General features: G+C 38.8%; 2 protein-coding genes and 1 long non-coding RNA gene across 3 annotated transcripts; 1 reads left to right on the forward strand and 2 right to left on the reverse strand.

The window, feature by feature from the left end:
* Nucleotides 1–24565: 24565 nt before the first annotated feature.
* On the forward strand, nucleotides 24566–58123 carry LOC108441830. The gene is made up of 16 exons (XM_017721556.2): nucleotides 24566–25413; nucleotides 25546–25596; nucleotides 30022–30122; nucleotides 32187–32316; nucleotides 32515–32564; nucleotides 34451–34556; nucleotides 35679–35837; nucleotides 36669–36786; nucleotides 36897–36937; nucleotides 37543–37668; nucleotides 38497–38585; nucleotides 39063–39221; nucleotides 39710–39906; nucleotides 42158–42287; nucleotides 52633–52817; nucleotides 56586–58123. Exons 1-16 carry the CDS (start codon nucleotides 24594–24596, stop codon nucleotides 56767–56769), a joined length of 2646 nt encoding a protein of 881 aa, XP_017577045.2. The 5' UTR covers nucleotides 24566–24593; the 3' UTR covers nucleotides 56770–58123.
* Nucleotides 58124–59908: 1785 nt separating this feature from the next.
* On the reverse strand, nucleotides 59909–60661 carry LOC119262006. Its single transcript, XR_005129345.1, has 3 exons — nucleotides 60481–60661; nucleotides 60127–60313; nucleotides 59909–59939 (listed from the first exon to the last, which is right to left on the reverse strand). It is a non-coding gene; the product is annotated as an uncharacterized LOC119262006 (long non-coding RNA).
* Nucleotides 60662–60925: 264 nt separating this feature from the next.
* Nucleotides 60926–65160, reverse strand: LOC108441827. The gene is made up of 2 exons (XM_037532576.1): nucleotides 65153–65160; nucleotides 60926–61832 (listed from the first exon to the last, which is right to left on the reverse strand). The coding sequence occupies exons 1-2, from the start codon at nucleotides 65158–65160 to the stop codon at nucleotides 60926–60928; spliced, it is 915 nt and encodes a 304-aa protein (XP_037388473.1).
* Between the last annotated feature and the right edge of the window lie 6929 nt (nucleotides 65161–72089).

Genomic DNA, 72089 nt, shown 5'->3' on the forward strand with positions numbered 1-72089 from the left:
AGCTATTAGTTGGATTATTACTGGACTATCGGACTGCGTGTAAACGCAATTATTAGTTTCCATAATGCGGACGGCCAAGGTCAGAATGAACATTATGATTTTGACCAGTGTTCACATATCTGTTCTGCTCCGCAAAGTAGCCTATCAGGGAAATGACCAGCTGATTACTGAATGCATCATCACCCAACATCATCATTGATACTTTCCAATAATTGCTCTGTTGGCAGATTTTCACATTCACATAGTGTGGGTAGAGAATATTTCTCTACTGACTGTTTTATAAGATGATAGCTGTCTCATTTTGCATCTCTGGGGTGGCCTGAATGGTGGCCATACATCACGCTAGAGTGATGCATCTCTGAGTGAAATGGATGTTTGAGAGTATGAAACCCCATGAGAGATACGTTATTGGCATTAGATTGCAACAAGGTCAAGAAGCATGTAACATCTGACAGATCATGAATATTTGGCAATGTTTGAATTACACCAAAGCATTCGGTAAACATTCAAGTATAAACGGAACAACAAAAACACAGTAAAAACAAATACGTCTTTAACAGAGATTTGAATGAAGACAGAGAGGTTGCGTCCTGAATAGACTGTGGAAGAGTATTCCATAACTTGGAAGCTACTACATTAAATGATCGACCACCCATAGCTCTGCCAAGTACTGAGGAGCCAGACTATGCAGAACTTTATATGTTATAAGGAGAACTTTGTACTGAATATGAAATATAATGGGCAACCAGTGAAGACTCTGAAGGACAGGGGTGATGTAGTCATTCTTTTTTGAAAAGGTGATGATCATAGCAGTGGCATTTTGAACATACTGTAACTTAGTGAGGGTTTTGACAGGAAGGCCATAAAAGAGAACATTGCTGTAGTCCAGTTGTGATGTCAATAATGCGTTCACAAGCATTTCTACATTGACTGGACTGAGAAATGATCGTTGATGAGAAAAATTGCAAAGATGTAAAAATGCTGTCTTAACAACAGAATTGATGTGGATGTCAAAAGAGGGTGTAGGGTCAAAGACAACTCTGAGGTTGTGGACATGGGGAGAAGGTGCTACTAGAATTCCATCAATATTGATGCCAAGGACAGATGAGATAGACATCACTGACTTAGAGCCAATTGAAAGCAACTCAGTTTTGCTAGCATTCAGTTTTAAAAAGTTCAAAGTCATCCATGACTTCGTGTCATGGATACAGTCAGATAGAGCAGGTGGTGGTGTAGTCTGAACAGGGCAAATGCTAACATAGATCTGAGTGTCATCTGCATAACAATGAAAACTTAAACCATGAAGGCGTATTATTTGCCCAAGTGGCAAAATGTAAATAGTGAAGAGCAATGAACCTAGAACTGAGCCCTGTGGAATATCCTTGGTCACAGATACAATAGAAGATTAATTATTCTGAATAGCTACATACTCACCTCTGTCACTGAGATATGAGGAAAACCAGGAAAGGGCGGCTCCAGTAATACCAATCTATTACGAGAGAGTAATAGATCATGAGATATGGTATCGAAGGTGGAGCTAAGATCAAAAAGTATCAACATACTAAGAGCTCCTAAATCAGCTACACATAGAAGATCACTGGTAACTCTAAGAAGTGCGGTCTCTGTACTATGCAAGGGACGGAAACCGGATTGAAAAGGCTCATATAAATTATTTGCTTCCAGGTGGGATTGCAACTGTGTAGCAACTACTCTTTCCAACAGTTTAGCAGTGAATGGGAGATTAGAAATTAGTCGCTAATTATTTAAGTCATGATAGTCTAGTCCTGGCTTTTTCAGGACAGGGGTAACAACAGCAGTTTTGAGATCAGTAGTCACACAACAGGTTACAAGACATCTATTAATAAGGTGTGTGATAGGGATGGCCTATCTCCATCACACATTCCTTAATACAGGAGGTTGGAGCAGGATCTAACTTACAATAAGTTGGATCGGATTTTATAATCAGATCTACTATAGAAACAGATGTGACAGGAGTGAAACATGAGAGTGGCTGGGCAATATCAGGGGAGAAGAAATCCAGGGTGGACTGATGGACAGAAGTAAGGGGATGGCATATTGAGTCAATTTTATTCTGAAAAAAGTGAGCAAATTCATTCCATAAATTAGCTGAACCACAAGAAGCTACTACAGGGGGCTGCAGTAGTTTGTCAATAATGTTGAAAAGGGTCCTGGGCCAGCATGAGCTATGGTGGAACACCAAAGATAGATAAGAGGAATGTGCCCTATTTAAAGCATCTCTGTATCTAGACTTTCATAGCTCTAAGCTCAATTGCAAACCATGGTGAAGAGCGGGAAGACGGCACAAGCCTTTGTTTAAGAGGTGCTAGAGTATGCAAGATGGAATCATGCATACTCATACATGCAGAGCCTCCCAGTATAAAACTATGTTTTGTACACTGAATTGGCCAACTGTGCACAAGAGGAGTCCATTCAGAAAAGATTATCTGATCAAACCCAGCAATCAAAACAGAGAGTCTGATCAAACCTGATCAATCATGTGTAGGCTTACAAATTCCTTTAGAAATTACATAATATGACAGGCTACAAAAAGAAATTGTCCCATAAACAAAGTACATAAAATCAAAAACAAAGAAGCTCTCACAGGACAACTTTAAATCACACACAACATGGAAAAGTGACAGTTTTGCCATTGAAAAGACAAAACAGGAAGTCAGATGAGATTAACTTTTTGGACTAAATTTAGATTTTTCCACATAAACCATTTCAAAGGTAAAAAGATATTGTTATAAATGATGTAAGGTTCATTGGCTGTAAGCTCATGAAAGTAAAATTTAGCTCACTATATTTAATTTAACATTATTGAAATTAACTTTTTGGAACATTCAAGTAGCCAGCACTAGCATTTTTAGCATTCACTATTTAGTAATGCAACCTTAAACTTACCTCAGCTTGGGTTTTCTTCTGTGGCAGTGATTTATCTGACTTCAGGGTCCACAGGGATGCTCCATCTGTGGGTGAAATCCAAACCGGATTTAGTGGACATTAAATAAGTTCAAACTTGAAATTCTGAAGTGTTCTGACTTGAAGAGTTACATACACAAAAGTTCCTAATCTAATGGGCTGTTCTTGTTTTGGCTTGTTGACAGCAGCTAGTCACTAGTCACCAGTGGTATCCAGTTGGTACTTTTTTCCACAGTAATTTAAGTAATTTAAATTCACTTTGGCCTTTTGTGTTAAGCATATAAATGTATATTACTCTCATCTATTATATTAAAACTGTGCTCGTTTACTGCAGATCCTAAACTCTACTTGGACCCAAAATGGTACAACAGGCTCTGCAAGCTCCTGCCAGGAATCTTTGCGGGATTGTACTCACCTAGATAAGATTCGGATTAACAGCACTGATGATGTAATGTAATAGTCTGAGATTTTCTTTTCTCCTGTATTTCTGGGGAAAAGCTTTCCTGAGCTTGTTAAATGTCTATATTGGTGTGTTTTATAGCATTCTTCTTGTAGCCATAATTGCTTGCAGTAAAATATGAAGCAGAGCTGACAAACTGCAAATGAACACATTTGTGGCAATCAACCACCTATTTTTCGTATGCACAATAGCTTATAAAACACAGTACACTGGTTACACACATTAAACATATTAAAGCCACAAATGACATCATGAGATTGAATAAGCTACAGACTTCTCAAAGAGCATATGTCACAGTCTTAAATGTTTAATTCAAACCTTTTTTTTAAATGTTCATATTAATTGCTAAATAGCCTTTCACTTAATAACTTTCCTGACATGTTATTACATGCAAGACAAAATGTAAAAGTTGCTAGGCAACCCAAAAATATACAGTCCAGTCTAACCTCACATCTCTTTGTTGAGATAGCTGAACTCTATCCAAAGATTTTCATCTGGAAAATACTTTCTGAGAAAACAGCGACCAAGTGAAGTGCTCTCCTTTCACAAATTCATGCAAATAGAATGCCAGAGCTGAACATGTCTTCAGTGAATATTGAATCCATGATTCCTTAGGGCCCATGTACTGGGTGATTCACCTAAAAATTCCTTAAGGGAAACACCATTAGTCCAAAAGAACACATGACACACTGAAGAAAAAGCATAAGAGATGAGAGTTTGGTTTAGTAGTATCCATATGGAGAGCCACAGTACCATAAATTTAGCCCGCACCCTTTCAGATACATTCAGCTTCCTGTGCCTCTGTTTAGGAACCGCAGGCACACGTTCAGCTTGAATACGGAAACAAATGGTGGATTGAGCATCTACTACATTACTGTTAGATGTAACGGGGAGCAAGGTGGCGGACGCATATGCGGAGATAAGCGACTTTTATTATTGGCAAACCCAGGGTCATAGTCTAAACGGTCCAGGGTCATAGAGCTAACACAGATTAATCGGGGGGCAGACATGACAGAAACCAGAATCAAACAGAACCTATACATTAAACACCAAACATGTCAAACAACAAAAAAAGATTCAAACGACAATACATAGACCAGTACAAAGACCAGTGACCGGACAGAGGAAAAACACAGGCTTTAAATACATGAGGAACAGACAGGAACACAGGAGGAAACAATCAGGGGTGCAGTCATGAAACGAGGGGGCTGGACTACAAAACCAAAACAAAGAACACTTGGACTAAACCAAAACAACACGAACACATGGACAGGACCGGGAGGGGCCAATCGTGACATTAGATGAAAGAAACCATTTTAACAGAGAAACTATTTCTATAAATAGCCACACTTTTGGGTTCTTTCCGTACAAAAGTATATGTTTGTGCTGTGGGCTACTGTTCAGCATGTACAGTTGTAGATCATTACTGATTAGCTAATCACTTGTCTAATCTCTCTAGCTCAACTACACCACAAACCTCCTTTAAGTTCATGATTACTTAGGCTAAATCGCAAACAGCTATCTACTCTCTATGTAGTGTACTACGAAGGTCTTAAAATATTGACTTCACAACTCACACAGTGCATAACATGACTATGTTAACAAAGAGACTTTTGAGAATCAGTCACATGTGCACAAATCCCTACACGATAATGAACAACTAGGAGTAAGAAGCCATTTGGGACTCAAGAGAAATTCAACACACACAATCCACAACACAAAAGTGGTCTTAAATGCTGGGATTAATGTAGCCTATAACTGCCAGTTCACCTAGCTAGTAGCTAACGAAAAGGCAAAGAAAGAGAGTTAAGTTGGAGATAAACAAACTTATGTGCATTTATAATCAATCCGTTTTTTGTGATACGTTTAATCTGCAATGAGAAACTGTCAAAACACAATAAAAATAACGTAGTTAAAGTCAGCATCTTGTCTGACTTTTCTTATTTTTAGCCTGCACTAGGACACACTGAGACAAATTTATGGCCAAGATGGTAAAATGGACTCAAAATGTTGTGGCTCCCAAAGTTGTTTGATTTTTTGTTGAAAGGACAAAATGACTCTTGTTAAGATTTGGGTTGCTGACCCCTTCACTAGATTTTAATGTAGTGCACACACCACAGACTGTCTGGGCACTGCACTTCAGCACTAAGTTCCATCTTTTGCTTTCCATCAACAGTACATTATGAATTAAAATGTATAAAATTGATTTTTGACATTTATGAATCGATTCACCATTGTCCACATCCACATCATGATGCGTCTACGAATCAATTTTTTTCCCCACCTGTAATTACTAGAGCCCTATTACAAAATTCATACTAGCATACTAAATAGTGTGTAAAATAGCACATATACCTCTAGAAGTAGGTGCAGGAAGTAGTACAGAAGTGTATGGTTTGGGATGTGAGAGGTTTGGTAGACCTGATAGCCATTTCATTTAATTTGGTAAAGGCATCTGAATGGTTATTGGAATTTTATGAACTTTTTATGAACTCTGGAGAAATGCAGGCTATATGGATCCAATCCACCAGTATAGCTAATTGTCACGATTGGCCCCTAACAGTCTTCCATGTGCTTGCGTTTACCTCCTAGGCTTGTACATGCGCTATTTGTTTTGATCCCTTCCTGATTCTGCCCCCTTGTTTCCAGACCCTGCCCTTGATTGTTACCACCTGTTTTCCACCTGTGTCTTGTGAACCGTTGTTATCCCTGTTGCATCCGTTGTTTTCCCCTGTGTGTTTGCTGGTCTTTGTTTGATATATTGTTTGAAGTGTTTGACATATGGTATTGTTTGGTGTTTGGATTTCTGTGTTTATATTTCGTTATGTCTGTCCTACTGTCCGTGTTGGCTCTCTGACCCTGGACCGTCTTGACCATGACTCTGGATTTGCACCTAATAAATCTCGCTCTTCTCAGCATACGTGTCTGCCTCCTCATCGCTCCCTGACATTGTACTAATCTTCTCCTTCTAGCATTTTCTGGAGACTGCATCTAAAGTGTCCACAAATCTTCCATGTTTTTTGTGGTCATTCTGATCTATTTATATTGTGCAGTTGGTGGTCAGCCACCTGCAGGGTTGAGATCATTTTTATCAGTAACATTGATGAGACAAGCTCTATCAGAGGACAATCAGAGTTACAACTTGTCTACCAAAATGGCAACATGGTCTTCTTCATGAGGGAACTGAATTCCTTTAATTATGACTACCCATTCATAGTATTTGATATTGATGTCATCAGAATACAATTAATAGGCAACTCTATGGTGTCACAACTTGCTTGAACTTGCTTGAGAACGATAACTGGCCATCCAGAGTCACACCAAGACTTCTTGCCTCTACAGACGGAACAATCAGAGAGTTCTGGAATGAGATGGCAAGATCATGATGAGGACCTGTAGTTTCAGGGATGAATATCAGCACAGTCTTCCTGGGATTGAGCTTCAGGTGGTGAGCTGCCATCCATGAAGAGATGTCAGACAGACATGCCGAGATGCAACTGGAAACCTGTGTGTCAGAGGGTGAGAAAGAAAACATTAGCTGAGTGTCATCAGCATAACAGTGTTTGTTAACAGTTTACATAACATAACAGTTTACGGTTCAGAGTGGTGCACGATGTAACTGGGGAGCAGTGTTGGCAAGTGTTGCAATGAATCAAACTCTCACTACTCTCAGTCACTCTCTCCTGCACATGCCCCCGTCACAAGGTCCTTTGAGCCGATTACCACACAAAGTCAAAGAGTCGACTCCAAGCATTTCGACTGCCAGAGTCATTGGCCAAGACGTGTAGGAGTCGAGGGATCTATTCTTTTGGAATCGACTCGACTTTTCTAGAGAGGACTGCGTGAACTGTCGTAGGAGTGCACTGCTGCAGTGAAATATTCTTGGGCATTTTACTAATGTGGTGTTTTACAGACAGTCTTAGCCAAGCTAATAGTACAGACTAACAATTAAAGATTTAGCTTGTAGCACTAAAGGTAGCAGCACTAATTGACAGGGTAATTTGTTCAACTGGTTTAGTTTAAAATTAGACTAATGTTAGCTATCTAAGCTAAAGTTGACGTTTGTTTATTCTTCGATACGCACTCATTGACGCAAATTATTAATTATTTCACCACTAAACACCCTATAACATGAGCTTATCATTTGTTGGCCGTAAATTAATGCTAAGTTAATAAATTAGCCAGTCCATATACTTGTAGTCCATATAGGTAGTTTTGTTAGCTAGGTTAACCTACTTTGTAAGTGCTGAAGTTGGCATTTATGGTGCAGCAGAAAATTAGAAAAAGCTTGTTAGCTACCCTTTTTCCGATTTTGGTATTTGTAATCCAGACTAGCTAAGAATTATTCTTGTACTCTAGAAAATTTATTTGTAGTTTCAGGTTTAAACAATAAAACAAACATTCTCAGTGCATGTAAACTCTTGAAAGTTCTATCTTTCGAGATCAGATGGTGGATGTCACGAGATGGCAGCGAAACTGTTGTAGCAGCGCTTAAACCAAACATGAAAGGATTTGAATATTCTTCATCTTCTAGATGATGTATGTTCATATTTTCAGGTAAAGTGGCAAGATATTAAAAAAAAAAAGCTGGAGCCTATCCTATCTGCCGTCAGGTGGAAGGCAAGATACACCCTGGACAGGTCGCCATCATAGGGCAGACATTGACATTCACACCTAGGGGCAATTTAGCATGTCTTTAGACTGTGGGAGGAAACCCATGCAGACACAGGGAGAACATGCAAACTCCACACAGAAAGGACCCTGGTCACCTAGCCGGGGAGTCGAATCCAGGCCTTCTTCCTGTGAGGCAACAACGCTACCCACCGTGCCACGGTGCCACCAGTAAACCCATAGTTTCCTATTATCTGATTCCTCAAATGAATGTAAACATATCGATCGGATTACTGACAAAATAAGATTTTCTGCGGTTATCAGATTATTGAGTTCATGTAAACGCACTCAGTTTTTCAAGGCACTAAGTGCCAGAAAGAAAGCAAGAAAATTAGAAAAAAAACAGAAGCACAGAAAGGAAAATATATTAAGGAACTACCTGTTAGCACAGTATGGGACCAATATGGATGTATTTTTCATACTATAGATTTTAGAACCCAAACCAAAATAAAATAATATATATGGTTATTTGAGTCCTGATTAGATACCAGGTACTAGTTCATACAGATATTTAATTGTGGTCAGATGGCAAATATGCATGCTGTTCATTTTGGCTAATACTATTTCCGTTTTTAAACAATTGAATAAAGTGTTGCAGCAACAGAGGTGGTCAATGATCCATTAGCTCAGTAAAATGGTCCATTAGCTCCGCATCTAATGTTGATATAATCTAGTCACACCCCTGGTGGAGAGCCACAAACCAGTTCCAAAAATGTTGGGACAGTAGTTAAATGCTAATAAAAACAGACAGCAGTGATACTGTAAATTCATATTGATCTTCATGTAAACGAAAACAATATAAAGACAAGATATTTAATAATCTACCTTTTCAATGTCATTGATGTGTTTTTTTTTTTTTTAATAAAATATGCACTTCTAAAACTGATGCCTACTACATGTTCCAAAACACTGGGACGGGGCAGTTTAAGACTATGAATGTTGTGAAATGCTCCAAAAAACATCTTAAGAACTACACCCCCTACTATCAGCTAACTCGACTCCTAGTTCTCTTTGAAAAATGCTCAAAAATGGGAGGGCACTTTGGCACTGCAGTGACGTATTCTACCTAATTAACTGATTATCAAGCACTTTGTGAGCTAGATCAGGTTTGTTGATGTAGCAAATAGTTACAACTGTACTAAAATAGACCCCAGAAGCAGGATCAACAAAGAGTGCAGCTTCCAGGCTGCATAAGAACAGGGGAGTCTCTGCCTTGCAAACAGGTGTAGGCTGTTTCTGTACAGTTTTAGACAACATTAACCAGAACATATTGGAAGAGGGGTGAAGGATGCAGTGTATTCATGAAAACAATACTTTCAAAAAAAGCAACAAAACCTTACCAGACTCATTTTATTTCATACCTTGGTTTATACTTTATTTGTTGCTCCCTGATGGAGGCAGACTTGAGGGCAGGAGTAGACTCTTGCTGGTGCAGGCTTAATGACAGGTGGAGGCTTTTGCTGGTGCAGATAGGCTTGCAGACAGGTGGAGGTTCTTGGTAGTGAAGACAGGTGGAGGCTCTTGCTGGTGCAGACAGGCCTGAAGAGAGGTGGAGGCTCTTGCTGGTGCAGTTAGGCTTGAAGACAGTGGAGGCTTTTGCTGGTGCAGGCTGACCTAAGGACAGGTAGAGGCTTTCGTTGATGAAAGAATTGGGTGATAAGTATTAGAACAGAAGCTTCTTGTCTCAATGAACAGCCTACTGCTACACAGTGGCAAGAAAGGACAATTAGATTTTAAATATGTATCTGATTTATAGCTTACCTTTATTGTGCTTCAATTGTTGTGTTGCTGCTGCCTCACGTTCAACATTCAAGTCAAACATAATGAGTACAGAGGTCTTTAGGAACACGCACCTAGCTTAAGGGCTCCTGCTAGGAATGAGGTCCTTTTGATCCAAGGTCAAACCCATGAGATTGTAATTATTTATTTGATGTTTTTAACACAAGTGTACCAGTTTCCAGCTAAATCTAAATGGAGAAAGATTTATAGGGTTATCACCGATAATAAATTCATTAAGTTCTTTATCTCAGAGGTTTAACAATTGTAAGAGCAGAGGAAGGGACACCATCAGGCTTCAGGGGAAGATGTCATTTCAGGCAGAAAACACAGTTTTACCACCATACGAAGGCAAAGATCTCCTCATCAAAGTGTGCAATTATGCATGCTGGTGGTCCTGGTACTGACATGCAGACTGATCATGCGTAACAACTGTATGAGCAGCATCTAATAAATAGATTATACCTGTATACAAAATCATCAGGTTCAAGGTCAAGCCCAGGTCTCCTCAGGGAGGTGTAGGTACTAAGTTTTCATTAACGGCTTCAAGAGAACTGACCTCACATGCCACATTATTGTTATGTAACTCTTGTCTGAGTAGCTACACCTTTCACAATAGAAATAATAATAATGTAGATTTTAGGATCTATGCAATGCACAATCAGACACAAGTGAGCTCTAATCTTTGTACCCACCTTCAGGCTTTTTCGATGGTCTCACATATGCCTAGACAAAGACAACATGCAGGCCAGTTGAATCAGTCTGACATGTCTCCATAGTTTTTCACCAAAAAAGAAAATGTTATCACACTATTGCCATCTTATTGTTTTTTCTTTTAACAATTAAATAAACTAGAGAGAGGCATGAGTAAAAATGTCACCTAAGCAACAAACTAACTCACAAAATACCATTTGAAATTAGCTAATCTCGCAAAATTGCAACAAAAAATCTTCATCCTAAAAGAGTCCATAACGATTGAAGCATTGATGAGCCAAGTTTTCTTATCATCAGTTTTGCCGCAAAACGCGATAAAGAACTGACATGTAGATGATGCTGTGCAATCTGACAAAAAATGAGTTGACTCACTTTCTGTGAACTGTCTATCTTTAAGTTAGTTTCTAATTTAGCTTTGTCATCAACTATGAAATGGCATCATCCACATATGGCATTATATTATCATTAGACCACTTCCATCTGCGTTATGCAAAGACTTTTGACAACATGCTGAACTTACGTAAAATGCTCTATAGTAAAACATGACATTAACTTGTCTCAGCCAGAAAAGTTAGGTGCTTTGCAGATGAGGGGACACCATCAGGCTTTAGGCGAAGATGTTGCTTCAGGCAGAAAACACAGTTTCACCACCATAAGCTGGCGAAGCTCCCCTCATCGCAGTGTGCGTTGCATTTATGCATGCTGGCCATTTTGCTACTGGCATACAGACTGATTATGCATAACCACTGACTGACCAGTGCTGAACTAGTGAGAAATGCATGCAATTCAATACTGCTTTTACATCTGTAGTAATACATGTTGGGCACATTGCTTTCAACCTAAAAAAATAAATTAAAAAATGCTGAACGATTTGAAAAACAAAATTTGAAAGACAAAGCAGTAAGCATAGCTAGTTAATTGACTAGTTAACATAATCTAGCTAAGGCTAAAAGGCTGAAAAGTACAATATCTACAAACAGAATAACTCAGATCTAACGATACTAACTCAAACACTGAATAAAAAGCTAAGTGATGAAACGACATGTATAGAAAAAGATTCAAAACAGCACAGACTTCACCCCTTTAGTCTTGAATGACTCTCATATTTAAGGAATGGGGGGCATCATCAGGGGGCGGTAACATTGGTTGACAGTTTTGCATACTACGCCTATAGCAGATTTGAACCAGAGGGGCACTGCAGAGGCGGAACTTACCATGATAAAAATGTTATTTTTAATGTTTGGAAAGATGTGTTCCAATTTTAAGTAAAGCTGGTATATTTTATTCTTACAGAGCAGTGCATTTCAGCTGTTGAGTCTTCTGACGAGCCCTTTCAAACATAATGGATGTGATGTTCTCTGAGCCAGGGAGAAGGACCCTTCAGATTAATATCAACACAAAGTTCAAAAGCCAGCATCTGTCATGGTACAGGGGTGGCCTGTGTTAGTGCACATAACTTGCACATCTACGAAGGCATCATTGATGCTTGGAATTGGGGTTGTACATGGAGGGCATTGTGAGGCAAATAGGTCTTAAAGCAGCATTATTTAAGAATTGATATTTTAACTCTTGGGCTCTTCCTATAATTCCTTTACATCACTGTCATCCATGCAGCTTGCACTCACCCTCATGGACAGCTGAGTCACCCTCATGGACAGCTTTACATATGCATATACACTATACATATTTGTTGATGAGCTGAAATATACAGAATCCAACTCCATGCACACATGCATCGTGCAGGCATATGGACGCTACAGACTACACTTGTGATTTCGTTTTTTTTTTGTGTAAATAACTGAAATCACAGGTGTAATCTGTATCATCTATATGCCTGCATGACAAACACAAGTGAAGAGATGTGGCTATAAGTATAGTGTAGTTGGAGATACTGCCAGTGAGACAGAAAAAAAGGAAGAACTATGCTGACTTACAAAGTTGAGTAACAAAACATGATTTCATTACCAGAGGTTGCAAACTTTCAAAGAATATTGACATTGATAAAGACTGACCATACATTTTGCCATGAGGTGAATTTATTTTTTTGCATGCTAGCCAGAAATGGGATTGAGTTTAGATGACATTTAGCATGGTCAAAAAATATAGGTAGGTGTAGTATGTACAGCTGTCTTGGATGACTGTTGCTACATGCTTAGAACGCAAACCAGTAAAAGCCAATACATAATTATTGATGTAAGCAAATAAATGTCTTCTTGAAAGTCTTACATTTGTAATGTAGCCTATAAAGGAACTAAAAATAACATAAGGTTCATATCCTGTTTTTGATTTAAATATGGTGTAGTTATAAGTTATACGTCATAAGACATAATCATGTCTGTAATATGTAAAAATAAGGAAGGATTATGCACTTCAGATGGGTGGTGACAGTATACTTTTGTGGGGCAGTACATATACATGGTAGTGACGCCCACCCAGACCGAAACTATTCATGAAGCCATACCTAAACAAGACTTTGTGACATCATTACTGATGTCAATATACAATATATTGCCAAAAGCATTCACTTGTCTGCCTTCACACACAATGAACTTGTGTGACATCACATTCTTAATCCATAGGGTTTAATACGATGTCAGCCCACCCTTTTCAGCTATAACAGCTTCAGCTCTTCTGGGAAAGCTTTCCACAAGTGTTAGGAGTGTGTTTATGGGAATTTCTGATCATTCTTCCAGAAGCACATGTCTTTATGGACCTTGCTTTGTGTACTGGTGTGCAGTCATGTTTAAACAGGAAGGGACCTGTTCCCACAAAATTGGGAGCATGATATTGTCCAAAATCTCTTGGTGCTGAAGCATTAAGAGTTATTTCACTGGAACTAAGTGGCCGAGCCCAACTCCTGAAAAATAGCCCCACACCATAATATCCCCTCTCCACCAAACTTTACACTTGGCACAATGCAGTCAGACAAGTACAGTTCTCCTGGCAACCGCCAAACCCAGAGTCATCCATTGGATTGCCAGACTGAGAAGCATGATTGGTCACTCCAGAGAACATGTCTCCACTGCTCTAGAGTCCAGTGGTGGTGCTTTACACCACTGCATTCGATGGTTTGCATTGCGCTTGGTGATGTAAGGCTTGGATGCACCAGCTTGGCCATGGAAACCCATTCCATGAAGCTCTCTACGCTGTTGTTGAGCTCATCTGAAGGCCTGATGCAGGAGGTCTGTAGCGATTGACTTTGCAGAAAGTTGGCAACTTCTGCACACTATGTGCCTAAGCATCTGCTGACCCCACTCTGTCATTTCACGTGGCCAACCACTTTGTGGCTGAGTTGCTGTCGTTCCCAATCGCTTCCACTTTGTTATAATACCACTGACAGTTGACTGTAGAGCTCCTGACGTTCTTTCATAAATGTTTGTAGAAGCAGTCTGCAGGCCTAGGTGCTTGGTTTTATACACCTGTGGCCATGGAAGTGATTGGAACACCTGAATTCACGGATTTGGATGGGTGAGTGAATACTTTTGGCAATGTAGTGTATCTTTCTTCCTATGCATCATTATGGGGAATAATCTCAGAACAAACTGAATGCAATCTTTAGAAGTTCTAGACAGTGCCCCACATCATGGTCTCATCTACCTTGTGGGTGACCTGGCTGATTTGATTATTTATATTGTTCCAGGCTGAATCATAAATAGATTCCTCTTTTCTACATTGTATGATAGGTAAGTTCTAAAATTCTGGGTTCTTCACCCAAATCATTCATTCCATACATGGTTGAATCCCAAATGGCTATTTATTTTACATATTCCACGCTGTTTGGGTGCAGGAGCCAGTGTTTTATTTCCTATGTACTGCACTATGTAGGGAGCAGGGAGTTGTTTGAGATGTAGCCCCAGCATGGAAAAAGCTGCTAATAAAAGCACCAATAAACTGGCTGACTGAAGATTCTCATCCTTTTTCAGCAGTACATGCTGAACTGCATTACTTGGTAATATAATGGTATGTTGATTAGTATTAATATTCACTTACATTTACATATTGAAAATGTGTGTATTGTACCAAATTTTGTACTGTCTGCCATTTTACAAAAGCATTTATCTACTTTAGATTGTGCATTACAGTGATCTTAACATAGATAAGGGAGAGTTTTATGCTACTAGGGATGGGGCACCATAACACTAAAGCCCAAGGGAATCAGACGATCCCTTGTAATCTGTAATCCCCTGAGAATCTATAATCTGGGCCTTGCGCACACACCCACCGCACCACACAAATTCAAACACTGTCATTTTGAGGTCAAATAACATTGCATTGCTTAAAATGTCATTTTCATTTGAAACTTTTTTTTTAACTCATAAGATTTTTTATTTGAGGACTGCAACCTACACTGGTTGATGACCCCCCAACGTGCCCTCTAGGCCCAGCTGTTAATCCGTCCTGCTTCAGTGATCAACTGCTCAACAAAGATTTGGAGTGTGCTAGTTAGAAAACACTTCACACTGGAGGGCATGTCATTTCCCCAGTTAAGTAAGAATTGCTCATGCATAGGGAACAGCTGTAATTAAACATTAGAAAAAACATAATTTATATGTTTCTTTAAAACAAAGCATAAGTCTTCTTCTGAATTCTACTTTTATCGTATTGGGTTGACCTACTTACCATAGTGACCCAGACATGAATACAGCCTGCTGTTTCTGTTTGTGTATTTGTAGTCGTGTTAGTAGTTGTGAGGGGACAGAGTAGATCAGTCTGTCCTGTGTTAATCAGCTATAGACTGCTTTGCTTGCCCGCTCTTTGTTGTCAGTACAGCAATAGCTCTTTGTCTTTGATCACTCTTTGATCATTACATCTTTATGTACTGTCTGACATCTGGATGTATAGACTTCAAGCACACACAAGTCACAAGGCATCAGATTTAGAATGTGACCTCATTCTAAATCTATGTCAGTTTGTCACTGCATTTGTGTTGACTGGACAGCAGCCCATCTGTATGCACACACATCTGTATGGTCCTAATTCTATAATCCGCTTTATCATGTTATTCCCTATCCCATTCAACACAGTTCACAATGGCTTTGCTCACTTAAACAGTGGAACAGATGGGACTAGATTGCTGCTTGCTGCTTTTCGACATTATATTCAAAATATAATGGAATATATGTAGAAATGGGCATACAACATATGAGGTAGGTGCTCATTTGTCTATGTATATTGTGCAATGAATAATTGATTCATAGTACAATATACCACAGTATATTTTAATATCCTAATACAATATACCACCACCCACAGATCACAGTGTTTACTGCAAAATGTGAAAAGCTTTTAAAGAACCATATATTGAAAGATTCTTTAAAATGATTTTTACCAAAAGTGGTTCTTCTGTGGCATTGCTCCAAATAACCCTTTTTGACACCTTTTTTTTAAGGTTAAATGTCGTTGCTCATGTTTCCAAATAGGAACTTCAAAGGAAGATGAAAAAGAAAATGTTTAACTTGAGTGGAGGTTAATGGAACAATGTTTTTTTCAAAGTAAGTTTTGAGCCTTTCTGTTTGACCCATTCATCATGAAATATTGTAACATTTTATTATAACATATTATAAAACGAGGCTGGCATGTTCAAAATCACGTTTAAAAAAAAAATCAAAATAGTCAAAAATGGGCATACAAAGTTTTGTTCTGACAGCAATGATATACTTCTCATTTTGTAGTAGTTAACGAGAGGAACAGAGTCGATTGTTTAAGTGCAAGCTAGATATTTTTATGCATATTGTAATGCTGAGAGGTTGTCCTATTTAGAAGCTTTCACACCCCAACCCCTTGATTTAGCCTCTGTTAGTCCCTGAAAAAGCAAAGAAAAACAAAGGAACCAACAAATCTTAATGGCACACCCCAATGAAAGAGAAATGATAATTATTTTAACACCATTGCAGACGTTGAGAAATGTCTTTGCTTTTCATTATTTTAGTCCAACAAAGGCAGGTTTATACATTTGTTTGCACTGATCAACTGCTGGGGTTAACATGTATGTTTAACATGTACGTCTAACTTTTCATTCATGTTGATTAAAAAGTACTCTACATGAGCTGCTTGGCTTCGATGACAACATATTTTGAGTTTAAAATTCCACAATAAAAACGAATAGTTTGGACACCCCAGTTGAATTCTATGTTTTGCTTTCATGAGCCTGGAGCTCTTGGTTTATGGTTAACAGCCTCGTAACTGCCATCTTTTGGGTTAATTTTTTGTCCCCTCACCTGCTAGTCAGCGCTCAGTAATTGTAAACAAATAAAACTCTTTCTGTTTACACTTGTGTAAAATGTGGTCAAGATCTGTCTCTGATCACCCCCAAATGTGGTTTGATCGAAATCCGATCACCAAAAACACATTGATGCAAGTTGTAAACAAGCCCTCAAGTGCTGCATGTAGAGATCAAGCTGAAACCACTTATACTCATTTACTTGAAGGCACTTTTACCAAATGCAGTGGCAGTGAACTGTGATAACAACCCGTTAGATTCTGAGTGACAGGGCAAAATTAAATAGGTTTTGATTATACTTCTTCCTCTTAACTGATGTACATGATGTGACAGATTAGCGCCGCACCCTCACCTACTCTCAATCTCTGGAATGTGTGAAAGCAGCTGAAAGAGGAAAGGCCCATCCCTCTTTCATAGAATGATAAAATGAAAAAACAGAAAAGAGTGAGGCTTCTTGCTGGAGGGGAGAGAAGGTGAAAAGCATCATTTCTTATCATCTAGAGAATCTCAAGTTGACATTTTTCTTTGATATTTATCAAGACAGCAACATTTCAGTTATACAATTTTTGCTTCTCTTCAGCCAGAACTCTTAATGCTTCAGCAGCCCAAGACATTTTGGACAATTTCATGCTTCCAACTTTGTGGGAACAGTTTGGGGATGGCCTGTTCCAACATGACTGCCCCCCACTGGCAAAGCAAGGTCCATAAAGACATGGATGAGAGAGTTTGGTCCTGACCTCAACCTGACAGAACACCTTTCTCGTTCAACATCACTGTCTGACCTCACAAGTGCGCTTCTGGAAGAACGGTCAAAAATTCCCATAAAAACACTCCTAAACCTTGTGGAAAACCTTCCCAGAAGACCTGAAGCTGTTATAGCTGCAAAGGGTGGGCCAACATCATATTAAACCCTGTGGATTAAGAATGAGATGTCATTAAAGTTCATATGCGTGTGAAGGCAGAAGAGAGAGGTCAAGAACTATTTACAGTACTGTGCAAAAGTCAGTGAGCACTATTTATTTAATTTCCAGTCTAAATGGCTGTTAAATGCAAGTTTTTTGGTGTCAGAATATTTTTTATAGCATCTATTCTTTCTCAAAGAAATCTGCAGGGATACGTTTCTACACCTCCAAAGTTTTGTCTTACTAGTTGTTTGTTGACATCTGCAGCAAGAGAAATGTCTTGTGCATCTGGTATTGTATAATATATATGAGACACAACTCTTTATTTCTTTACCAGGTTTTGTGAGTGTAATCTGTGCAGGTTAAAACTTATGGCACATTCCAATTGCCAGCCTATGTTTTGGTATCATAGCCCAAGGAGACAACTTATTTTCAGACTCACATTACTGTTATCAACAGAAAACATCACAGGTTCTGTGATGTGATATGAATGAGAAACTTTGCTGCAGCTTAGTAGCTTAAGGGATAGCTGCTGTGTGAAAGAAGATCACAGTAAAGAACACACACGCAGGGTGAGAACATTCCGCAGGCAGATCGAAACCAAACAGGCAAAAGGAACTGTGGACTCAAAATATTGCACTGCTCAACATTAGAAAGAGTCTAGTGGAAGTCTCTTAGTGCTTACAATTTTAGTGTTTAGTGTACAAAAAAGTGTTCTTTGGAGCAATGTCATCATCTGGAATTTGGTGGAAGCCAGGTATCAACTGCAAAATTTTGGCTGTGGAAGAATAATTTTCTTGTGATGTTTTCATGATTTGGGTTTGTCCCCTAGGTTTGAAGAGAAATCTTAATGCTAACCTGTTTAAAAGACAAATCAATAAGTAAAACGTTTAACTTTAAAAAAAACCTACTGAAAACGAGCAAGGTACTACCATAGCTATAGGATAACTTTCATCTCATGAGTTGTTATTCTGAGTGTACTATACGTCATACGTATATGTCACATTAACCATTCCTTGCCTACTGTAGGTGGACTTAGTATAGTGGACTTTTTTGGGTAAAGAAGTTGGTACTGCTCATAAAGACCATTCCCATGGGAAAGCTTTTTAAAATGTCACATTTCATTCTCTCTTTTTTTTCCCTTCTCAACCACTTACCCATGCTATTCATTATGCCATTAATTGTGTGTGTGGTGAGAGTTGGAGTAGCAAAGATGTTTGGTCCTTGCTGGGAGCCCACATCTTGTAAATCAGGTCTCCATGTTCCACCACTCTACGAAAGTAACTGCATCTTTGTTGGCCTCCAGTGTAATCTCTGTTTCCTTCTATCTTTTCTTTTTGTCTGAAACTATAAAATTGGAGCAGGTGAAAAATACACACTATGCATACACGTTGACTTAAAAATTCAAAAACGTTTGTATAAAAATACAAACGTTTAGCAGAACTACTGTGTCACTCCATGACATCATCAGTGGTCTAAAATTGCAAGCAGCTAGTCAGTCAGTTGTAAAACACAAGTTTGCAAACTCATCCATGCTATGCACAAACTACACAGTTTCTCATAAAAAGGCCTGCGAACTATTTCTTGACTTTAAAAGAGTCAAGATGTATTTGCATACCTCTCTGCTAAGCTTCCTCCTTATCTGCCCCAGCTTCATGCAATGCTGGTGTGACAAATGCTTCTTTATTTCCACTTTGATTTAGCTCACTTTCATAAAGCATAGAAAAAATGTCTGTTGTTCAATCAATCAAATCAAATGATCACAGCAATGTTCCAACATCAGGTGCAAATCCTTTTCAGAAGAATAGAGGCTGTTACTACAGAAAAAGGGAGAGAAACATCCCTATTGCAGATGTCACTAATAGGTGGACCATGTTCCTAGTGCGGACCCAGACGCTGTACTATGCAGACCTGGACCTATGACTGATAAACTATGGAGAATTCTTAAATTTCGATGGGGTGGTCCTATTTTAATCACTGTAACTTTTTTAGCCTTTACAGTTTAGTCACCCGGGAAACTCCAGACCAATCGCATGCATTGTACATATCACATGTAACACTACTCAGCCAATCAGATGTGTGCATTATGATGAGCACTGAGACTCGAGTGAGTGGCGCACACACAGGGGAGGGATGAGGCGAGACATAGCAGTTGGAGAAGAAAGTGAGCCAGAAGGAAGTTATTTCATATGGTGTGCTCTAAAAAGGGAAAACTGACAATAAATGTTGTTGAAATATAGCTGACCTGGACTTTATTTGATTTGACATTCAGTTGTTGACTGTATAAGATGTCGATATACCTGCTAGGCTACTTCAGTAAACAGTATATGGCACTGAATCATAATGCAAGTTAGAAATTGTGATGTTCCAGGCCTTTGCTTGAAGACTTTTTCCCTAACTGGACCTTTTTGATTTTAAACTTAAATTGAACCCCTGCCCTATTGTATCATGTATCATAATGTATAGTGGAATCAGCACTAATCCGTGTCTTGATGAATATGTTACATTCCAGTGGTGAGTGGAGAGTTGCTTTCTTTGTTTGCTCTGTGACCATGTTAAGCAAAAAGCAATCATGGTATGCAGGCTGTGGCTGTGAGGGCTGGAGGGCTGGAGTCTGGCTGAAGCTCTGGTGGTAGAACAAGGAGAAAATGTGGAGCTAATCATAACTGATTAAGTAGGTTTTAGCACTGGGCACAGTCATGTCAGCCACTCCTCTGCGAGGCAGAAAATAGGACACTGGAAACACGAGAGTCACAGGAAATGTTCAATAAGTTTCAAAGCATTAAAACCATGCTGTAACTTCCTTTAGCAAGGAGCTCCTTCTACAGAGCTGGAGTGCAATGTTGTTTTTGGCAAGGTGTCTAAGCCTGCTCCAGGATCTAGCGCTCTCTCTGGTGGTGAGAGCCGTCAAAACAATAAGAATGAGACAATGAGCCATGCTTTTAAAAGAGATTTGTAGAGAATCAAAAGGTGGGCAGGCACAGTAGTCCACAGGTACGCTATGAAGAATATAACAGTAGCACAACAAAGTGTTGTCATTTTGTAGTTCAGCATCAGCACCTGTACAAGCCCTGCTCTGAGCCGTATCTACAAATTGCAAAATGTTGTTATGGTTAGCACAACCTACTAAGCAAATGGAAACTAGCAGTGAAAAAACTAATAAAATGACTTTTTTTTTTTTTTAGAAGACTAATGTGCAGTGCAACTTGAACATGGGTTATAGAGAAAACTCAGCTTGTAAATGTAGTGAAAAACGTTTTTGTTAAACATAAAGGTTCTTTGCAAATATCATTTGTAACAATGGCTCTTTAAAGAATCCATCCATTGAAAGGTTCTTGGGGAACTAAGAACTTCAAAGAACCCCTTTTGGCAATTTTATTTTTAAGAACATACTTGTTTTACATAGGAAGATGCAGTAATTACATTAAGCACTTATTGCAAAAAGACACAGAAGTCCAAATTAATAATATCAAATCTGTGTCTTGCTAAACTGAATGCTAAAAATTATGGTTTAAAAAAAAAAAACAAATATCTGATCAAATGTCCTGCCATGCCTGGGTTGCTGGACAGTAAAACTTTTTTTGGTTCTTAAACAACCACACTCCAAGTGAAAGAGTGTGAAAGGCAGTGAAAGAGATTCAACCCTTCTGATGGTGGGTTGTGTATATATATATACCAATATAGAATATACAACCCCATTTCCAAAAACTTTGGGACGCTGTGCAAAATGTAAATAAAAACAAAATGCAATAATGTGCAGACCATTTAAGATCTATATTCCATTGAAAATAGTACAAAGACAAAAATCTTATTGTTCATTGAAAAATATTTGCCCATTTTGAATTTGATGCCAATAGCATGTTCCAAAAAGTAGAGAAGGAGGAAACAAATGTATGATAAAGTTGTGCTAGGCTAAAAAAACACCTGGTGGTTGATTGGCAACTGATCAGTAACATAACTAGATAGAAAAAGAGTATTCCAGAGACTCTGAGTCTTTCAGAAGTAAAGATGGGGAGGGATTCATCACTCTGTGAAAGACTGCACAGGCAAATAACAATTCAAGAATAATAATTCTCAACATAAAATAGCAAAGAACTTTTTCCTTTTCATCATCTACAGTACATATTAACATTAAACGATTCAGTGAACCTGGTCTTTGGGCCCTTAGGAGGCCCTGCATAAAAAACAGACATGATTCTCTAGTGCAAATCACTGCATGGGCTCAGAAACACTTCTGAGAACCACTGTCTGTAAAAAGTGTTTGTTGCTGCATCCACAAATGCAAGTTAAAACTCTAAAACACAAAGAAGAAACCACATATTAATGCTGAATGATATATATATATATATATATATATATATATATATATATATATATATATATATATATATATATATATATATACTGTACATATTTTAGCAACACATCCACATGACATCTTTTTCAGTGAAGGCCTTGATTATTTCAGCAAGACAATGCCAAATCAGATTCTGCATGTACAACTAAAATTCCAATTGAATGTTGATTGAACATTGGGTAAAACATAAATAAAAACAGAACATGATGATTTGCAAATCCAATTCAACCTATATTCAATCGAATACACTACAAATACAAGATATTTAATGTTCGAATGGATAAACATTATTGCTTTTGCAAATATATTTACTCATTTTGAATTTGATGCCTGTAACACGTTCCAAAGAAGTTGGGACAGGGGCACGTTTACCACTGGGTTACATCTCGTTTCCTTTTAACAACACTCAATAAGCATTTGGGAACTGAGGACACTAATTGTTGGAGCTTTGAAGGTGGAATTCTTTCCCATTCTTGCTTGATGTACAACTTCAGTTGCTCAACAGTCCGGGGTCTCTGTTGTCGTACTTTGCGCTTCATAATGTACCACACATTTTCAATGACTGAAGGCAGGCCAGTCTAGTACCTGCACTCTTTTAGTACAAAACCACGCTGTTGTAACACATGCATTGACTTGGCATTGTCTTGCTGAAATAAGCAGGGGCGTCCCTGAAAAAGATGTTGCTTGGATGGGAGCATATGTTGCTCCAAAACCTGTATGTACCTTTCAGCATTAATGGTGCCTTCACAGATGTGCAAGTTACCCATGCCATGGGCACTAACACACCCCTATACCATCAGAGATGCTGGCTTTTGAACTTTGCACTGATAACAATCTGGACAGTCCTTTTCGTCTTTGGCCTGGTGGACACAATGTCCATGATTTCCAAAAACAATTTGAAATGTGGACTCGTCACACCACAGGACACTTTTTCACTTTGCGTCAGTCCATCTCAGATGAGCTCAGGCCCAGAGAAGCCGGTGGTGTTTCTGGGTGTTGTTGATATATGGCTTTCACTTGAATGGCAGAGTTTTAACTTGCACTTGTAGATGGAGTGACGAACTGTGTTCACTGATAGTGGTTTTCTGAAGTGTTCCTGAGCCCATGTGGTAATATCCGTTACAGAATGATGTCGGTTTTTAATGCAGTGCCACCTGAGGGATCAAAGGTCACGGGCATAAAATGTTGGTTTTCTGCCTTGCCGCTTACTTGCAGAGATTTCTCCAGATTCTCTGAGTCTTTTGATAATAATATGGACTGTAGATGATGAAGTCATCTACAGTTGAGAAGCATTGTTATTAAACTGTTGGACTATTTGCTCATGCAGTTGTTCACAAAGTGTTAACCCCGCCCCAATCCTTGCTTGTGAACGACTGAGCCTTTCAGGGATGCTCCCTTTATACCCAATCATGACACTCACTTGTTTCCAATTAACTTGTTCACCTGTGGAATGTTCCAAACAGGTGTTTTTTTGAGCATTCCTCAACTTTCCCAGTCTTTTGTTGCCCCTGTCCCAACTTCTTTGGAATGTGTTGCAGGCATCAAATTCAAAATGAGTGAAAATTTGCAAAAAACAATAAAGTTTATCCGTTTGAACATTAAATATCTTGTCTTTGTAGTGTATTCAAGTGAATAAAGGTTGAAAAGGATTTGCAAATCATTGTATTCTGTTTTTATTTATGTTTTACACAACGTCCCAACTTCACTTTTCTTTCTTGGCACTAAAAGATGAATAATTGCATTTTGGAAATTTAATATATGAAGGATGGTCTTTGACTTTTGCATAGTAGTGTACCTGTATCTAAAACCTAAATGCCACAGAAATTTGAAGGCAAGTCTTTTCTTCTTTAACAGTGGTGTCAAATACTGGACATGCTACAGAAACGTGTTTAAAACCTAGACATTAGGATTTTCAGTATAAAGGAAATTCCAATTCCTAAATTTGTGTTTATGTAGGCAACTTTATTTTTGAGCATAATACTTGAAGTAATAAGATATGACGAACAATCATTTACAGATGATGAATTATTATTAATATAAGGTCTCATGGATTAATGGTGAGGACATAATCCTCCTTGTTTTTTACTCATGTCATATAAATATCCTGTATTTTGCTTATTATGAAGCAAGCACTGCTAATTATGTGTACATGCCTCCTTGCTGTATTGTGAGGGCAAAGAGATATCCCCACTGCTTTCCATATGAAATGCTTCTAATTAAACCAGTATTTATCTCAAGTGCTCACCGGACTCAGAGCACATGGCTCCATTTAATTCTCTTTCACCCTACTGCTAAGCAACATGTTCAAAAGAGTGCATTAGCATTGCTTGAAGTGCTTCTTTTTGAGCTGAAAGGGGCTCATGAATTAATGTTCTGTGTAGAAACTGTGATACCTCCTTTTCTTTTGGGGAAGCTGCAGCAATTTTGCTAACGAAAGCAGGAAATTGCAAGTTTGCTGCTTTTGAAATCCCTCTAAGCAGATTTTGAAACCTAATCTAGTCATTTCTTTGTCGCTGGGAAAAACGAGGCAGGTATTGGAAAGAAGAGGACATGGACTTGGGAAGGCAGGTAAGGGTGCCTGCCAAATGCAAGTCCAGGAGAAGGCACAGCAACCTATCGGTGCAGAGACTTTTTTGTTGCTCTTGCCTTCGGACAGGTAAGAAAGACTCTTGCCTTAGCTATGAGTGCAATGAAGAAAATGAATCCTGGACTAGTAGGGATGGAGAAAATGTTTATATCGTTGTGGAAGACCTGGGGCTGGACAACCCTAACTTCACCCTTCCAGAAATAGAAGACTCTTTGTCTGCCCAGAGAACTGCGATGGGTCGCTCTGCAAGCTCAGTGTCTTCATGTCAGAGAGCAGTGCAAAAAAGCAAGCTAGCACCCCTCTCCTCAATGCCTCTACAGTCCAGAACCACCCAGGGTAGCCTGAACAGTGAAGATTATGACTCTGCTGTAGATTCTCTTCTTTTTGGAAATGGCAGTGCCAGTGCCAGTGATGGTGGCCTCCTCACACCACCTGTTATCAATCTAATTCCACCTACACCCTCAGATGTCATCGATGACGACCAGTTTTTTGACATCAACTCAGAGGAAGAGAGTGTGGCTTATACTTCGGGAAGTGAAGGGATGGACAGCATAGGTACTGTGGCCCCAGGAGACCACGAAAGTGAAGAAGAAGAGGAAGAAAAAACAGAACAGGTTGCTGGACCTGAAGAGATTAATCCTACCAAAGCTAAGGATGAAGATGTAGAGGTTGAGATTAAAGAGGAAGGAGATGGAGCCAAGAAGGAGAAGTCGGAGCAAAAGAAGATGAACTTCCTGCGCAGCTCCTTTCAAGTGCCCCCTCTTCCAGATTATCCATGGAAGAGTAAGAGTGTCTGAAAATATAAGTCGTGTATTGGCTCAGCATTGGTCACATGTTTATCAACTGGAAAAGGATTTTAAGGATTTGTATTTCCAAATTTGATCCCAACAGTAAGATGTTTGTTTATATTAGCAGGGAGCCTCAATGCTGGAATCAATTTACTGCAATTTACTGAACACAACTTGGGTGAGTCTGTATACCTCATTGAATATCGTTTACATTTCTGATTATGTAGACAAATACTTCAGTATTTCATTCTTAAAGGTGTCAAAAAGAATCCTTGGAGCAACTCCATAGAAGAACGACCTTTGGTTCCCTGAAGAACCTTTCAGTGAATAGTTATTTAATGGAATACTCCCATGTTTTTAACCTGATCTTAGTCTGCTGCATCTGTAGCATAAACAGGATGGAGCCCAGTCTTGCAAATGTGCATCTCAAACCAAAATACACTTGCAGCATTCCAAACTAACTCACCTAGGGCCTGTTTGATCAATGTTACATGACATTCCACTTCTGAGACACATTATATTTACACTGGATTACATTTCTGGGATAAATGGGATCAATTCAAGGCATGCAACCTTGTACAGTTTCAAAAATAGTACTGTACTTTCATGCTTATGTTAAACACTGGCTGTTTAGTAGGCCTGTCATGATCCTGGAAGTTTAGCTGATGATTAATTGTTGTGTAAGTATTTGCATTTAACAAATTATATTTTCTTGTTCATTAGACCCGTATTAAAGTACAAGCCTAATGAGGCCAAATTGGCTGATAAGCTGTCTCACGTTCTCACAATGATTACATAGTAGCCAACACTATACTGTAGAAGTGATTCATACAGTGTATATTGTGACAGAATTATGTAGAATTATGTGTAGAGTCAGGAAAAACATTTTTTTTTTTGTTGTTGAGAGTGAAAGTAAAAACACTCATTCTGCTAACATACATGCTAAAACTTCAGAAGTAGATTTATAGCTAACAGATAAAACAAACATTACTCACACACTCCTCAGAAGATGTTAGAGCACCAAGTTAGAACATTGGTTTTATTAAGACCCATAATGTGTCTCAGTGAATGCATTTATAATTATTCATTGTTTTATGCTACTTGTTGCAGCAGAAAACAATTGTAAAAATCTAACAACTGTGGAAAATATTTCAGTCCGCTTAAATAATTGTAAACATTTAAAATAATTACAATTAGGCAACTATGTAGTAATATTGACAGGCCTACTGCTTAGAATATTACACAACTACAACATTATTATTTTCTATACAAATAATAGTAGGATTTGGTAAAAAGTATTACTGCATACTGCTAGATATTTAAGAGTTTGCTGATTTTAGAAGTCAAAATTGGCTACAATTTTAGAGCCAAATAAGCCTAAAAAGGGATGATGTAGCAGATTTTTCATTCTAGTTTGCAAAGACCATGTTATTCTGCATTCTTTTTAATGGTACATGACCATGCTATCATGAACTAGATTAGGTGTGCCACAGAAGTCTGTGATGTACTCAAAGGAAAAAAAAAACTTTTTTCCATGCAATTTTAGCTCAATTGTCATTGTGCACCCTTGCATTTTAGCACTTTATGCACTTTATACCAAGAGTCAATTTATAAAGATGGATGAGATGAGGCATATAAATGAATCTGAGATGATTCCTCAATGTCACATCCCATTGGATTATTGTGCTGATTTAAGATCCAGCCATGACCCAGTCATCACTCTGGCACCTGCAACACCACAGATCCACCAACATACTTTACAACTTACTAGGTTGTTTTCTGCATGACCTCACTCGTGTTACGCCAAACCCTCTAGCGCTGATGTTACAAAAAGCTTTATTTTTTCTCATCTGGCCAAAGAACCCAATTCCAAACAAATTTTGATAATCTCCAGGTGCAAATGTTTGCAGTTTGACTCCTCTGGCAAGTCATCCAAATAATATTTCAGCATAGACGTGCCATTTAATAGATGTTTTGGAGACATGGTGACTACAGGAGGTAACCAACTCTTGAAACTGTGCTTCTCAAAACAAAAATACACTTGTGCAATTCCACACCAGCTCAACTAGGGCCGGTCCAAGAAATTTTATATTACATTGCACTGCTGGGATACATGGTATTTACAGTAGATTACATTACTGCAGTACATGGTATCAACTCATGTAATCTTGCTTAAGTTTAAAGTTTGGCCCAACAGCTTTTAAAATACTGAGTTTAACTGCTTATAGGATGACTGAACTGAGCTATAATATTACCTATATTACTCTATGAATAGTATTTCATTTTACTGAATTTTTTGGATGATGTACCTTTTTTATGTCACGTTGCCAAGTGCCAGAAGAAAGTTCAGAAGTAATATTACATTTTTCTCATGATTCACACCCTTTTTAAAATGTTAGTCATGTCTTACCTGGGTGTGGTTACCTTTTTGAAAGCTAGAGTTCCTTGTGTGAGAACATGCCACAATGCAGGTCTCTTCTTGCTCATGTTATAAAGAGAAGTCATCGTTTGCAGTACAATGACCTTAGAGAATTTTGGCATAGTGGCTCTGTACTGGTAGGTAAACTGATTTACAGGTATTTTCCTTAAAACAGCACAAAGAAGAGAGATTCAATATTTTACTTGATTTTTGTAAATATACACTATTTCCAAAATACATGCCCCCAGTACATTCTAAAAAAGTTTGGACAGGGGAAATACAGCTGAAAAGTTTGTGAAATGACCAAAAACGCCTGCTTGGAGCTTCCCACAAGCAAAGAGGTGAAGAGTTAACAGGTAATGTTATTATAACTGGGTATAAAAGGATATTCACAATATATATAATATTATAATGTTATGTCAAGCAAGAATTTCTCAATTCAGCAGTTGGTGTCCTCAGTTCATAAACAATTACTGAACATTGTTAAATGGAAAGGGGATGTAAAACAATAAAACAAATTTCTGTCCCAACTTTTTGGAACATGTGGCATGTTTTACATACATTGCATGTTTTATATTCATAATACAACGTTAAGTAGTTTAAACATGAAATCTTTTGTCTTGGTACTGTTTTTTTTTTCAATTGAATGTGAGTCATAAAGGATTTATTAATTATTGCTGTCTGTTTTTGTTTACTTTTTTTTTCTTACTTTACCAACATTTTTAGATTTGGTTTGTATAATGCTGGACATAGGATGTAGGTCAAGCTTTGCCACTTTACTGAAAGTCAAAACTGTTTAATCCAGTAGAACATGCCGGTGCCATGTTGAGTACAGTAGAGGCCTTGCAGAAGTTTAAGGAAACAGCTGGCAAAGAAAGACCTAGACCATTCCCATGATCCCACAGGTCATCACCTCCATCATCTTCCTGGTTCTCCTCAAGTCCAGCTTGCAATTTAGCCACTATTTGTGAGAATCTTTGTGTGTGTATCTTTGTGAGTGAGTGTCATGTGTTCCTGGCGCTTGCTCCCTCAGATCTTGACCTGCAATAACTTATCAGCATTACAGAGTTTTTCCCCTCTGTCATGAGTCAGGCCTTGCACATATACTCTTCCTGTCCACAAGTCTGGAACTTCCAGAGGCTGTCAAAGGTCTGATAGCAGGGCATGGCATGTGTAGTTTTTTCCCAGACTTTTCTTTCTCTTTTTGGCCCCTGTCTGCCAAGGCACATAAGTCATGCTCTGTGCAAACAGAGATGTTTTCTCCATCAGTTATGGATGAATGACTCTTGTAAATGCAGCAAGTGCATCTTGTTCTTTGCTTCTGTGCATTGAAGCATCCTTTGAGCTTTTCGCACATGGAATCATCAATCACTATGGATGGATTTATTGAAGATTCTTTTTTATTGATGTCTATGTGTGTAGAGATGATGATTATGGCCTGCAAAGGGCTTGACACAAAGATGGAATCCTCATACATCTTGATAGGATACCAAAGTCAGTCATACACTTATGGATTGGTCCACTTTCCAGTAAGTTAAAATACTGTGCTAACCTTCTGTACATGGGAGACTTACCCACTGTGCTTTATTTGAGTTCCTTATTGAGCCAGGTCAGAGAGCTGTGTTATAAAAGCAGAAGAGATTGTCATATCAGAATGACACTTTCCAGCCTTTCCATATTTGTGCTTGTTATGAAAGAGGCGTAACTCATGAGCAAGCCATGCATTGGAATGTTAGAATGTCTGCTTTCTGTGGGAAAATGCATCTTTGTCACAAAGCTATGCCACTTGTCAGCCAGACTCTACTTGTCCCTTTGAGTCACCAGGCAACTGCAATCACAATATTCAAATTAGAGATAAAGTTGACGCATGTTTAATACGTAACTAACTAACTATTAATCTCTGCTGATTACAAGAGATGCCACCAAAAGCTCAGTGGTAAACGTTTAAATGTATCTGACACTTTATTATACAGCTCACTGATATGAGTGTTTGTTTTCAGTTCTGCATTGTTGCCAACTCTCACCAAGAGTTTTGTTATTACTAATGAAAATCTAGACCAAATATGGATATGTTGGAGTCCTTAGGCCAAAGTTTTGAGTTTTTTCATGTTCCTTTTTGTCTTTACAGGCAGTCATTTGTTACTGATATGTTATCATAAAACATATGTTTTTTTGTGCATTTAGATGATCTGAACAATAAGGACATGGCTAACCATGATTTACTAAAGGCAGAACTAAGATTGCTGCCTTTCAACAATATCATGGATTCCCTACTTTACCAAAAGGTAAGTGAGGCCTTTCTTGTCACAAGCAAGTTAAGTTGTTTCTTAAGTGCTTCAAGTTCAAACAGATATAATGTACACTCATGGGCACATTATTAGGTACACCTTGTTGGTAAAAGGTTGGACCCCCTTTTGCATTCAGAACTGCCTTAATTCTTTGTGGCATACTTTCATCAAGGTGTTGGAAACATTCCTTAGTTGTAACAAGTGGTTATTTGAGTTATTGTTGCCTTTCTATTATCTCGAACCTGCCCATTCTCCTCTGACCTCTCACATAAACAAGGCATTTTCGTCCACACAACTGCCACTCACTGGATATTTTCTCTTTTTTGGACCATTCTCTGTAAACCCTAGAGATGGTTGTGCATGAAAGTCCCAGTAAATCAGCAGTTTCTGAAATACTCAGAGCAGCCCATCTAGCACCAACAACCATGTCACATTCAAAGTCACTTAATTCACCTTTCTTCTCCATTCTGATGCTCGATTTGCACTTCAGCAAGTTGTCTTGACCACCTCTACATGCCTAAATGCATTGAGTTGTGGCCATGTGAATAGGCTGATTAGCTATTTGTTTTAACAAGCAATAGAATCTAATAAAGTGTACCTAATAATAAAAATGTACCTAATAAAGTGGCCGGTGAGTGTACATATAATGTAAAGTTCTACAACAGCGTTTTTACTAGAATCATACATCCAAGTAAAAAAAACAACAAATAGGAACATTTATTTTTAAGAGCGTTTAAACTTAAATTATGTGGAAGTTCTTGAAATGGCATCATTGGAGGTGCCATGAGGAGAGTGGAAGGATGGTTATAGCTTGGCTACCTTTTGTTGGTTATGTTACCCATTAATGCTCTTTTTTCCTAGCATGTTCTGATCGTTCAACGTAGGTGCCGTAGATGGCTTCATGTGGTAGAGAAGAAAAAATTGTATTAGCCAGAGTATTGTTATTTCAGTGAAATAAGTGAAAGTGAAAATATCTGTATCTAGAAAAGTAGCAGGGCACAAAACTACTAAACTATTGACTAATGTAAATTCCCTTGCAAAAAAACAAATGGACCAAGCCCAAAGTGGCAAAACATTAAGCTTTTAATGGTCTTAACAAGAAATTATTAGTCACTCAATAAACAAGAATTAAACAAATTAGATAAAGTAGCCTAGTATGAAATAACATTTCTTTTTTCCTTTATTAATATGGGGTGGCTTTTCTTTTCCCTTTAATTTCTTTAAATGTGGAGGAAGTATGGATAAACTTACAGGCAGCCTTTTACAGAAAGAAGAGTCAATATTATTCAACTCAGCATTGCAAAGAGCTGAAAAAGATTGTGAGACAAAATATTCTCTATAGAGTTTATAGACTCTATTAGTAAACCTATTAGTAAAAAAACAGTATATTTTGGGCTGGGTCATTTTTTTTTTTTTGCACGTGAGTATATAGAACCACAGTGGAACTTAAACTCATCCAGCATCAATCAGCCTAGGAAGGGAAGTTTTTTTTAGACTCTTCCCTTTTTCTTTGCAAGTAATGTTATTGATGCTCGTTCCTCAGTTGCATAGGCAACTCTCTATCGTTAAACTCTGAGACCATGTGAATTTACATTTTCACAATTTAGTGAAGGACGGTAATGATTTTTCCACATTTTTATCTCATCAGTGGATGATGTACCAACATGTTGCAACATATTTTTTTTATTGCTTTTGTTTCTAGCTAATGCCACCTAGAGTTATTAGCTTACTTACCTCTGACTTCTCACCAATGCATCCTTAGCAACACACCAACGTTAAGATGCTGGTGTTTCATAGCTACAAAGTATAAAATAATATGCATATTTAATCGCAAATACCAACCGTCATACCTCACATTCATTTTTTCCTGACACATACCCAAGTAATGATTTTCAGTATTCACACTTCAAATGACAAGTCTTTTATGAGCTTTATATTTAACTTGAGGATGAATGCAAACACCCTGCAGATGTATCAACTGCATTTTGCAAATTTGTAAGATTACTCACATTTAACCCCCAGCAGTCTATTGTACAAACATTATTTTATGAATGCCCACAGAGACCAGCTGCACGGTCTTGCAGTTTGGGAGAAAGAATGCCACAAAGTCGTACCTTTTACTCCATACATCATAGTGCAGATGACATTTCAGAAGATGAAGGGTCACCAAGGCAAAGGAGAATAACTATTGGTAACAAAACTTTTTTGGCTTGTTTTGTTTTTTTTTCTTTTTCTTTTCTGTTGTTGTATCCACAGTGTTTTAACCTAGAGAGACCCTCTGCTTAACTCTTCTAGAAATACGAGCAGCAGAATATAAGGATGGATTGTGTAATGGTGAACAAATGAGAGCCATCAGTAAGCTCATATTTTTTCATTTTACTGCTTTCAGCATCCTACATACCTCAATCAAAGGACCAGAATGGAAACTTCGCAGCACACGTAAGATGGGTGGCAAAAAATATTAATGTTTATATATGAAGTATTCAGATGTCACATATTCATTTGAATTATGTTGTCATCTGTTTAAATGCAAGACATTAATTAAGATAGTAATAAGTAAGTGTATATAAAATTATCACTCATAGTGTTTTTTCTGTAACATGGCTTTCCCAAATCCTAACCCCTGAATTTCAACTTGTGAGAAAAAAATATTCTTATATTCATTTGCTGTTTTTTCCATTATTTTTTAAAAAACCTTTTTGGTTCCTTTTAAAGTTAAAGCTGAAATATTTAGACGTATCCTGAGTTCTTTTTTTAAATGAAAAAATCATGTCACTACCAAAACACAGAGTTTAAGTCCTGACAGGGCCTTATTTTAGCCACACCCCTTCATTGTAGAGCAGGAAGTTAGACTGCATCCCTGTCCCTCATGGTCAGGGAGCAGTTAGATATCACTGTTTTGAAGTAAAACTTTTTTGTTGTATTATAAATATTCAAACAATCATATAAAATATGTGTGTACAGGTGTTCAAATCTGTTTGCTAGTCATTACTGGCTAGTGTTTTTGAATTCTGTACAAAAATAGCTAAAATCACTGTTAAAAGATTTGTAAAGTTTGGTTAATGTTGTTTTAATACAACTCTTATTTTAATACAACTAACAAATCAAATTTTTAATACAAGAGGAACTCTGGCTGTAATGTGCTCCCAGTTTTTGGAAGAGTGTGCTAAAATGCACTGATATTTACCTGAGAAGATAACCCTGAGAAGGTGGTGTAACTGAGGCAAGGAGCCACAAATTATTAGAGAAGAAATGATGAGTGCAACTTATTATTATATATATATTTTTAGTAAGCTTATAAAGATTATAAAGAACTGTGATGTTACAGTGATAGTAATAATAATTATATGAAGAAAAAGTGTACCAAAAAATGTAATAGTAAATTTTAGTTCTTTGCTTAAATATCACAAAATGCAGCCTAGTACATGAGCAAATAAATTTAAGGCACAAAAAGAAAGACAACAGTAACAGAATTATGAAATCAATGTTAAAATGAATTTGTAAAAGAAAGTGGAACACTGTGGGAGAAAATAGATCCCTTGGGGTGCATTTTGTTTTTTTAAAATGCTGACCCCTGTGAAAATATCCCAAACTCTTTTGTTTTAGTTGGTCCAACTGACATTAGCCTAAGCACTGAGTGTACCACAAGTGCAATGTGAAAGTGAGTCTAACGTGTTCATTCACATTATGTAGTTTAGATGAAGGAAATGATCAATGAGACTCAGTATTTCATTTAAAATGTGTATAGTAATTTGTGGACATAATACTTTGTGCAATATGACATATAATACTTTATATCATCTCAGCAGTGACTGTTTTTTTACTTGTCAAACACCTGACTCATTAGAATAAATGCAACAACATGTAAATACAGTAAAATGTAACAAAAATTAATTAAAAAAATATATACATATTTTAAAAAGGTGCTTATCTGAGGAACACAGTTTGGTTCCACATTTCTACTGGATGTGTCCAGCCTTTGCATTTAAAATTCCATAAATAATACCTGATTTACAACAAAATGTTTAAAACAAAGTTATTAGATTATCAAATAATACTGACTAATATGAGGAGAGGTTTGGAAAAGGTTAAATGAACACATTGACATGAAAACCACCGCTTACCGTGTTAGTATTATTTGTATTGCATTATGTGCAATATTAATTAGTCTGTGCAGGTGTCCATTGAGGATGGTATATAAGAAATTTACTTCAAGCTCTACTATGAGAAAAGAAAATGGGGCTGTTACAGTCTACTTTAGCCTGTGTGTTAGGGGTTCTTCAAAACCTCACATGCCTGCTGTTGTGTGCATATGCATTCTGCAGGACTTGAACAGGCCCCGAGCCAAAACACTGGCAGAGTTGAACACAGAGGAGGTCTGCCAGTGGTTCAGCAGCATTGGCCTTGAGAAATGCCTGCCCTTCATTAAAGGTAGAATCTGGCTTGCATGTTTGCTACTGTCACGCAGACCCTGCTCTCTCTCCTTCTTTGCCTGTCTCTATATTGACTACAGCATATTATCTGTAATTTCCTCATTTAGAATAGCGTGTTTACCAAAACTTAGTGTCCACATTACATACTCACCCCTGGGCATTTTACCTGGTTCATCTACCACCTAGGTGCACTTTGTAGGTTTGCTAATTCTGTAGAGAGTCCTGGATTTACCTATGAGTTTTATGGGGCCCAAGCCATCAGAGGGATTTGTAACAGGAAGATCTGATATCTCAACAGAGAAGAGGATGCACATTTTCAAAGGCAAACACATATAAGCCAGAGTTGAAGAAGATTTGCTTTGTCATTGTCGACAGTAAGTGTCAAAGATATAAATAAAAAAAATTCCACGCCCCCTGTGGCCATATATTTTAGGATTGTTTTGGTGGTGGTGTTTTCTTCTGTGTACACTTCAGCTGTCTGATTTTAATTGATATAGTCTTCATTGGGGTAAATGTGTTCATGAACAGCATTCACATGCTTTTGAAGGAAGTGTTGCATTGGTTTTTAGGTTTATGTTAACCTGTATTCTTCTTAATGTGTGAAACAATAGTGTATTGAAATATGCAGAATAATAAGCAATAGGCCATAACATCATATCATGCCATAGCGGCATAACAGCATGTTTGGACAATGTATTGCTTATCAATATGCCCTTCGTCTTTATGCAGCTAGCTAGATAGTTGACTCAGTAAACACTAACGAGTAAATTATGAATAATTTAACTTTATATTAAGTTGTCATACCTAATAGAAATATTCCATTTGAGAGGATTGTTTTTATAAACACTTAGAAAACCTGATTTTAGTTTTTGGTAGACTACGCAGCTCTGTTGTGACAAAAACACTGTGACAAAAAAGCTGGACAGCCCTTATGTAACCTATTGTGATATCAAAGGTGCACCTGGAAAAATGGCCAATGAGTATGCATACACAGCCATATATTGATGTTTACAATGCTTGCACAGATCATTCATTCATATATTTATCTTTTCTTACATCTGTTTGGCAAACATTATGTAAGTGAAGTCATTGCCGTGATATGGACTGTTATGTTTTACAGAGGCAGAACTAAGTGGGTCCCACATTGCTTGCATTGACCTCAATATTCTGGATGTCCTCCAAGTGTCTGGACTCGAGGAACGAGAGAAGTTGCTGTCTGCCATCTACAAAGAGCTTCACCCACCCAATCCCACCACTCAGAAACTTGACTCCCTTCTAGGTAATACAAACCATTACTATAACCAAGCAGTAAATAGTGTATGACTTTCATTTTATTACATATGTGCAATTTCCTTTTTTGCCTACATTTAAAAGTAAAGGTTCCTGAGGGGTTCTTGGCTTGACTGAATGAAAAAACTCTAAATGACATAGAAGCCTTGCATTAAGCAGCAAGTTCTTTTGTTGTGGATTTTTTTTTCTTCAAACTACATGACATTAAAAAATCTTTTGTGATCATACATCACATAATGCATGATCTCCATGTTACAAGTCTACTCCAATTATCTCTTTATAGTAATTACTGTTAGCAAATTAGCTAGGCTGATGTTTGTTAACTTCAAACTTTTAAGTGCTTTATAGACAAATAATAGTTTAGTACTTTGTCATTGCTTTGTCTAGTGTTTGTCTAGTTTTGTCTCTAAAGACCCTTTCAAGAAAACTTTGTGGCACCAACTGAAAATCTATAAAGAACAGTCCATTGAAGGATTCTGTCTTTTGCTCAATCCATCTCCTGGAGATTTACCACCCTGGAGAGTTCAGATCCAGCACACCTGGATCTAATAGTCAGATGCCCCTATAGGCCCTTATTACCTGGATCATGTGTGATAGATTAGAGTTGGAGCTAAACTTTGCAGGGAGGTAGATCCAGGATCAGGATTTGACATCCCTACTCTATTGAATCTATGCCATCACCCCAAATAAGCTATTTTGTTGCCACTTGCCTCCTTTATTTTTAATAGTATATTAATGTTGTCATTTGCTAACTGGATTAGACTGAAGATATACACAAGACTCAGATTTTGCTATTCTTATGCTGCTTTTTTCCCAATAGAAACATTTGGTCCAAACAACATTGAAAAATTTACTGCTGCTTTAATGTCCATGACCAAGTCAAAGTCCTCACCACAGATCAACTGTGTCACCATGAACCAACATTCACATAAATTCAGGTGCGACTCAAGCCGCAGCAGTCAAAATATTTCAAATTTATGTTTAGCTCATCATTTTTACAAACATTATTATACCCTGTTATACATGATGCTATATTTTATTCTCACAGACACAAAGAGAAAAATCATCTTGTGGAAGTCACGATTAATGGTAACATTAATAATGTTGACATTTTCCTCATTTATCATAGACAACCACCACAAATAGAGATTTCATAACAACGCTATGAAATCTCTTTTGTTGAACTTGCTAGTAGGGCAGTGATAAATTAGGAGTTTGATCAATTATTTCACAATAACCACATGCTTTTCTAAGCATATCATTCATATCACCTTAAAAAATCTCACAAAGCACTGTCCAACTGGTCTTGTTTCATTAGATTTTTTGTGGCACAGTATGTGAAGTGAAAAGAGTCCAGATCACTAGATTCATAATTTTTTGATAGTATAAAAAAGAATTGTGTTGTCAAAATGTCTTGAGATATCATGATATTACAATCTCTCAGCTGTGCTTGCTAATAAATTAAATTAAGAAGTTATGAAATGTCACTATTACACTTAATTTTTCTCTTCACACTTCATTTTTTTCAACAGTACATTTAATGTTTTCTAACAGAATTGTAACGCTGATAATCATAATACCTTGTCACTTTTTCTGTCTCACTAGCTTTCAACATGTTTTTTTTGACATATTTTATATAAGCTTTATTTGCTTGAAGTGTTTATTGCAGTAAAGTCTATCTTATGTTGTTTTAGCTTTAGAACAGATTGTTCATTTAAGGGCACCAAAAGATACCAGTGTTGGGAAAGTCATGGAATCCTGCTTGAGAATGTTGGGAATAAAAGAAGATAGGAAACATTTCAGCTTGAAAGGCAACAAAGGTATGGTCCTCAAAATTGTTGGGACAGCAAGGGTGCATAAAATACAAAACGTGTGTGCTTGAGTAAAATTATGTGTTATATTTCTGGTTGTATTTTCCAGTTATGGTAATCTAGAAAAATATTTGCTTTTAAATGAACATAAGTATCAAAACTGAAAGAGTTACTGCGGTTACTATGATGTATTTTTTTTTCAATTTTTCATGACTGAAGCTACACGGTTTCTCTAATAAAATTGTTTCTCAAAATAGTTTGTTTTATACACTGTATTCATGCAAACTTTCTTTCTCAAAAAAACTCAAGCACCCTAATAACCAATGGTTTCCACTAAGCTGGCAGTACTCTGCTTTTTCAAGCCTTTAATTAGTTAGGTTAGCTTAAGTCGAATATTTTTGCTTGTGTAATGTATTGATATCAGTTATACCTAGTCCTTTATAATAAATGTACTGTTGTGTATCATTGCAATTAAATTGTATAGATAAGACTAGGATCACCTGTTTCTGAGGACTTCAAATCCTTAACTCATACTTGCCCTTCTGTACCTAGTATTTATGGTGAAAGGCTGAACTTGGAAACCTGAACACAAAACACCATCATTGTGAAAATAACAAAGCATGTAAAAAGCATCCAAACTACACATTTAACATGAGAGTTTGCTCTGACACAAAACTACAATTTTTCAAGGAGAATTATATTTAAAAATCAATTAACTAAATTAACCTTACTAGCTTCACCTTACTCAAGTCTGGAAAGTGGTACCCAAAAATGAAATCACTCTCTTGTTGCTTTTAATCAGTAAATAATTTCTTTTCATATCTCACTATTCTAAAGGCAGTTCAGAAGAGTTCTCCATGATCCAGCAGATTGGCAGCTTGCTGGGTTCAGAGACCAGGCTACTGGAGCTTGAATTGTGTAAAAAGGTGACCTTACCTGATTTATCATTTCTTTCTTGATGATAAAATCCAGCAACATCATTTCCATCATGTGCATCACTAATGTTTTGGTTTGAAACAGTCATTTCTGCTACAAGCAAGGCATCAATAGAGAGTCAACAACAACGGGTATTGTCCATCATGAGGTTTGAAGCACCTTACCCTGTATTAAGCTTTAATATCATTCAAAATGAAATCCAGCAAAGCATTCTAACGGTCAAAAACCACCATGGCTTAAAGGAACATATTGCACTTTGAAAATAAACTGATTTTGTGATTACTACCTACGACTGACTTGGATATGTAGGACGCCCTTAGCTTGCAGTGTCATTGATCACATGCAAAAAGGGAAGATGTCTGTCTATTTACCAGTCTACTCAGGGTGAAGAATTGTGTTAACTTTTTTCCTCTAATTGCTTCAAGCAAATCAATGCTTGTCCTCTGATTTTACATCTTCCAATACAGTTTCTCCCAGAGAAACCAAGCGATGCTCCAGAATCCCCTGAATGCAGCATATTAAGTGTACTTGAAGACAACATCCAAAATATGAATCAGCAAAGCAAAGATGGGAAGATTCAAGAGCTAAATCAACAAGTGGACTCGCTCAAAAATGTCATCCTACAAGTATGCCATTCAATTTTCACTATTTTCTTCTCTTTGAAGAAGAGAGACAAATAAGGTATTGGGGTTTAGTTACTCTTTTAAAAGAGGAAACCCACATAATCTCACTAAAATGTACATATTTGTAGTTATACATTTCTTGTTATAAGTTTTTTTTCTATTACAAATTGCATGTATATGAGGTAAAAGTGTATATGAAGTAAAAGCTGGCTTAAGTTTTATTCAATCTGGTGTGGGAAGTGAATGTACACCACTGTTGTCCTTGAACGAGTGTCTTTGGTGGGCTCAGCATAGGATGATATTGTTGGGCCTATTTTATTGCTAAGTAAATTGATTGATCAACATAATTGGTTGTATAATTTTGTCTGTGTATTGGTTTGTTTTCTCTCAGTGCTAGTTTATGACACACATGTGCAAATGTTCAGCTTTGTAATTAAGTCACTATTTAATCTGCATAAAAGTTGTTCTTTCTGCATGCATTTGATTCTCAGGTCCAAGAGCTTCACCAGGGTCTGGTGGCATTTTGCTCTGAGCTGAAGACCTTTGACGGACAGCTAGACGCTGAAATGCTGGACAGCCTGGAGCTAAAGAGACGTCTAAGTCAAACCCAGGATCAACTGCAGGAAAAGAGACAGAGTGTTCAGACACTGAGACTCAACCTTAATACTGCACCAGGGCAGAAAAACAAGTAGGTGTACCTTTTAGAATGTGCTGTTATCATAGTGAATTGGGCTAAGTAAATAAAATAGTTTCCCCTACAGTAATACTAGTGAGAAAGTAGAAATCCATTTCAGTCACACCCATGAATGTATTCAGTCCATGATGCATTTTCACAAGGCAGTATTCAGACTACTTTTACAGGTTTAGAAGAATCACTTTAGATTACCTCTCTGCTAAATAAACAAAAAATATTTAATTTTTTTTTTTTTACATTCAGCCCTCAAGCAATGTTTAAGCATACCATCTGTGTGTTGTCACTGTTAAATAAATCATATATCTTTATTTTTTGTCATGGAATGTCAATGACAAAGGAACCAGAAATGTTCCATGATCACTTGGAATACAGCATTTTTACATTAAAAATGCTTTATTTTTAGCTGTAAAGTTACCAATTTGGAAATGCTGTTTTTTTCTTCAACAGTAACAGTATGCAAGGAGCAGGTGTCTACAAACTTTAGAACATACAATGTATTTTATATTACTTGAGTAATCTGGTCTTTCACACAGCCCAATTATGTTAATGAGTAGACAATTAATGCATGATCTGTTAACATATTCTGTCCAGACGTATTACTGTCAATTGGTTACTTGTTAACAGTGTGGCTTTGGCCAAAGTAATACTGAAAAATGATGGTACTGCACAGCTGTAAATGAAGTTATTCGTTTAGTGTATTTGATCAAAGTGCATTATTAAATAAAATTAGAGTATATTTAGTATTATTGTTAATAATATTATTATTATTAGCATTATCACAAATGTATTCCTGAAGTATTCGTCTCACCTCTGTGTGTGTGTGTGTGTGTGTGTGTGTGTGTGTGTGTGTGTGTGTGTGTGTGTGTGTGTGCATGCAACTTTAGCTTCGTGCTGAATGTTAGATTTAACTGTGAACTCTCAAAAAGTCTTTTATTACAGAACATGCCTGAGAACATAGAAGTGAAAATTACTTTGGTCTATGAGATGATGTAGAAGTAAAGAAAAGGTAGAAGCTGAAAGGGATTTGGAACAAAGGATTCAGTATGAGGCTCCACAAGAAATTTCCTGCATTGTCTCAACATCACTGTTTGTGATTCATTCTGGCGTTTCTTAAAACCACAGGTTCTAGGCAAGCATTTATAAAAGGACGGAAAAAATGACAGTCATGCATCATGTACAGCCTCTCTTTATTATCTGATCAGCCACATAGGTTTAAGTCACAATGTTGAAGGCTTCAAGGCAACTCTGTAAACATGAACCCATCATCATCATCATCATCGTTAACCGCTCAGTCCAGATAGGGTCGCAGTATCAGGTGAGAGATCAGAGAATCCCAGATGACCCTGTCCCCTACAACTTCCTCCAGCTCATTCCCAGGGACCCCAAGCCACTCCCAGGCCAAATTGGAGATATAATCCCTCCAGTGTGGCCTAGGACGACCCCGGGGTCTTGTCCCATCCAGAGGGCATCCGGATCAGATGCCCGAACCAACTCAGCTGGCGCCTCTAAATGCGGAGGAGTAGCAGCTCTACTCTGAGCTCCTCCCGGATGACTGAGTTCCTCACTCTATTAAATAGAGCGTAGCCCGCCACCCTACAAAGAAAGCTAATTTCCGCCACTTGTATTAGCGATCTCGTTCTTTCTGTCATTACCCACAGCTCATGACCATAGGTGAGGGTTGGGATGTAGACCGACCAGTAAACAGAGAGCTTCGCCTTTTGGCTCAGCTCCCTCTTCACCACTACAGTCCAGTATAATGACCGCATTACTGCTGCCACCTGTCCCAACCTGCAGCCCATCTCATGATCCCTCTACCCATTACACGTGAACGAGACCCCAAGATACTTAAACTCCTCCACCTGGGGCAGGTCCTTTCCCCTTACCTGGAGTGGGCATGCCATCCTTTTCCGGACTAATATGAACTCTACTGAAGCAAACCTCTTCAACAATAACAAAACTAATGCCTCAACATTCCTCATAATTGTCATAGTCTTGGACAAATGAAGGCCTTTCTTTGTGCAGAATATTGCATTTTTGCAGCTTTAAAGACCATGTTCCAAACCGCTCAATGCTTTGATTTGAATTTCTTGAAGGTGCTTTACCTCATTATTACGTTCCTAGCCAAAAGACGCATGACTCATAATATCCTATATCATTTAAAAGATCTAAAATAACTTGACCAGGTTATAAGACCTTTATTTATAGAATTTAAATGCACTGCCTGTCATGTGTATTTGTGTTCCAGGCGAGCAGAGGTTAGGTTGCTTGAAAAGATGAGGATGAACTGTCAGGTGTTTCAAGATGAGATTGCACTGGTGCACCTCAATCGGCACGTGGCTTACTTACAGACAGCACTGGAGGAGGCTGAGGCTAAGGTTGAGTAAAACTAAGCAATCCTTTTTTTAATGTAAATCATATAACCACACACATCTCTTGAATTCTGTATTTTCTAGTGAATTCTATTCTATCACGGTTTTATAGTGAATTCTGTTGGTTTTCAAATTTTTTTGCATAATTAAATATTACCAAGCAAGATTACTTTACAGGGGTGGTTATAGAAACTGACATCTACACCAGTATCTACAAAATATCACCATTTTATTTACTTGCTCTAAAATGACCAGTGAATCTTCATGTTTCTTATGAATTTTTATGTGCAATGTTGATAATGGTAAAATAATGCTACACTCACTGGCCACTTTATTAGGTACAAATAACAAATTGAAAATTTGAACACAAATACAAATACAAATTGAACAAATTGCAGCCAAATCAGCCAATAAGCCAATCACATGGCTGCAACTCAATGCATTTAGGCATGTAGAGGTGATCAAGACAACTTGCTGAAGTGCAAACCGAGCATCAGAATGGGGAAGAAAAGTGATTTAAGCAACTTTGAACGTGGTGTGGTTGTTGGTGCCAGATGGGCTGGTCTGAGTATTTCAGAAACTGCTGATCTACTGGGATTTTCACGCACAACCATCTCTAGGGTTTACAGAGAATGGTCCAAAAAAGAAAATATCCAGTGAGCAGCAGTTATGTGGACGAAAATGCCTTGTTGGTGTGAGAGATCAGAGGAGAATGGGAGACTGGTTCGAGATGATAGAAAGGCAACAGTAACTCAAATAACCACTTGTTACAACTAAACAATGTTTCCAACACCTTGTTGAAAGTATGCCACGAAGAATTAAGGCAGTTTTGAAGGCAAATGGGGGTCCAACCTTTTACTAGCAAGGTGTACCTAATAAAGTGGCCGGTGAGTGTATATCTGGGGGGAAGTTTGGTCTCTCTTTATTTGGATAGTCCACTATAGTCCCCTATAGGTTATCTACAGATGTTCATATTATTAACAAACTATCCGTTGAAACTAAACGTGGTGGGGTAGGGTTAGGATTTGGAACAGGGTTAGGGCTAGGACGAGGGTGAGGGTTGGGTTTAGGTTTTGGGTTGAGGTAAAGGTTTGGGTTAGGTTTAGAACCAGTGTTACAGTTAAAGAAAATTTTGGTTAATTTAGTAGATATTTAATTTAATGTAAGTTGAAAGTAAATTAAGTATCTACAAAGCATCTAAAGTGAACTATCCAAATAAAGTGTTACCGAAAAGTTTTCTTTGGGTACTTTTTAGCCTTATAACACTAATGGTGACGTGTATAAAATAAATCACATACACACGTAGACAAAATTGTTGGTACCATTAAAGAAAGAAAAATCCACAATGGTGCTGGAGCTGGAGCAGTTTTATCAGGAGGAACGGGCCAAAATACCTGTGGACAGGTGCGGAGGTCTCATTGAGAGTTATAAAAATCGCCTGATTGCAGTGTTTGCCTTAAAAGGTTGTGCAACAAAATATTAAGTTATAGGTACCATCATTTTTGTCCAGGGCAGTTTCATTAGTTTGTTTTTAAAAATGATTCTGTTAAACCACAATTCAAAAGCATGTCTGATTAGTTTATTTTGAGTAAATTTGTATTTATTGTTACTTTTATCAGTTTCAAGTTATTTCAGTGACCATTATGGGTCTTTCTTTCTTTAAAGGAAGGGTACAGACAATTTTTTCCACCTGTGTAGCTATGCGATCTCCATAGACAAACACTGGCAGCAGACTGAATCACACCCTTGTAGTGTGCCACTTGTGCCAGTCAGTTTTTGAAATTTCTGCTAGATCTGCAGTATCTCCCAGAGTATATCCCCATAAGCTCCCAGAGCAGAGCCACCAAGTGCTAAAGTTGAATAGCATGTTAAAATTGCCTTTCCTCTGTTGCATCACTTACTACAGAGTTCCAAACTGCCTCAGAAAATTATGTCATCACTGTGTCAAGAACTGTGCATTATAAGGAGCTTCATGATTTTTTCTCTGTGGCTGAGTTGCTGCACATAAGTCGAAGATCACAATGTGAATTGCCAGACATTAGCTTAAGTGTCGCCACTAGATACTGGAGCAGGGGAAACATGTCCTCTGGAGTGATTAGTCATACATCAGTATCTTGCAGTCTGATGAACAAATCTGAGTTTGGCAGATGTTAGCAGATTCCTAACCTACCAGAATACATAGTGCCAACAGTAAAGTTTGGTGGAGGAGGGATAATTGTCTGGGACTGCTTTTCAGAGTTTGGGATTGGCCCCTTAATTGCAATGAAAGGTAATGTTAAAACTGCAGCATACAAAGACATTTTAACCTATTACGTCAAACCTTGTGTCAGCAGTTTGGGGGAGGCCCTTTCCAGTTCAAGCATGACTGTGCCCCTGTGTATAAAGTGAAATCTGTAAAGAAAGGGTTTGACACTTTTGGTGTAAAAGAACTCCAATGGCTTTCACACAGCTTTGACTTCAACCCCATTGAATTCAATTGTTAAATTCATTCAGTGTAAGAGGACACCAGTGTCCAGCTTTTGCTGACCAATTCCCCCAGATTCTTTATGTAACATAGGCCAGTTGGTATTTATGGCCTGTGATCATAATAGCTACATTTATCCACAGTTAGTCTAGAATTCCCCTCCCATCGACCCACCACCAATGGGAGGGGCAGTAGGAGGGGTTCGGTGCGTTGTGCATCGGGCAGTGCCCGAAGGCGTGGGCCTTGGCGTTCTGATCCTCGGTTGCTGAAACTGGCTTTTGGAACTTGGAACGTTACCTCACTGGCGGGGAAGGAGCCTGAGTTGGTGCGCGAGGTTGAGAGATACCGGCTAGATATAGTCGGGCTCACCTCAACACACAGCTTGGGCTCTGGGTCCAATCTCCTTGAGAGGGGCTGGACTTTATTCTTTTCTGGAGTTGCCCATGGTGAGAGGCGGCGGGCAGGTGTGGGCTTTCTCATAGCCCCTGGACTCGATGCCTGTATGTTGGGGTTTTCTCCGGTGGACGAGAGGGTAGCTTCCCTACGCCTTCGGGTTGGGGAACGGGTCCTGACTGTTGTCTGTGCTTATGCACCGAACAGCAGTTCAGAGTACCCAGCCTTCTTAGAGTCCATGGGAAGGGTGCTTGAAAGTGCTCCTCCTGGAGACTCTATTGTCCTACTGGGGGACTTCAACGCTCACGTGGGCAATGACAGTGAGACCTGGAGGGGTGTGATTGGGAGGAATGGCCTCTCTGATCTGAACCCGAGTGGTGTTCAGTTTTTGGACTTCTGCGCAAACCACAGTTTGTCCATCACGAACACCATGTTTGAACACAAGGATGTCCATAAGTGCACATGGCACCAGGACACCCTAGGCCGCAGTTCAATGATTGACTTTGTAGTCGTGTCGTCGGACTTGTGGCCATGTGTTTTGGACACTCGTGTAAAGAGAGGAGCTGAGCTGTCAACTGATCACCACCTGGTGGTGAGTTGGATCAGGTGGTGGGGGAAGATGCCGGTCAGACCAGGCAAGCCCAAACGCATAATGAGGGTTTGCTGGGAACGTCTAGCAGAAGAACCTGTCAGAGTGATCTTCAACTCACACCTCCGTCAGAACTTTGACCAGATATCGGGGGAGGTGGGGGACATTGACTCAGAATGGGCCATGTTCCGTTCCTCCATTGCTGAAGCGGCTGACTGTAGCTGTGGCCGTAAGGTAGTTGGTGCCTGTCGGGGCGGTAATCCTCGAACTCGGTGGTGGACACCCCAGGTGAGAGATGCCGTCAAGCTGAAGAAGGAGTCCTACCGGGCATGGTTGGCCTGTGGGACACCAGAGGCAGCTGGCAGGTATCGACAGGCCAAGCGATCTGCGGCTTCAGTTGTCGCCAAGGCAAAAACCCGTGTATGGGAGGAGTATGGTGAGGCCTTGGAAACTGACTTTAAGTCAGCTCCGAAAAGATTCTGGCAAACCGTCAGGTGACTCAGAAGGGGAAAGCAGTGTGCCACTAGCACTGTATATAGTGGAGATGGTGTGCTGCTGACTTCGACTGAAGACGTCATTGGGCGGTGGAAGGAATACTTTGAGGACCTTCTCAATCCCACCGACACGTTCTCCAGTGAGGAGGCTGAGTCTGGGGACATGGGAATAGGCTAAAAGTCGCTAAGGTAGTTAAGAAGCTCCTTGGTGGCAAGGCTCCAGGGGTGGATGAGATCCGCCCTGAGTTCCTCAAGGCTCTGGATGTTGTGGGGCTGTCTTGGCTGACACGCCTTTTCAACATTGCGTGGACATCGGGGGCGGTGCCACTGGATTGGCAGACTGAGGTGGTGGTGCCTCTTTTTAAAAAAGGGGACCGGAGGGTGTGTTCCAACTACAGGGGAATCACACTCCTCAGCCTCCCTGGCAAGGTCTATGCAGGGGTACTGGAGAAGAGAGTCCGGCTTATAGTCGAACCTCAGATCCAGGAGGAACAGTGCGGGTTCCGCCCTGGTCGTGGAACACTGGACCAACTCTTCACCCTCTCCAGGATTCTGGAGGGTTCATGGGAGTTTGCCCAACCAGTCCACATGTGCTTTGTGGATCTGGAGAAGGCATTCGACTGTGTTCCCCGGGGTATTCTGTGGGAGGTGCTTCGGGAGTACGGGATACATGGCTCTTTGCTACGAGCCATTCAGGCCCTGTACAAACAAAGCTGGAGTTTGGTTCGCATAGCCGGCAGTAAGTCAGACTCGTTCCCAATGAGAGTTGGACTCCGTCAGGGCTGCCCTTTGTCACCGATTCTATTCATAATTTTTATGGATAGAATTTCTAGGCGCAGTCAAGGGATGGAGGGTGTCCGGTTTGGTGACCTCAGGGTCACATCGCTGCTGTTTGCAGATGATGTGGTCCTATTCGGGACATCAGGCCGCGAACTTCAGCTTTCGCTGGATCGGTTTGCAGCCAAGTGTGAAGCAGCTGGGATGAGAATCAGTACCTCTAAATCCGAGACCATGGTTCTCAGGCGGAAAAGGGTGGAGAGCCCTCTCTGGGTCGGGGATAGGCTCTTGCCTCAAGTATCTCGGGGTCTTGTTCACGAGTGATGGTACAAGGGAGCGGGAGATTGACAGGCGGATTGGTGCTGGGTCAGCAGTGATGCGGGCTCTTTACCGGTCTGTTGTGGTAAAGAAAGAGCTGAGCCATAAGGCAAGGCTCTCGATTTACCGGTCGTTCTACGTTCCCACCCTCACCTATGGTCATGAGCTTTGGGTAATGACCGAAAGAATAAGATCGCAAATACAAGCGGCCGAAATGAGTTTCCTCCGCAGGGTGTCTGGACTCTCCCTTAGAGATAGGGTGAGAAGTTCAGTCATCCGGGAGGGACTCGGAGTAGAGCCGCTGCTTCTTCACGTCGAGAGGAGCCAGCTGAGGTGGTTCGAGCTAACTGGTTGGGATGCCTCCTGGACGCCTCCCTCGGGAGGTGTCACAGGCGAGTCCACCTGGGAGGAGACCCCGGGGAAGACCCAGGACACGCTGGCGCGACTATATCGCCCAGCTGGCCTGGGAGCGCCTCGGAATCCCCCTTGGAGAGCTGGCGGAAGTGGCTGGGGAAAGGGAGGTCTGGGCTTCATTGCTTAGGATGCTGCCCCCGCGACCCGAACCCCGGACAAGCGGAAGATAATGGATGGATGGATGGATGGATAGTCTAGAATTATTCAAATTACATTTATTTCTTTAGCATGATTACAGTAATTTGAGTCCAAGCCTCTTGGGAGAAAGCCATGCAGTAGCAAGGAAGAAACCTAAAGAGGAAACAAGACTCAAATAGGGAGCCTATTCTTCTCTGGTCTACACTGGCTAGCAAAACAGTGACAATGTGAGTTTTATGTATAAAAGAGAATTATGTATAAAAAACCTGAGTAAGCCTATTCATTAGCAGAAGCATTTAGATGTTAGAAGCTGAATGTTCTCTAAAAAAGAATAAGAAAGCAAATCAAATCTGGTGCACTTGTAATAATCATTGCAATAATAGTGTTATACACTCACCGGCCACTTTATTAGGTACACCTTGCTAGTAAAAGGTTGGACCCCCTTTTGCCTTCAGAACTGCTTTGATTCTTCATGGCATACTTTCAAAAAGCTGTTGGAAACATTATTCAGAGATTTTGGATGGTTATTTGAGTTACTGTTGCCTTTCTATCATCTCAAACCAGTCTGCCCATTCTCCTCTGACCTCTCACATCAACAAGGCATTTTTGTCCACACAACTGCCGCTCACTGGATATTTTCTGAGTGTGTACTTAATATGCTACATTATACAGTGGGGTCCAAAAGTCTGAGACAACTAAGGCTGCAATGATAATTCGACTTAGTCAACTAAAAAAACACTGCGTCGCTTGGGGCGTCGTCTTAGCGTCAAGGCAAGCGTCAAGAGAGGAGAGTGTTTACACAGTTTTCTGTGTAACTCTAACAGTTTAAGCAGGTAGTTCTCTGTGAACGCAGAGTGAAGCTGAACAAAAGCTTACTGTTGAAATGAAGCGTTTACATGATGTCATTCAAATTGAACTGTTTCTAGAGAAGATCACCTCAAACATTCGCCACTTTCCCATCTGCTCCATCAGAGTGCGCTTCCTCTGCAGCAGTGAGTATCTGCTCTCAGAGGAGAGCGAGACTCTTACAGGTGCATGGACAGAGGTGGACTTTCCTCTGTTTCAGTAAAGACCTGATTGTAAAATTGATTTTCAACAGAGTTTAGACAGACAGCAGAATGAACAGAGCACAGACTGTGCTGGTTACATTTAAAATTTAAATTTAGATAGATTTTTTTTTACTTGGTTAAAGAAAAACTGATTTAGTTTGTTATATTTTATTGCTGCGACTTTGCACATTCTTGGTTATAAAGTTAGCAGGAAAGTTTATTAAAAGTGAATTCTTGTGTTATTCATCTTTATTTTCTTGATTCTAAGTTAGCAAGTGCATAAAACAACATCCACATAAATTTAAAAGCTAACAGCTACATAAACGTATTTTGGTAATGTACTGATTCATAATCTGAATAATCGATTATTTGTTTCAGTAATTGATCAATTATCCGACTGTCAAAATATTTGTTTGTTGCAGCCCTAGACTAGACAAAATGCTTCTGTTTTACATTCCTTGCTAAATGAATGGAAGGATGCTTATTGCAAAACCTGGTATCAGCATAAAAATCTGAATGAAAACAGTCTTTGAAATTTTAACCTAAATTTCAGAACTTTTTAGTATTTGTCTTTCTTTCCTTTAATGCCAGAATTCAGTTGAGCTGGCATGAATTCCATAAGTTTGTGCAAATGCCTCTTATCTATAAATGGAATTCTGTTATCTGAACACAGTCCTCAATAAAATCTGACATTTGTTTTCTTCAAAGGCCTCAACATGGCCAGTGACCTAGTAATAGTGCAGAATCGTGAATATTTCTATATTTTACAGTTTTCTTTTGTTTTTCTTTGTTTAAAATGTTTAAAAATTTTGTAAATGTTCTGTTGTTTCTTTTCAAGTTTTATTTAAAAAAAAAAAAAATATATATATATATATATATATATATATATATATTCAATGTGGTCAAAGGACATTTGGACCCCACCGAATGTTTATATTCATTGTTTCCATGCATGGTCATTAAAATTGACAATGCCACTGAGTACTTTTTTATTTAGTGTTAGCCAGATGGCCCCTAACAGCGTAGTGAGCACAATGCAACCCCTTTTACAAAAGCAAAAGTGTCACAAAAACCTGCAGTAGTCGAAACCCTCTTGAGTGTAAAGCTATCTGCATTGTGTTTCCTAAACCTCCTCTCCCACCCCCTCCCGCTTGTTTCTTTCATCCATTTGGCGGAGGCCTAATGAGGTGCCATGAAAGGACACACGCAGGCTGAGCTTTGAAAAAAAAGAAAAGAAAAAAAAAGAAAAAAAAAGTTGTCACGTTGCTGCCCTCAGGTCATGGCATTCAGGTGCTGAGCTGGTGGGAAAAAGGCAGTGGTGCTAATGTTTATCATATGACCTAATCAGAGTCAAAGGCATGGGTCAGGGCACGAAGCAGTCTGGGAACTACTTCAGTTTGGCCCTAATAAGGAGCAGACTGCTGTTTATTTGTCTGAGATTATCCATCAATAAGGAAATATTTCATCATTCGCTGTAATCTTTGGGATCTGTTGTGACTGTAGCAGAGCGTCAAGGAAGAACAAGGGAAAAGAAAGCAGGAGAGAAGTCTGTGGTATTTGTTCAGGCAAGCATACAAAAGTTTGTATGCAAGAGTTTGAACACCAGCAGTCAAAATACATGTTACATGTTGATTTTCTTAGTGAAAATGAGCACATCCTGTACAGGGAATGCACTTATATCTGTTTTCTTTCTGAATTCCTGATCATATGCTGAATTTAGCATGCTGGGAAAATTAATACTAGCATGCAGGTAAACACTAATTGTGCATAACAGATGCAAAAATGTGTTCTATGTAGCGGATGTGTTAACATATTTTCACTTAGAAAATCAACAAATAGATGGAATTCAATCAAAAATGCCCAAACAACTGTATGCCTAGTGTGCTGGGCCTCTTTTTGTGTTCTGTATACAAAAAAATATGTTCAAATAGCAGAAAGAAATGACAGCTATTGTCTCATTTAGAACTGCTAAAACATATCCTATTAAATTCTGTACTGTCCTCTTTTCTGCCAGTTTCTTGACAATAATAATAATAATAATAATAATAATAATAATAATAATACATTTCCCGTCAGGCCATGTAGGTAGCTGTGGTTGCAGGCACAGATTAGGTTTCCCTGTTCCTGTGGGAAAGGTGGTCATGATACTGCAATTGTGGTGGGCCAAGGGCTCCCAGCAGTCAGACTCACTTTGATTATTCCCTCTTTCCAGACTCCTGGTGGTCACCATGTTGCACAGTCTCAGTGGCTAACAGGCTCATAGCTATTAAAGCTTTTGGCTCAAACACAGATTTATAGTGGAGTACCCCCTCAAACCCATTATTATAACTGACAGCACACCACTTTTAACATTAGCATTGACCACACTTTGCTAACCAAGCCCCAGAAGCTTACTCTTGCGAAACACAATCCTAGGCTTGGCAAACACACAGTCTCCCATCATCAAGAAGCTTGTGAATTTCTATAGGTGTGCCCAAAGAGGGCTGCTTTTCAAAAGTTATAGTGCTTTATACAGCACAACATGACCCAGTATGATTTAAAGGGCCCATGAAAAAACTATTTCGATTCAGTATGTAAACATTATACATTTTTCAGAACTTATTTTTCTCTTACAGTCCATATAATCAATTCACCACTCTTGAATAGAGATATGAATTAGGTGTTTTTAACTTATAAAAGGGGTGTCTGTTGCTAAGAGAGAATCCTACCTCTCCCCCAAACACAACAGAGCAGCAGTTCACAGTCTTTATTCAGTCACCCAAGATGTAGTATTTATTTTTATAGGCCAATCAGATCTAAGATAAATATACCAAAATGTGAGACAGTCGTTTTCGCATATTCAGATTACTTTCTTCAGTAGCTTTCTGAAATGTATGTCAGAAATATGTGCAGAAAACTTTGATTTCTTTGGGCTGTCATCACCGCTGTAAGAGCCAAGTGATTGTCTACAAATTATGTAATCAGTGGCGATCACTGGGGTCCAAGCACCACGCGTCTTATGGAGCTAGTAGAACTTAAAAACACTAAGTTGTTAGGATGTATTTGAAATGGCTGTGGGATCTCAAAACAAGATGTCTGCCAGATATTGTACACATTTACATTTTGACTTTGGTTTGGTGAGCCACAGATTTCTAACAAATTAAGTCAAAATACCTGGAAAATTACTTTGCACAGATACTGAACTAAATGAACTAAATAGCTACAGAGCAGTTACCCCTGTATTGTGATCTCGGAGTGCACCAAAATGTTATGTTAAAATTGTGTTCTAGGAACGATGACACCATATATGCTCAGTTCACTGGATTTGTGATGTTTCAAAACAAGTACATTTAAATACATCCACCTATTTAGTGCTGATAGTGAAGATCTCATGAGTCATTACACAGTTTTTTAGCCATTAGAGGTTGTTTTTCTATACTATTTAAGTGTAATCACACTTACATGACCAACTTCATAGAGAGTAACTTAATGCACACATCAGGATTGTAAGATTGTAAGTACTGATTTGCAATTTCACTTGATAAACCCCTCAGTCATGCATAGATAATGACTTTGATCATTTTCAAGAAGGCATATCCTCAGTTTTACAACATAGAATGCTTATTTAATGGATAATTGAGCTTTTGTTGCCTTTTATTTCCTGTACAGTGTAGTTGCTGTTTTGGTTTTCCCTGGTTCTCTATGATATATCTGTCTATGCATGTATTGTTTGTAGGAAAGCGCAGCAAAAAAGAAATCCACTTTGGCACAGCTTGTGTCTCCAGAGTGTCCTGCCATGCTGGTGGCCATTGAGGAGCGAGCAGGCCCAGACAGCCACTATAACTTCACTGCTCACTGGGTGGAAGGTAATGGACTGCAGGTGGTACATTCCGAGAGCAGTAACCTCTGCCTCAATGACAGGTAATTTACAACACACAATGCTATGAATATAGCCCATGTTTGGCTTAAGATTCAATAGTGCTTGCAAAATGATGACTAGTTCTGGCAAGCCATTGTATATGATTTGAAAGTATGTACAGGTTCAGAGTTAATACCTGATTCCACAATTTTGTATTGGGGCATGAAATCTAATATTGCTTACAAGCAGTGGTGAACTATTAGAGCTAGGCTTTAAAAATGTCCCATAAATTTCAAAACATGAGGAAAAAAGCCACCTCAGTGGTAAATTGATTAGGCTGCCACTCGTATTCACAATCAGTGACTGTGTTAATCTCAGAGTGATGTTTTTTCACAAAATTTGTCCCACCCTTTGGAAATCAAAACATCATTGTTTAAATCTTATGTCACTTTCTAATTATACTGACAGGTAATCTCATTGTACAGAATTTCATTGTACAGTGTAACTGCCTGTTTCTGCTGTTCATATGACATAAACACTATTGAATCTCTTCTTCTCCTGAATTACTAACAAATAGAAAAGCTCACTTAGCTATACGTCCCTAGATACCACAGAGAAAAACTGTTCCTGATTGGCCAATTTTCTTTGTGTTTTAGGAATTTAATCCCTTGTTTCAATCATATACTTAACATTGAAACAAGAGTAGTGCTGTAATGTTCGCAGAATTTCAACATATAGAAGTTTTCCATATGCATTACTGCTTATATGGCCAGCATTAATCTTTCTTAACATTCACAAACAATTCCTTCAGAATTATTTTTTGTGAGTAAGAAATAATTAATGTTAAATTTCACCCAGTAATGAATTACAAATGTTTTGTACATAAAGTATATTAGAGAAAATAAATAAATAAATAAATAAAAGGCCCTTAAAAAAGTGAGCCTAATGGCAAGCTAGAGGTAATGCCTTGCATTGTTTCTAACAGCCATTCAGGCAACATTTTTCCACATCTTTTCATTGAGTCCTTCAATAAAGACTTTAACTTAAATCCTGCCTCTAATTTTTACTGGAGGAGCCTGTTAACCTGCTAGCTACCTTCTGACCTTGTGATTACAATAATGAGCGCCGAATGTAGTCTGATTACAGAGACCAGTTAAAGAGTGCGGCTTAACAGCAACCCAATTCTTCATCAGGTTGCATTTTGTAGGAACAGACTTCAATAAAACCAACACAAGTGGATAAGTATGTTCTTCAAGTATTATAGGTAGAATCTTACAACCATGTTTTTCTGCAGTGTAGTAAAGTGTGGCAATGTTAACTCACTCTTGATTTACAAACATAATTTGAATGTTCAGACATTTGATTCACTGAAACAAAAAGTCTGAAAGAAATTATTAAGTAAAATGAATCTTGGAGACGAGTAACCAGGCAAAGCCAGCACAGGTAAACAGTCCTCTTATAGCATGCCATGTAATTAGATGCTTGCTTGATTGCCTATGAGGGAAGAGGAAACTACACCCACACAGAAAATAAAGAAAAGGAAAGGGAGAGAACCAGGAAGGTGGGTACAACCTCACCGGTCACATTCCAAATAGAAACTTGTTGGCAATTAACTGCAGCCAAGGGTTTACCTTACCTTTAGCAGTTGCCAGAGATTCAGAATGTTTTCTTTTTTGAAGAACTGACACTCTAATTGGCTCTTCATCCCAAAGTTTCCAGCCTTTTGTACACTAAGGATCACAGAAGTTCCATCAGGCCTCCGGTTTTCACCCTGTTGCTATGGTAATCGGTAGGAGGCTGGGAGCATAACAAGAAAACAATGAAATGTAAAACTTGAATGGTGAAGTGAGTGGAGAGGCACAGATTAAACAAGAATATATATATATATATATATATATATATATATATATATATATATATATATATATATACATATACTCTCACAATAAGGGATTGGAAATTAATCACATGGATGATTTTGAAACTCACATGAGTCAGACATGTACTTTGATTCAAAGTTTATGAGACATGGCAAAGAGAAAGAGAGAGAGAGACCAAAAGTGGGAGGAGAAAGCATGTGTATCCACTGTCTAAAGGAAGTGGAATCTGTGTAAAAAAGCATTGGCAGCTACCTGGAACATGAAGAAGTATGCTCACTCAGTGAAAAAATATAAAAAGGGCTTAAAAGAGCTTTTTCTGTTGCTGGCAAAGTTTCAAATAAGCCTTTGAAAAGTACCAAATCAAATAGCACAAATCAAAGTCACTTTTAAGGTGGTACACAATATATTAGGGCTAAGGAAAAGTCTGTGATATAGTTATTGCAAGTAACTGTCCTGTGATGAAAAGTCCTGTGATGACACATACAGTAGTGTGAGACTGTTTCAGTACTGTGCAAGTGATTTTAGTAACATATTGTGGAGGCTTCTGGGAAGTAGATAATTAACAAATGAAACCTATAACCAACCTTTGAATTAAAATCAGTGATCTGTAGTGTATTCTCATGTGCTTTCAGACCACAGAAGGAATGACTAAAGGAATGTTGTGGCTAGCTAAAACGTTTTGCAAGAAAGTAAAGTATTGTTTTTTTTCCCTCACTCGCTTCAATGCATTACTGAGTACTTTTGGCTGAACTATCCATTTAACAAAACGCATAGTATAATTTGATATTTCCCACTTGTAAGTCATTGAAACAAGCAGAGAAATTATATTGAATACATATTGACATTCAGTGGAGACCACAATTGTGAATGCTACAGTTTAGAAAAACTTGTTATATTAATAATTTTTGATATTTTATATGCCATTTATAGCTTATAAATGCAAATTGACATCTATATACTATGTACCTGACAGCATTTTTAATTTTCTCAAGCATATTGTACAGTTATGTAAAGTTGTATAGTATTATATACAGTAAATTATATATTGTAATTATATGTTACAATCAAGTGTCAATTTGCTTCATGATTTAATCACCAATTTGAATATATTAGAAACTTCTTGCTAATTATTTGAAAGCTGTGAAACTGTGCAGGACTAACAAAGCAAATTAATTTTATACATTTATCTGTATAACTTTTGTATTGTTAAAAAGATTTGATTTCCAAACCGTTGAACAACATTGCATGTAAGAAGACATAAGAAGTGTTTTTATTATGATTTTAATTTTTTTTAAAGTTAGTTATGTGTACAGGTTTGTCACCATTTGCCATTAGCTGACATTAGAATGAAACATGTCAAAGGTGCTGACTTTAAGCTGTCGATACAGAATGTACATTCAGTGGCCTTTAGTTTTACCTTTACCTTTATTTTATTAGTCCTGGCTTGTATCTGCATTCATTGTCCATTTTATCAGGTCTGCTTATAATATAGGTGCACTTTGTGGGTTCTCTATGCAACCCACTAACATGTCACTAGCATATCACTGTGGTTGCATTGCTGAATGACCCACAACTCAAATAATACCTGCTCTCTGATGGTCCTAGGGGGATCCCGATCATTGAAGAACTGGGTAAAAGGGGGCTAACAAAGTGTGCAGAGAAACAGATGGACTACAGTCTATAACTGTAGAACTACAAAGTGCACCAATAATTAAATTAGATCTGAGAAAATAAAATAGAGCATAAGAGGATAAGTAATGAAGAATGTTCATTTGCCAGAGTGTTCATATTTGTGGAGGGTACATAATAAAGTAGCCAGTAAGTGTAAAGCAAATGCAATTCAATGTGTGATGTCTGAGTAAGCTCTGACATATGACTAAATAAGATCTGAGAAGATATAGCTACTAAGTCTCACTTCTGAGGAATACTGACTGTTTCTGTCTTCTTCAGACTGGTGGAGGTGAATGGGGTGAGTGTGGTGGGGAGCACTGAGGATGAGCTAGCTGCTCTCCTTCAAAGGCCATTTTCTCAGCTGGTCATCCTGCGCAAGCTAGACTTGCAGCCATCTCTGAAGCACCCTCAATGCCATCAGACCACAGCCATGAGGGGATCAGATGGATCAGCACCACAGTAAACATGGCATGCTACTGTCAGAAACACTCTTTATTGAGCCATATGCAGTCACACATTGCCAAAACGACTGTGGTTTTCATTGTTTATCTAATTTGGCTGATATTCCATATTTCAGTAAGATAATTATCTGATTAATTTTGTATGTCATTGAACCTGCCCTTAATTTTTTTTCCTAGCATCCGTCAGGTCCTTGCTTGGGTGTAATCATGCCACCCTATTCATTTTTTTAATTTTTAAAGACTGTGTTCTAGATAATAAGGGTTAGAGTTGCCTCTTTTGTGCTGGTGGTGCTATGTGTTGATGCTTTGACACTTGTACAAAGTGCTTTTAATTCAATATTAATTTAAAAGGATTTGGACCAATATCAAATCGATACCTTTTGTAAACATGCCTACTTACATCAGTCATGCAGTATATTATGCAAAATTACTTTACTTACTACTTTGTGGAAGAAATAGACTCATTACTCATTACCTTCTCTGTTACTCTCTGAAATACAGAAAAAATTCTACCAACCAGGAAGTACACAGTGACACCCAGTTGCGCTTTCAATACTTTTTTAAGTAATGAAACAAATGAACAAATGAAACATAATTGAAACAATTTAATAGTAGATAAATGCTCCAGAAATTCAGAGCTGCTTTCTGCTTAATTACTGTGTGGGCATGTTAGATCACATATTGATTGACAGTGGTATTTCCCTGGCAACATAAATAACCTGGCGCCAGTGGCAGTGGCAAGCAACGACAGCCACAATGTTAGAGATGAGAGATTTTCTATGTGCAGGGTTATGATGTTATCTATTGTGCCAGTTTTTGTGTCTTCTTCTTTTCCACACCTGGATACGTTGCCCTCCACAGGCATGGCATTCTTCAACAGAAACTAAATTGATAAGATCCGTCACACTAATGTTGGCTTGCAGCGTGGATGCTTTCATCAGTAACCAGATTAACACTAAAGATTTATTGCGATTTCCAATGCTTGTATGATGTATTTGTGCAATGTATGCTGGGTGTTGTAAGAACTCTTTACTCATTTTGTGCTACTTTGCTTATGTTGTCTGTTGTGACTTGCAATGTACATAAATGTTCTTTCCTCACAACCTTTTCGATCTCTTGTTTCTCTGACCATTTGCTAATTTGGCCATCAGCAATCTGGGCTTCAGTTGAGGTTTTACTGGATATTTTAAATCTCCTCCAGTTACCTTTGTGACCTCTGTTGTCCCTTTGCTGCAGCATGACAATTGTAGATGATGAAATACCCAGGTTCTTTGCTGTTTTACATTGAGAAATGTTATTTGCTCTTTCACAGGGTGGTGAGCCTCTCTGGGATACACTTTTTTATATGCAATCATGTTGCCAATTTGTTACCAAGTTGTTGCCAATTAACCACCAGGTGTGTTTTTTAGCATTTTTTTTAGCACATTACCAGTCATTTGTTGCCCCCGTCTCAACTTTTTTGAAACATGTTGTTGGCATCAAATTCAATGTATTAAAAAAACAATAGTATATTGTATTTTTAATGTTTTAATGTTAATGAAATATATGGTTGAAATTATTTACACCTCATTGCATTTTGCTTTTATTTACATTTTGCACAGCCTTTTTGGAAATGGGGTTGTATTTACTGAAAATAACACATTTTATGTTGCCTCCGTAACTGTCTATGGAAAATGAACCATAAATTACTGAAATGACAATGTTTCAAAACAAGCATTTGTCATTATTATTATTATTATTATTATTGGTGGTGGTGGGGCGGCACTGTCGCCTCACAGCAAGGAGGGCCTGGGTTCGATTCCCCGGCCGGACGACCAGGGTTTCCTCCGGGTTCTCCGGTTTCCTCCCACAGTCCAAAGACATGCAGTCAGGCCAATTGGACGTGATAAATTGCCCCTAGGTGTGAGTGTGTGAGTGACTGTCTGTGTCTATCTGTCTGCCCTGCGATGGACTGGCGACCCATCCAGGGTGTATCCTGCCTTCCGCCCGAAGACTGCTGGGATAGGCTCCAGCACCCTGACGGAGAAGCAGCTTAGAAAATGGATGGATGGATGGATGGATGGTGGTGGTGGTTGTGGTGAAGGTAGTGTAAGATATTGTCACGATTGTCTCCTCCCACTCCATGTGCTTTTTGTTTTGGCCTTCCATGCGCCTTTGTTTTGTGGCTCCGCCCCTGATTGTCTCCATCTGTGTTTGCACCTGTCTCTTGTTACCCTTGTATTTAAGCCCTGTGTTTTCCCTGGTCTGGTTACTGGTCTTTGTTTGAATCTCTGTTTGATGTATGTTATTTGTTATCCACTGTGTTGGTTGTTGTGGTGATCTTTGTTGTTTACATTTACAGCATTTAGCAGACGCTCTTATCCAGAGCAACTTACAAGAAGTGCTTTGTCAATCTAGAGAAAGTATCTTTGCTAGCTACCAATAGTTTAGAGAAAAGAGACCTGAGCTCAGATCCTGCTAGAAATAAAATGTCACTGCAGACACCGAGAGAAAAAGGAAGAATTGAACGCAGAACTCTGTGCCATTCAATGCAATAAAATTAAAATACAACACAACTACAATACACAGTGCAATACAATAATATAAGTTCAGCCTATAATTCAGTGCTCATTTAAGTCCTGCGTAAAGAGATGAGTCTTCAGTCTACATTTGATGGTTTTAAATCTGATGTGTGCAGCTACAGGAAGCCAGTGAAGGGAGCGCAGCAGTGAGGTAACATGGCTGAACTTGGGCAGATTGAAGATGAGCCGTGCTGCCGCATTCTGGATGAGTTGCTGAGGCTTGATGGTCTGCATGGGAAGACCAGCCAAGCCAAGAGCGAGTCGCAGTAGTCAAGCCTTGAGATGACAAGAGACTGCACTAGCACCTGGGTGGCCTCTTGGGTGAGGAAGGGTCAGATCCTTTGGATGTAGTACAGGAGAAATCTGCATGACCGAGTCAGGTTCACGATGTGAGTGGAGAAAGATAACTGGCCATCCAGACTCACACCAAGACTTCTTGCCTCTACAGATGGAATAATCAGGGAGTTCTCGAATGAGATGGCAAGATCATGATGAGAACCTGTAGTTGCAGGGATGAATATCAGCCCAGTCTTGCTGGGATTGAGCTTCAGGTGGTGAGCTGCCATCCATGTGGAGATGTCAGACAGGCATGCGGAGATGCGACTGGAAGCCTGTGTGTCAGAGGGTGAGAAAGAAAACATTAGTTGAGTGTCATCAGCATAACAGTGATAAGAGAAGCCATGAGAAGATATTACATCACCAAGAGAGCTAGTGTAAAGAGAAAAGAGAAGAGGACCCAGGACCGAGCCTTGTGGGACACCAGTGGAGAGCCTGCATGGAGAACCCTCTCCATGTTACCTGATAAGAGCGATCCTCCACATAGGACTTGAACCACTTCCACGCATAGCCAATGATTCCAAGGTTGGTGAGGATGTCCAGAAGGATCGGTGATTTCAGATTGGTGGTTCTTGGTCACTGCGATGAGGGCAGTTTCTGTAGAGTGTGCTGATTGGAAGCCAGACTGGTTGGGGTCCTGGAGCTGGCTCTGTGTGAGAAAGAGAGACAGGTGATTATAGACTGCTTGTTCAAGAATGTTTGAAAGGAAAGAAATAAGTGATACCGGTCTGTAGTTGTTGACATCAGAGCTGTCAAGCATGGGTTTTTTCAAGATGGGGAGTACTATTGCAGTCTTGAAAGTTGATGAAACTTCACCTGATGCCAAGGACTTGTTGATGAGAAACATGATGAAGGGCAGTAGGTCCTCAGAATTTGACTGAAACAATGCCAATGGGATGGGATCCAGTGGGCAGGTGGTTGGGTTACTGGATTTGATCAGTTGAAGGACAGCATCTGTGGAAAGAGAAAAAAACAGTTTAAGGGATTGAGAATGAGATGATGCGGTCCAGTGGAAGGAGTGGGGACAGAGGGAAAACACTGGCGGATCCTATCAACCTTCTCCTCAAAGAAGGTGACAAAATCCTCAGGGGTGAGAGAACAGGGTACAGGGGGAGGAGGAGGGTTGAGAAGAAAGGAGAAAATGTTGAAGAGCTTGCGTGGATCAGATTCTGATGCTTCCAGTTTCCCTTTGTAGAAAGATGACTTTGCAGCAGTAACTTCGAGTGAGAACTTGGAAAGGAGAGATTGGTATGATTGAAGATCAGTCAAGCTGGGATTTCCTCCACCTTCTCTCAGCCTTCCTTAGATCTTGTCGGTTGCTGCGCAGGACACCTGTCAGCCAGGGGGCAGGTGGGGAAGATCTTCCTGGCCTGGAGGAGAGAGGACACAGAAGGTTAATTGCAGATGAGAGTGAAGAAAGGAAAGCATCCGTAGCCATGTTCAGTGAGAGAGAGGAAAATGAGTCAGGATGGGGAAGGGTGTTCAGGATGGTTGAGGTGAAAGATGAGGAAGGAGTGGAGTGCAAGTTGTGCCGAGAAGAGGAGCACAAAGGGGTGTAATGGACAGGATTAACAGGGAGGGTTGCATGAGAGTTACTGTCACATCCAACGCAGATGGTAGGTCTGGTGAATATCAGGTCCAAAGCATTGCCTGCTCTGTGCATCAGAGGAGTCTTGTTGAGAGCGAGGTTGAAGGATGATAGCAGTGGTAACAGGCAGGATGACTGCAGCTTGTCTGATGGCAGGTTGAAGTTGCCAAAGAGTATGAGTGGGGTTTCGTCGATGGAGAAAAGACTCAGTAGAGTGTCTAACTCATCATTGAAGTAGCCTAGAGGAGAGGGAGGACGATAAAGAACAATGATGTGAATTTTAGTGGGGAAAGATACAGTGACTGCATGGTACTCAAAGGAGGAAATCGAAAGATGAGAAAAAGCAAGTAGAGTGAAACGCCATTTTTGAGACAAGAATAAACCTGTGCCACCATGCCTGCCAGACTGCTGTGGAGAATGGGAGAAGTGAAAGGCAGAGGACAGGGCTGTTGGAGTTGCTGAGTTCATGGGGGTGATCCAGGTCTCTGTCAATGCCAGGAAGTGCAGCAAATGGAAGGATGCGAGGGCTGAAATGAAGTTTGTCTTTTGCACAGCAGATTGGCACAATTCCAGAGCCCATCTGCAACCCTGGTCTATCCCGTCCTATCCCATTGTTGTCCTGCTGTGTTGTTGATTCTGGTTTATGCTATGTCTGTTTATCATTCTATCCGTATTGGCTCTATGACCCTGGACCGCTTTGACCATGACCCTGGATTTGCCTTTAATAAATCTCGCTTATCTCAGTATGTGCTTCCGCCTCCTCGCTCCCTGTCACAGATATTTTAAGAAACTCAGTAATAATATAAAGTGGGCAATGTTGTCACTGGAAGTACAATTTCTCTAGAAATTGATTTATGCTAGAACATCAAAAGAGGCTATAGATAGAGATAATTATTCTTCCACCACCAAACTTTGCAAGTGGCACTCTGCATTTAAACAGGCAGTGTTCTTATGCATCTTCCAAACCCAAATTCATCTGTCAGAGTGCAAGATGGTGAAGCATGATTCATCACTCCAGAATATTAATTTCCACTGCTCCAAAATCAGGTAGTGACATGCTTTACACCACTCCAGCTGATGCTCCAGACTGCGCATGGTGATCTTAGGCTTATGTTCTGCTGCTATGCCACTGTAGTCATAGAAAAAAAATCCATGAAGCTCCTGGTAACAGTTCTTGTGCTAACGTTGCCTCTGGAGGTAGTTTGAAATTCTGTAATTAGTGCTGTAGTTGAGGACAATTTTTCCATGCTTCTGCACACTGCAGTCTTGTTTTGTGAGCTTGTGCAGCCCACCACTCAGCTGAGTTTGCTTCTAGACCTTTCCTTTTCCCAGTAACAACACTGAGAGTTGACTGGGATAGGACATAAATTTGACAAATGGACATGATGTAAAGACATCCTGTAACAGTGCCAAGTTTACTCAGATCTTCAATACAACTCATGCTACCTAGATGATTGTCTATGGAGACTTCACGGATATGTGTGTAATTTTATACAACTGTCAGCAACAGGTATGGATTGAATAGCCAAACAAACTAATTAGAAGGGATGTCCACGTACTTTGACTTCAAACCAAACATGAAATTGACTTCAAACATCTATAGAAAAAAAAACTTTGAGGCTGAGCTATTGCCTGGTGTCTTATTGGGTCAAAATACCATAGCACATAGTTATAGGAACTAGATCCCTACATGAAACCATAGGTAGGATATTTTGATGAGAAAATACTACCAGAACTAACACTAAAGGTAGGAAATGTTAATAGCCTAAATCAAGGGCAAAGTTGTTTTAAAGGATGAGATCAGTCACTGGTTGAAACATGAACAGGAAAGCTCATAATGGTATCTGTTTAAGCAGAATGTCCAAACTTTATTTATGTTAGTTAATATATTTTTTCAGAGCTGAAATTGACTATTTCGATTTTTAAATAATAATAAAATTTTGCAGAAACAGAGAATAAAAGAGGTTGGAGAAGAGCTTAACACAAAAGCAGCCAAGAGAGGACAGGAACTGTAATCTGCATTTTAAAAATGTAATCTGCATATTAGTGTTGGGGTCATATGAGACTGCCAGCAGGTATTGAACTGGCAAATTGTTTTTTACAGTCTTTAATGAAGGCATTCTAGAATCTAGAGAACAGGCTGGGTAACCATGTCATCATGTAAAATGGCCTGTGGGCTCAGCCCCTGATGTTGGGACAGTCAAGTCACGTTTTATGCTTTTTGTGTTGAGATCTTTTTCCACTATATTTTGGTTTTTGGAATCGTGAATCATAAAACATGCATAAAATGATTCTTGGAATTGATACTATCGATTTCTGGCCGGCAGCAACATTTCTGGCATCAAACAGCCTTAGTGGGGGGTATAGTGGAACTGACTAACCAATACCCAACTATGGGAAGACTCCAAAATCCTTTTTGCTGAACTTAATAAAGCAACGAGAAAGAAACCAAAATGTGGGCAGTCTGGGCAGCCAGAGTGCATAAGTATCATGATGGGACTTGAAGGCATATTACAGAGTCATAATAATCAATCACTCCTTGTACATACTAAAATACCACATGGATACACTTTTCCATCAGCATGGTTTTCAACACTTTTGGGGGGGTAAAGTGATGTAGCAGTCCACATTCATGTAATTTAAACCATGAATATTTCATGAATGTTTATTAACATATTCATGAATGTGTCACGAAATGTTACTGTAAGATATTATGTAGACCCCCTTCATATAAAATGTAATGAACTCTTATTTTCACAATGTGTTGTGACCCGATATGTCAGTTAAACCTACCTTTAAGGGGAACTCCACGTAATTGAATGGTTAAAATGTTAGTTATTCAAAATGGCTTGGTGTGAGATGTTCCATTTTAGAAAAACCTTATTCTGTAAGTTTTATTGGCTCTAACAGCTCCCTCACAGTAAGTTATTACACAAAAGGGTTATTAATACATGCCTGATGCCTAAAACTTTGCTTTACGATAGAGTTGTGATAAAGTTTTGGCCTAAAACATCTTGTTAATGCATTTAATTTAATACATTTATGGTGGAAGCAGGGTGTTGTAAAATAGTCCCCAAAGAAAACTTTTTTCTTTTTTTCAGATTTTCATTTTTTTCCATTATCACCCTTACATGTGTAAGACATGTGTAGGTTCGCTAGTGGTTTTGAATAAAACGCTATACTAGTGTTGTAGACTTCAGGGACCCCAGCTTTCTATCACCACCACTGTAATGAAGTCTGAGTCTGTAATTTTCTCTACAAGTGACCATTTCATATTAAAACCACACTGAATGACTTAGTTTACATGGCACTGATAGAATTATGCTAACATTCTGAAAAAAACGGTGGAATACCCCTTTAACTCATTTCATGCAGTTTTGAATGTAGGGGATTGAAATGACAGCACTAGAGTCATATGTATCTGTATGTAACTTAATGGCACACCGGCTACTGTGTAGTGGTATGACTATGTCATATTTCGAAACATTGCAGATTTAATAGAGCATCTACTATTTTATACAGGACAAAACATGAGGAAAAAACCCACCTGAATCATAATGCTAACTTCTAGTAGTGGCAATTTGCTGTCACAATTGGCCCCTCCCAGTCCTGTCCATGTGCGTTTGTTTTGGTATCTGTAGTCCTGCCCCTCATTTGTTGACTCCGCCCCTGATTGTTTTCACCTGTCCCTCGTTTTCCCTTTGTTACTTAAGCCCTGTGTTTGCACTTTGTCTTTGCTGGTCTTTGTATCGGTCTTTGTCATTGCTCTGTTTGATGTTTGCTCGTCGTGTTTGTATTCTGGTCTTGTCATGTCTGACCCCCGATCTATCCATGTTGGCTCAATGACCCTGGACTGTTATGACCCTGATTCCAGATTTGCCCTGAATAAAAGTCGCTTACCTCCGCATATGCGTCTGCTACCTTGCTCCGTGTCACATTTGCACTGGAAACACAGGTGCACTGGAAACATTGTTAGCACCAGAGAATCATGGAAAATCTAAATAATGTGAAACAATAAGGTTCATTTCATCTGTTTATTCATTAGTCATTTATTTATTCATTATTATCATGGCTTGTAGTGTTATTGTTAGGCCCTTTCATGGTTATTAAGTAATGTTGTCAGTAAGGTAAGTGCATAAAATAAAAGAAAATAATGTAAATAAAAGAAAGCAAAAAATGCACTTCTTGAGACTTTTGCGTCTTACGAAAAACAACAAACTTCTGACTGGTGCAATAACACCTTCAGAGGTACTGAGCTCGAGCTGTTTCTTTCATCAGAGTCTCTAAGTGTTGACAGCTAGAAAGCAAGATAACTGTTCAGCCTATTTGGCCTCTTTAAGTTTGCACTTGAATAGCTGCATACAATATACACAAAGTTAATTTGTTAATTATTTATATGGCAATTAATTGCCAGATAAAATGCTATGGTTGTTCAGGCCTAGTACTTGCTGTTTCACTGTTTTTCTAATTGGTGTCGACCAGACAAGGACTGATTCCTTGTCTGAGTCCTGGCTCTTCCTTTTGTTCTAAGGGAGATTTTCCTTGCCACAGTCATGCTTAGATCTTCACTAAAGGCTTGATCCTGGATTTCTATAAAGCTGCTTTGTGACAATGCCAGTTGTAGCAGCAAGTACTATACAAAAAAATAATAATTAAATTTGAACTGAGCCAGAATTTCTTAACTACGGACTAATATAGGAACTATATGTGTTTTCCTTGACTGATTCTTCGTACATCAAGCATCCTCTTAGATGTCAGCATAGTTTAAAAGACACCAGAATAAATCAGTTTGCTCAGATGCTGAGCGCATATTTCACTTAATAGTAGGGTGCAGCAGGAAAGAAAAAGAGAAAACACTTCAGTCACTAGACCTCTGCTCTATGGCATGTGGTCTGGCATGGCAAACTAGGGTCAGTTAGAAATTATCCATGAAAATTCATATATCATGGGAGAAGTGGTAACTAAAGTCCTGAGTTCCATTCAACCATAAAAGCCAGTTAATAAAATAAAGCAATGCCATAGTGTTCATAGCTACATAGTAATTTCTAAACAGTTGAGACATCATGGAATGTTGCAAATTCCATCAAGAATGTTAATGACCAACAAAATCAAAGGCAAATATTCCAATTAGGTTGATTAGTTAAAACATTTATTGCAACATATATCTAGTTGCAATACAGTGTAATGCAATCGCTAAACTGTAGTCCTAAAAAGAAGAACAATGTCATCAAACTAATGGCACCCTAGGTAAAATGAGAGAAAAATCATATGAAAAATGTCTTTTTAATGAGAGTGATGAGATTAAATGTCAAGGGGCTAAAATAATTCAAAGGGAAAAGAAATCTATCTATGTAAAAATACAATTATTGACACCTAGATATTCTTACATTCTTTAAATATCCTGCACTACTTGAACAGTAATCCAAGATTTTCAAACAACTGGAACTGGGATGGACCCACCTGAATGAGGACACACATTTTTCCACCACAGTCAGAAGACGGTCCAGGACAGTGATGTGGCTAGTCCAGATATCCAGACTACTGTAAATGTTTTTTTTTTCTCAATAGCCTTGGTTAAATAAGAATCACATAAAATATATAAAGTTGACTCCAAGCATCTTGAGTCTCGCAGTTACTGGCCAACAATCAACCTTGGTCTCCAGAAGATTCAAAGGATCTAAGAACCCCAGACTCTCAGACAGTGTAAGCAGTAGAGCTGGGTGATATGGCCAAAAATGGTATCATGATAACCAAAATTCATATCGTTCAATATCGATACATATCGCTATAACTGTCAAATCATTATTTATTTCAAGTTTGAAGGCTGATTTTTGCTCCTGGGTAGTTAATTGTTGTTTTAACCTATCCTTTATGGTCGGAACATGACAAACACTCACCAAACAGTGGAACATTTCACTAGTCTGTCATAGGACAGTGGGAGAAAGTGTGAATGGCTGTTCTTTTATCAGTTGGAAAAGCGGCAGTTTTTGTAATAGTGATAATTTAAGTAAGAAAACAGATTATTATTAGCTATCTGGTGACAAATGCACGGCTATCCCACTACAAATGCTAAACAAGTAGCCAACAACCATGCTAAACTGTTTAATTTCTCACCATGTGAACTTTAGCTGGCTCGGTAGGTCAGTAATGGATCACACCGCCTTACTGCAATCAGTCCTAGAACAGCCATGTCAGAGCACATCACAGTATTAAGTTAAGTGATACTTTATTAATCCCACAAACAGAGAAATTCTACCTCCGCATTTAACCCATCCGTGAAGTGAAACACCATATACACACTAGTGAATAGACACACACACTAGGGGCAGTGAGCACACTTGCCCGGAGCAGTGGGAAGCCCTATCCACGGCGCCTGGGGAGCAATTGGGGGTTAGGTGTCTTGCTCAAGGGCACCTCAGTCATGTGCTGTTGGCCCTGTTAGTTCCCTAACCTCCAGCCCATGACTGCCCCCTTCAGACACCAGCTATCAGACGACTGGATTTCTCTATTCTATCGTAATAGTTTAATGGGTGAACCACAATATATGAACAACAGACAGAGTCCTCCTTTTAGCTACTTTTAAAATGAAAGGTGCTTTTATGTCTTGTTTGATCTACAGTATAATTAATTCAACGTGTTGTGCGAGTGACCAAGTGCTGCTTCAAGTTAGCCAGCTGCTAAAAACAGCTAACCTGGAAAGATAACGTCCTCCTGCTCTCCAATACCTCACAGCTTCCTCTCTTTACTTTAATTTAAATCAGGGCTGTAACATGAACCCAATTCTTTCTTTCACTTTCATTACTTGGGAATGCACTAGTTCTAAGATATGACTGGGTGCTGTAACAAGCACTTTAGTTGAGAGGAGCAGATGTGATTTAACCCTAGTAAAGCTTGTTAGGATGTACAGAAAGAGGTGAGTTCACTGTAGGACAGTACAGCTACACCACTTATCTCACATTTGGTCACAGGAGAACAGATCGCTGGTCGCTCCACTCAAAGGGAATGTATGACTCCACGTTTCAGATGTTGCTAAATACTCATTTTACTCGTTGCCCCCTCCCTCTCTAATCATGTTGAAAAACTCTGAAGACGGCAGAGTAGTGTCACTCTTGCAGTAGAAACATGGAAGTGTGAGAATTGTGTATTATTATAAAGAAAATTTATTGAAACTTTATCACAATATACCTTTTCCTCAATAGAGCGATAATTATCCTTATCATTTTATCGCTGAGCCCTAGTAGTAAGGCTGAGCTGCTGCAATGAAAGTTTGGAAAAAAATTGAGGAAAGTAAGCCAAATGTTCTTCTTGAGCCTTTTACTTGTGTCCTATTTTACAGTTCAACAACATCTAAGGCAAGTTAATGGTTTAGACCATCCTGGGTGTTGCGGCCCCCCTGGGAGTCCCGACATGATCACAGTTGATTGCATAAATAGTGCAACAAAGACCTTATAATTTTCACAAGTGTATGCAAGCTCTGCTGAATAACTCCCCTTACAGGCCACAAACAACAAGCTAAAGCTGTGGTCATACTGAACATGAGTAGAATTTGCCTGGCAAACACACACACACAAAAACCAATTAGTTTGCAGTATTGTAAAATTTGAAGTGTGACTGTGAATTTTAAGCCTGCAAATTCAAGAACCTGGAAAATGCAGCCAACAGAATACAAGAGGGCAAGCTGTGGAACCTTTTTTTCTGAAAAACACTAAACGGAGGAACTGTTGACTCATCACTTACATCTGCAAAAAACAAACCAGTTAGCTGATATTACTGCACCATTTACTGCACAATACATTCTCTCCAAAACCACCTCAGGTCAGTACCCCTCGAACTTGAAGCAATTGGTAACACTATTTTGAGTGGTCCTTTTTGGGGGATTAATAAACTCTTGTAAAGAAGCAGTAGTGATGCATCAGAACACATTGAGGCAAATGTCTTAAAAATCTACTGCTGATACATTACTTATATTAAACAGATGCATTATCCTTATGCTACATGAAATAGACTTAATATGTTACTTTCATTAAGCAAAAACTTAACCTTAACCCTGGCCCTAATCCTAATCCTATCCTTAGCCTCAATCCAAAACCTTACCCTAACCCTACCTAAAACCTAATCCAGTTAAACTCCAGTTACAGAATGGTGTGAGCAATGTCTACAACAGCTTATGAGGATGCTGAGATGATTTGTATTATACCTGTTGCATGGCCAGTAACTTCTCAGGTTTACCTCTACAGATATGAATTTGGATACTCCTAATAAAGTGAAAACAACTGAATTCAGCAGACTATAAACTAATTTTACTTCCACAGTTAATTAAAAGTCTTTTAATAATCTAATGAGTGTTTTTACTGGTTCTACATTTTTAATATGTTGATGATGTGAGAGTCTGTTGAATGTTTATTTCATCTCAAAACAACCAGTCAAAATGACGTCTCACCACGGGCCACACTCTGAAAACGGTTAAGAATCCCTGGTATAGACAAACATTACTTCAATTAGAGCCTTATCTTGTAGTATAGGTAGCAGTACTAATAGTAGACAGGCTATTTATTCACCTAATTTGGTTTAATGTTAGGCTAGCTAATAACAGTGTTTGTTTATGTTGCGAAAAACCCACACTGATGTGACTAATTAATGTTATATCACTGATAATGCTGCTGCACACTAATGCTCATGCATTGTTGCAACATGAGCTTATTAACTGTTGGCCATAAAGTTGTGCATACACTACCTAGTTATGTTAGCTTACTTAGTTTTGCAAAAGAATAAAGGTGTGTGAATGTAACATTTTTTGGCATCAGTAAGCCAGACTAGGTATTATTCTACTACTGAATTCGTTTCACTTCTACCTCCAGTTCTGAGTCACTTATTTAAACACAGGCATAAGACACTTTTTTCAAGGCACAAGCAATAAAGAAATAGAACACTACAAGAAACAGTAGCATGAAAAGGTGAGTATAGGGAACTTCATGTTAGCACATAGTGGGATCATTAGTTATTTCCATTGAATGATAGATTTTAGAACTAATATATGTTTATATATGTATGTGTTTGAGTTCTGATGGTACCAGTTCATATGTATCTTGAATTAATGCCAGGTGGTAAATATACATGCAATTCATTTTTGGCTAATTCTATTTCCATTTTAAAGTAATGAATTAAATGTTGCAGAAACAAAGGACAGAAGAGGTTGGAGGAGGAGACAAAATAATGTAACATACATATTAGTGTTCCGATTATATGGACATGCCAGCAGAGATTATATATATATATATATATATATCCATCCATCCATCCATCCATCCATCCATTTTCTAAGCCGCTTCTCCGTCAGGGTCGCGGGGGGATGCTGGAGCCTATCCTAGCAGTCGTCGGGCGGAAGGCAGGATACACCCTGGACAGGTTGCCAGTCCATCGCAGGGCAGACAGACAGACACAGATAGTGACTCACACACTCACACCTAGGGGCAATTTAGCATGTCCAATTGGCCTGACTGTATGTCTTTTGGACTGTGGGAGGACACGGGGAGAACATGCAAACTCCACACAGAGAGGACCCCGGTCACCCGGACGGGGAATCGCACCCAGGCCCTCCTCGCTGTGAGGCAACAGCACTACCCACCACGCCACCATGCATATATATATATATATATATATATATATATATATATATATATATATATATATATATATATATATATATATATATATATATATATATATGGAAATACTTTATCTAAAAAGAATTAATTTCATGTATCATTACCAGAGATTAAAAATAACTACATATATATATATATATATGGCAAATCTTTTTTTTACAGTTCATAATGGGGGTGCCCTGAAATCTAGAGAACAGGCTACATAACCATGTCACCACGTAAAATAGGTCTTTGGCTTTGATTTTAATACAACCTAGTCATGCCCCTGGTTCACGAGTCAAAACTTTCTCCATCGAAGATATATGCTGGTTACATCCTGGGGTCAACAATTAGCATCTCCATGCCAACAAACTATTTGGAAAGTTTGCTGGAGGAAAGTCTCTTCGGTCATTAAGAGACAAATGTAAACACCTGGAGTTCTCTTAATTGGAACCACGTTCTATGATCAGATGACAATAGAGGTTAAAAAACAGTATATAAAACTGTTTAGTTTGGCTTAAGAGGCAAAATCATACAGAAAAGGGTGATCCCATCATGAAATGGACTCGCTGCTCTGTGGTGCTTTGAGGCTGTTATTATTCAAAGGCCCTGTGAATTTTGTTTGAACACATGACATTATGAACTACATTAAATAGCAGGAGATTTTAGATCAAAATCCAGCTGCCTCTGCCAGGAGGTTACATCTGAGTTGTGTTTGGTATGGAAATGCTTCCCCTACACATTACCATGGGTGCCAATAATTCAGGAGGAAAAAAGTACCAGTCTAGTTTATCAAATCTGGAGGACACATTAAACATGCAGTTTTACTAAATGACCTCTTCCCTAAATCCACATTCAGGACATGTCTGGACTTTTAGAAAAAGACTACTACAAAGAAATAATGACAGACACCCTGACAGACACTCCCCATAGGCAAAAACACACACACACACACACACTAACCAATTCATGCATAGGATGACCAGTGGTTGTGTGTGGGCCATGTGTCAGATCTAGCAGTGTTGCTGATCACTCACTTTGGGGACCCCATGCATCCGGTCTCCTGGCTGAACCTTACAGGCTCCACCATGGTAAACCTATTAATAAGGGCCGGGGCGCTTTAGCGGGCATGTGAGACCCCCACCAGGGGAAGGTCACCTGACCTATGACCTCCATTATGGAATTACATGGTC

Source organism: Pygocentrus nattereri, chromosome 22 (assembly GCF_015220715.1).
Source record: "Pygocentrus nattereri isolate fPygNat1 chromosome 22, fPygNat1.pri, whole genome shotgun sequence".
In the NCBI taxonomy this organism is placed as follows: domain Eukaryota; kingdom Metazoa; phylum Chordata; class Actinopteri; order Characiformes; family Serrasalmidae; genus Pygocentrus; species Pygocentrus nattereri.

Bases quoted from the DNA above. Each gene is read 5' to 3' on its own strand.
- LOC108441830 (XM_017721556.2), top strand. From the start codon at position 24,594: ATGGACTTGGGAAGGCAGGTAAGGGTGCCTGCCAAATGCAAGTCCAGG. The intron at 35,838-36,668 runs GTAATACAAACC...TTTTCCCAATAG, and splicing joins GAAACTTGACTCCCTTCTAG to AAACATTTGGTCCAAACAAC. The intron at 38,586-39,062 runs GTGACCTTACCT...CTTCCAATACAG, and splicing joins AGCTTGAATTGTGTAAAAAG to TTTCTCCCAGAGAAACCAAG.